A 72,089-nucleotide genomic window follows, 5' to 3' on the forward strand; every position below is an offset into this window, starting at 1 on the left:
ACTGGACACAATACTCCAGCTGAGGCCTAATCAGTGTGGAGTAGAGCGGAAGAATTACTTCTCATGTCTTGCTTACAACAATTGCTAATACATCCCAGAATGATGTTCACTTTTTTTTTGCAACAGTGTTACACTGTTGGCTCATATTTAACTTGTGGTCCACTATGACCCCCAGATCCCTTCTGCAGTACTCCTTCTTAGGCAGTCATTTCCCATTTTGTATGTGTGCAACTGATTGTTCCTTCCTAAGTAGAGTACTTTGCATTTGTCCTTATTGAATTTCATCCTATTTACTTCAGACCATTTCTCCAGTTTGTCCAGATCATTTTGAATTTTAATCCTATCCTCCAAAGCACTTGCAACCCCTCCCAGCTTGGTATCATCCACAAACTTTGTAAGTGTACTCTCTGTGCCATTATCTAAATCCTTGATGAAGATATTGAACAGAACTGGACCCAGAACCGATCCTTGCTGGACCCGACTCGTTATGCCCTTCCACCATTACTGTGAACCACTGATAACTACTCTCTGGGAACAGTTTTACAACCAATTTTGCACCCACCTTATAGTAGCTCCATCTAGGTGGTATTTCCCTGTATTGTACACAGACATTTTGTTTTGAGAATGTGTAGATTGATCTGTGTGTTTTGCTAGAACCCTTTAAGGGAGCTAACTCTCTAGATCACTGAGGTACTTATTTGTCCCCCTTTACCACAATATCTGAGCACATCAAAATCTCTAATGTATTTATCCTCGCAACATCCCTATGAGGTAAGGAACTGCTATATTAATTAAAGAAGAAAGTCTACTTGAAAATTGTGTACACACATAACACTGCCTGCAAAACAAACAAACAAACAAACAAACAAACAAATGCAATAGCCTTGTCCAGCTTCTAGATTTTTCAGGAAGTCTATTGATATTTTAGTGCAGTTTGGTAACAAGCCAGTCTCTTTTCTAAAGCTAATTAACATTTAGTTATGAGTGGGGGATTCTGAAAGACCGTATCAGTTTTCAGTAGACAGGGAATCTATGAAGGATGTGAATAGGAGAACCAAAACAATGAAAGCGAAGGTGAGGAGGGATGAATGTGGATTTAACAAATAAAATTGGGGAGGAATAGAGAGATTTCCTTCTCTTCCTCATGCTCTATTAATCCATAATACTATACTTAATCTGTATCAGTAATTTTCCTTTCTAGTTTTTCCTTCTGTGAAATTTGGCCTTTTCTAGCCTGACATTTTTACTTTAACCATTTACTTCCTTACTTCAGTCTCTCACCTTTCTCTGTCCCTTACTACCTAATTGTCACTAACTGACACTTAGGATCCACTGTCACCATATTCTGGATCTGTCTCATTGCAGGCTTCAGCTAGGAGCCTTCATCATCTATTCTGGTTTACAACCTCACTGCTGCTCCCAGTTTTCTCTCTTCAACATGTCTGTCATTATCACACTGCTATCTCTTGCACACAGGGCAGCAGCCATTTGTTGGCTGGTCAGCTGACAGGAAAATAAGGCAGTCCTGAGTCCTTCCTCAAGAAAGAAAGAAATTAAGACAAGATTTAAAAAAAAAATAGTCACCTAAATTTAGACATGAAGATTCATATTTAGGCACCTGGTAAGATGGATGATCTTCAGAAGTTCCAAGTATTCAGCAGCTTCCAGTGACTTCAGATGAAACATGACAATTATTGTCTGTGTATCTCATGATTCCAATCCCCAAGTATAAGTAGATACTACTGCAGAAATCTCATAGTAAAGAAGCTTGAAACAAAAGGGAAATGAAGTTAGCGTGAAGGTTGCTGATTGTATACCTGGTTCTTTAGGATCCTGAAGAGATAAAAAGCTTTCATGCTGCTGGGAGCTCAGCACCATTGTTTATTTATAGCACTTTACTCTATTTTACTAGCACAACTTACAAAGGCCTAAATAGGAACCTAGAAGTCCAACTTGGCCTTAACATATATTTTTCCTTTCTTACAAATATAAAAGTTTTAAGTAACAAAAGAATCAAAGCTCCACCTCCCCCCCCACACACACTTCGGTGAGGAACTCTGTGTACTTATATCATTAAGTAAACTTTTCCAAAGAGAGAACCTGGCATATTGTAGATGATATTCCATCTTCCTAAAGACTATTACAATATTTAATAAAGCTCTATAATATGTCTTCCTTGTTAGTATAATTCCTACAATGTACTTTGCGGTTTCCATTTAGTTGTTTTGATCTGTGCCAGACCGGTTTCAGTGAGATCAAAAGATTATAAATTGCTAACTACAGACTTGATTGAAACATAGCAGGCTACAAATCCATGTGATGGCTTTTCTTACATTGAATATAGGTCAGTTTCATTATTTACTTTGTTGTTGTGTCTCTTTGTGTGAAGTGGTATTGAGAGAAAACAAGCTAGTTTACCTAGTCCAATACAATCTTTACTCATGCTATTAAACCATGTTCTAGAAGTGTTCATGTATGTATAGTAGAATTTACTAGTTATGCATGACATGTCTTTTTCCAAAAAGCTAGCATGTAGGCAAAATTATTCATACTAGTTCAAATTATACCACAGAGATAATATGTGTCAAAATTAGAGCTGTACAAATAATTGATTTTCAGTTCATTGGCTGCTCGAAAAAAGTTGAAAAAATATTTTTGGTCAAACTGTAACTGATATTCTTCTGAATTTTCTTACCTTTCCTCATCACTGCTTCAGTTTCCACTCTGGATTTATACCCCAGTTCCCTTTCTAAGCTCTATCTCCCTATTTTTGGTAGGTAATTGATGCCTCAGTTTCCCTTATGGTAGAATAGCTTGGCTGTCCAGCAAAACTAAAAGTTTTCCCCATCCAGGTCAACCAATGAATCCAGAATAAAGCCATACAAAACTGGGCTTCTCAATAGTCTCTATGCTTAGTAGTATATCAGCCTTCCACCTTCTCTTCCCTGAGGCTCAATATCTTATCCTGTTGATATAGGCCCACACAATTTCATTGCCCCTATTGGGTTCACAGTCCCTTACCCTGTTGACACAGCGCTTTTCAGTCATTTTCCATCTTTGAACTAAACAGGTTCTATAGAGGCCAAATCAATAGTCCATTCCCCACCAAGGTCTTCCCTGGTGTTTCCCCAGTGATGCAGAAGTCCCCGCACATTCTCACTGGAAGCTGCAACCTGGGGTCTCCATACAAGCCTCACACCCTAGACATTTGCTTACTTTATCTTTTTCAGACTTCCTTTCTTTTCGTGTGCCTTTGTCTTTCATGCTCCCTTTAACTTTCTACCCCTCTTTGTTCAGCAATTTATCCTTCTTTTTCCTTTCATGAAGTTTCGAATGGGTTCTGTATATTGTTGTTTCTGTCAGGCTGCCTGTCACCTTCTGTGATGAAAATCATGTGAGAAATTAAGCCTTGATGCAAAGGAAAACAAGTTGCTTAACAGTAAGGATAGGAGGCCTCTAAAATAACAAATATTTGAGTGGTATAATAAATGTGCTTTAGGTAACTCATCATTTACTGGAGTAGTGGGCTTCAGTTTGGGAATAAGACCCCTTGTTAATATGGTTTCATTTATTTTTAAGAATATTTCCTTTAGTTTAACTTCACTGAGAGCTCTGTTCTCCAAAGGAGATATCCAGACAACTCTTTTTATGTAAGGGGACATTAATTGCATTTATATTCTACAATGTCTCTGCATTTCTGAACATGCTTCAGGATTTATGTGAGGTGCTTATTTCTGTGATGCACTTGCCACTTAAAACAACAAGCAAGAGAGGTGATGTTGAACCCGGAATGTGTGAAAGGCTTGCAAATTCTGTACATGCATAGGTTGAGTTAATAAGCACACTGTGATTATCTGTTTTCTGTGTGATCTTCATTAAGAGTTGATTTTCTTTCACTATAATGACAGAGCCTCAAGATCAGATCTGCCCTCAGTTGTACCTATGCAACCCCATAGATATCTGTGGGGTTTTACAGGTGCAACTGAGGTCAGTATTTGGCCTTTAGTTATGACTTATGATAGAAGATACAGCATTAAGCATTTGCCTTATCAGAAGGGAGGAAATAGGGTTTCAGGATATGTTGTCTCTCTTGTGTGCAGCTTAGTCTCTGTGTGTGTTTCCCCCCCCCCCCCAAAGCATAATTGACCTTTTATAAATCACTAGTGCTTGTAAATCTTGTTTTTTGAGATGGTATGTTCATATTCCTACTTGTAGGAAGAATCTTCACCATAGTTGAGCTTCAAGACCTTCCTAGAAGTGGGCACTATAAAAAAACAACAACAGGATTATTCCTAGCAGTGCCACCTGCCAGAGGCAACTTCACAGATCAATTCAGACTGTAGCAAGTGCTATTTATCAGTTAATCTGGTGGGTATTACTAGACACTGCTTTTCAATAAGGTTCCTGAAGCTTAAGGGTGGTGGGAATTGGGGGCAAAGGAAAGGGAAGCATACAGCAACACATCTAAGAAGGGTGACTATGGAGAGGCAACACTCTTTAAGAACTACAGTTAAGGCAAGAAACCTCTCCTTTTTCTAATACTAGGAGAAAATGGATTACTGCAAACTATATAGCTATTTCAGAGTTTAGCTCCATTGCATTTCTCTATTTTGTAGAGCTCGCTGATTCTACATACTCTACTACAGATATATATTTAAAAGGACAGAAATGCATGTAGCATTAGACAACTGTTTAATTTATTATTATTATTATTATTATTATTATTATTTCTGTTAAGGCAGCTCCTGCGATCTCTTGAAAAGGGGAGGAAATCACCATGTTTCTGGAAGAATGCTTCTTTTATATCCTTCACTCTTTCATACTTTCCCAGAATTTTGCATGCAATAAATAGGGGCACACTTTCTGCAAATTATGCAGTTTTAGTTCATTTTTTAAAAAAAGTAGTCTGCCAAAACTAATCTGCCCATGGCGAAAAGAAAAAGGTGCAGCCATTCTTTGTTCCTACAGCAAGATGGAAATTAGTCCTAATTCATACAGATCAGGATCACAACAACTCCTGGAAGGGGCAGTTTTCCCTCAACTCTTGCTGCTGTGGTCAACATTCTCTCAGCCCACTCCCAAAATTTCTGGTAATGCAGGATATAAAGCAGTGCATAAATTATTAGTTCAAAGACATAGAAAGTAAGCCAGTGTTAGTGTATGGAAAATCAGGTCCATAATAGCTATCAGTACAGATATATTACGAAAGCTCAGCGGACTTCACAATTCTTGGAAAAGCAGTTTAGCATGATTATAAATACCTGTGTTTAGCCTCTGTCACCTGGATATTTTAGTGTTGCCGTATGCCAAGAATCTAAGCTTCAAGCAGACATCCTCATGAGTGTGCACACTGTGACAATCTGCTAGGTAAGCTACTATATGCACAGCAATTTCATAATTTTTATATGTGTGCCCTGCCTATGAATAGTAGAGGTCTTCTTTTACTCCTATCTCATCAAATTCAGGAAAAGACCCATGTAAAGCATCTAAGAAAAACTGAATGATATAAACTTCTTCTTAGCTTTTCTTGTATAAGTCATTTTTGTTAGTGTAAATGAATTTGATGATAAGCACCTGGAACATCCTTTTTTTTATTCTGAGATTAAAACTTCTCTTAACTTAATGCATAACAGATTTTTTTTGTCCATTCTCCATTCCTTAGATAGCAATATCATTTACTAGATAACTTATTTTTCTGCATAATCTTTATTACAATAGTAGCACCTTAGCATGAACAGGGACATAGGAAATATTCAGCCTCATCTACTTGTTATAAATTAGTAACAGTAAAACACCACAGCCTTACGTTAACAGCAGAAGCTGATACAGGAAGGTGGCCCAGTGATTAAGGAGCCTAGTTTACAGTTTGGAAGACACAGATTCAATTAATTGCTCTCCCATAGACTTCCTGTTTTACCTTACGTAAATCACTTAACATATTTGTGTCTGAGTTCCCTATCCGTAAAATGGGGATAATCACAATTCCCCACCTCACCCAGTTGCTGGGGGGATAAATACAGTAAAGACTATGAAGTGTGTTAGAAGAAAAAGGAGCAGGTTGACCCAGAGGCGGATATGAGTACAGGCTTCTTTATTGTGATACTTGGTCCCCTGGACCCAATTGTCCAGTAAGCACTGGATTAGTTACATCACACTCTTTTTATTTAAGTTAGTATGTAAATGCCTACATCTGCTACAACATCCCCCAAACCCTTATTAAGTAACAGAAACTCTCATACTATGATTATACCCACACCTATTGACTGATTACAGCATTACGCATATTATACACACATCTTTACCTTAAAAATACATTTCTTTGCAGTACTTTGTTGCTACAAATTCCCTTAATCTGCAGTTCTCAGGGGAGGGAGGAAGGGGCCATGACCCCGGGCTCGCTTATGTAGCTGGGAAAGGAAGGGAGGAGGAGATAACACTTCTTTACCCAAAAGATATCCTTTAGACCCCCACATTTCTTATACAGCAGCAACACTTATTAATTCTTAACAAGGGGAAGGGAGGGGAAAGGGGTAACACTTTATTTATTAAGTGAAGAAATAGTGCGTGCCTGTGCCTATTCCCTGATACTATGCCAGCACAGCAGTGGTTTTCCATGTCTTTACTTAACCCTTACATATCCCAACAAAGTGCTCAGATACTACGATAGTGGGACTATACAAGTACTTAAAATATAAACTGGACCACAAAGCATTAAAAAACTTTTTACTTGCACAAAACAACCTGTGAGGTAGAGGTAGACAAATATAGCCTGGTGTATTCATCTATTTAAACTTCATGAAAACTAATGGAAAGCTACTTGTATTGTTTTCACTTCTCTGTTCCTGTCATAATGCAATAGCAAATATTAACATGGTAAATATCATTGTAACTAAATAATGCATCAAAGAAATCCTGTGAAATGCTAAGGAAGGACTTAAGGATTTTAACAGAAAATGGTAATTTGAAAGCAACTGGCCATTATGTATATGGTTGGAGTTAACAGTCTAAGTGCATTCCTCACTCACCATCATCAAAGGAAAAGCCCATATTGGTAGAGGCACTGTCAGCTTGCTTTCTGTGTTAAGATACCACAAATATGGATTCAAAGAAAGGTCCCGTACCTCTGGACAATTTCGATTCTAACAGGGCAGAATAACTGAATGAGAAAACAGATCCCCAGAGTTATTCTGGGTAGCCCTGAACAACTTTTGGGAAACAGGCAGTTTATTACATCACTGCCACCATTTGAAGTTACACACTGTGATTTACCTATTATATTTTGCCTGCTTTAACCTCTCAGTAACTCTCATTCTTTTTCTTAGCTAATAAATCTTTAGTAGGTTTACTTTAGAATTGGCCACCAGAGTTGTCTTTGGTGTAAAATCTGGAGTAACATTTGATCTGGGATAAGTGGCCTGTCCCTTAGGACTGGGAGCAGCCTGATGAGGTGTGATTTTTGGTTTATGTGCCCATTTTGTCATAAAGTTAAGTTTGTCTGGATGGCAAGATAGACTGGAGAGGCTAAGGGGGGCTGTCTGTGACTCCAAGGTAAGACTGGTATACTGATATACTGATCCAGGAATTCACATTTGTTGCTGGTTTGGTGAAAGCTAATTATAGAACATACCACCAGTTTGGGCTGTCTGCCCTTGTTTCCTGACAGTCTACCCTGAGATAGGCACTCATGGTTTTGAGCCACGGCAGACAGTGTGACAATGACTAGCTAAGAAAAGGAGAATGTATTGCATGCAGATAGTGCTTTGGATAAAATACCAAAATCATGCCCCCTTCCTCCGATTGCAAATACTGTATCTCTTTTTATGGAATTCCCAAGATTCAGACCTAGGATACAAATAATGCACCGCTGCTCTCGTTGGGCATGTTTAACTTCTTTTTCTCCCTCTCTCAGATTTTGTGGGAATTTATAGCATCAGCAAAATTCTACACACAGCTCTGCCAGTATGCCACAGTTCTTATCATCCAGCAACATTCCTATTATTCCAGATATGGCCATCTTGTGAGCAGTTATTGCTGATCAGGTAGAATTGTGTGGTGGTTCTGTGATATGGATAAATACCCACTGTGAACCAGGATAAATAATAAATGCACTACTCTGTTATGGTACTGGTGGAGGAGGGCAAGAGTTGACATTTTGACTGCATTATACCTATGGAAAAGAATAACATCTAGTGGTTAGAACAGAGAACTGGGGGCAGGGATGACTGGATTTCATTGCCAATTCTTGTACTCTTACCACTGGATAACTCACATAGGTCATTATTTTGAAAAATAGCTACTGATTTTAGTTGTCACACTTGAGACTCCTGAGATGTCTCAAGTTGGGCACCCAAAAGCTGAAATTAAGTTCCCCATATGTCCTTCCTCCTTTCTAATTCCCTCCCTCACATACCCTGGTACACACACTCACACAAATCTTCTGTATAATCTGTCATAATATGGCCCTTTATTTTTGTAGTTTACCAGCAAATGAAATCCATTGTATTTCAGAGGGATGTAGGGATTTCATTACATATTTTCTGGAACTACAGCAGTCCCATCTCAAATCACCATTATTCTTCATTTACACGGATAAATTCAGATCTGGTGTGACTGAATGCAATTCCAGTAACTTTACTGTAAGTCATATGAATCTCACCAACAATCATTTTGCCAGAAGGATTTCCCATAACAAATGACATTTTTAGGCTTGTTAGATAGCTAGCAAATACACAGTCAGCACTATTCTCAGATACAGCCCAGTTTGGTGTCAGTATTTCTCATTTCCCAGAATGACAGTAAAGGATATGGCATTGTTCTTTGGCTGAGAAGGTCCATAGGTAACAAATAACTTGTGAGTCAGTGGGTATCAAACATTTTACAGAGGTCAGTTACTTCTCCAGTGATGCAAATTTTAACACACTGTGGTCATAAATAACGGCCTAGGATGGGAAGAACATATTTGCCACTCCTGTTTTCCCCTGAACTGAATCTTGCTTGTACAGTTGCACCCTTGGGGTTGAATAAAAGCTACTAATATCATAGACGTGTCCATGATCCAGTCATTGGTCCCTGGATTCAATTTTAGCTCAAGGCTGCAGCTACCATGACAGGAAGTGTATCTTTGTGTGAAATCAAAGATTTGAGTGAGGATGTATGGTAAAATAAATAAAGCTTACTTAAAATGCTGCCAAGCCAGTCTCTTGTCTCATATTTCATTACAATTCCCTTTGCATTCAGAACACACAATATTTTTAAGCTAGTTTACTGTTGAATGTGCTAAGATGGTTTCACCTCAGACATAAATCTGCTGGTAGTTTCTTGAGGCTCCTGAGCACTGAGCACAGACAGTGAGTGTTCCAGTGACAAAATGTAAACTTAGTGTCTTCTGGAAAATCTGTTACACTAAAGCAGATTTACACAACTTTGGGATGGCTCAAGTGAAAGTGTAGTTGCAGAAAAGGTGCAATAAAATCCATCTTAGTTCTTCTATTTCTTCTCCGCTTTCTCAGAGCACTATCAGACTCCAGAAAGCAGCTGTTTCTTAAGAGCTTTCAGTTGCTTGTGCTTTCCTTCAATCATTTTACAAAGGTGTTCCCAATCTTTACTGAAATATATTCTTGAAATGCATATGTAGTTAGTTACACAGTGTACCTGACTTTCTCTGAGTCATAGTGTCTCAAATCAAATCAGGCATATCTGGAACTAGTATCCACAAAATGCACATATTGAAATGGATGGAGTCATCATGACATAGTAAGCCTCAACAGATATTTTAATATTATTATTTGTATGATGGTAGTCTTATTATGGTATGTGTTATACAGACACATAGTGAGAGACAGTCCCTGTTCAGAAGACCTCCCAGTTGAAATAGAAAAGACGAACAAAGGATGGGAGGGATAATAGAAGCATAAAAAGTCACACAGCAGAGCTAGGAAGGGAACTCAGTTTTTCTGAGTTTCACTCTAGTGCTCTGGACATTAGATCATGCTGCCTGTCTGAATACAAGGATGTATTGAGCTCTTTAGAAATTGGGCAAGATGCCCTTTGCTCACATGGAATTATGTTCATATTACATTTGTCAAGTTAAACTATCAAACTCTAAACAAAAAGTGTCAACCACCACATCTTCTCTTGTAAGCCATTCCCTAAGCGCAAGTGCGCTCAGACATTTATGAAACTCTACTTAGTTCATTTTGAGCTTGGAGGCTATACTTTCAAAGGCCCTTTTTTATGTGTGCATGACCTGCTCACCCTGCAATTCCCAAAGTGCATGCATGTGCAAAATGCATATATATACAACATGGCACATTCACTAATTTCCTTCTGAATCTTGATGCATTTCTTGTTCTAAGCAAAATGAGAATATAGTGCAGTAAACATGATTTACCTGATTTAAAGAGACAAGGAAACAGGTTTTTTTTTTATTATAAAGCACTCTATTTGTGCTGGCACAAACCTATAAGCCCCAATGTCAATAAGACTTTTTCTGTGCTAAGGGTGAAAATAGATGTTGTTACTTAACTAGCTCATTTTCCAATTAGCATAACTAAATGAAGCCCAATATCTTCAGGAATGCCTACCTCTCCCACAGTACTCATATGGCCTCCATTACTATAGTATTTGATCATCTCACCTCACCCTGTGAGGTAGAGAATAATTATTATTATACCTATTTCACAACTACTGAGCTAAAGCACAAAGACACTAAGAGTGGGATTCACAAAGGTGATTTTGGCACCTAACTGCAACTTTAGATGTCTAAAACCAACATTTAGACATCACTGGCATTCACAAAGCTACCTCTCAGCTGCTGACTAACCTCTTGGCAGCTAAAGTCCCCGTCTGCCTAAGTTTCCACCATTAAAAGTTCCATTGTGCCTACATTTAGGAGGCCAAGAGCAGCCCCAGCCACTGAAGTCATGACACTGTGCAGCTGCTTGGCACCTAACCCCGATGGTGTTCATAAACAAGGTGTCCCCCTTGCCTATTTTTTCTTCAGGGCCAGATGTAGCGCTGCCACTTCCCCTTCCTTATTTTTTTCTTGAAAAAAGGCTGATCTGGCTTAGGAGAGGGTTCACATCTGAGAATCCACAGTGGAGACGGATGCCTTCCTTCAGCCTGGACTTAGGCAATTAAATGAGCGGCTAGTTTTGGCAGCTCCCCATTCGACAGCTGGATTTTGTAAATCCCATTCTTAGATGCCTAACTCTCTCCGTTCATTGCATATGTAGCCGAGGCCCCTAACTCTGTGCAGTGAATTCCAGTAGGCAGCAGGGTGCCTTAACATTCAGTATTACAACACTGAGGCTATGTCTGCACTACAAATTACTTTGGTATCACTTGCGTCGCTCAGGGATGTGAATAATCCACTCCACTAAGCGACATAAATTACAGCGACCTAAGCGCCGGTGTGGATAGTGCTGTGTCAACAGGAGAGCTTCTCCCGCCAACATAGCTACCGCCTCTCATGGAGGCAGGTGTTATTAAAAGAGGCTTAAGAGTGACTTAGAGCATCTTCACCAGAAGCACTAGAGTGGTGCAACAGCATTGGTGCAACTCCACTGCTGTAGCGGCTGTGGTGTAGACATAGCCTGAGTGGTGCAGCAGCTAAATCACTCCCAAAGTCAAACAGGAAGCTTGCAGTAGAGCAGGGACATGAAGCCACATCTGCGAGGCATTAGGCTAGAGCAGGAGTCGGCAACCTCTGGCACGCGGCTCGCCAGGGTAAGCAACCTGGCAGGCCAGGCCAGTTTGTTTACCTGCTGCGTCGGCAGGTTCGGCCAATCGCAGCTCCCACTGGCCATGGTTCACCATCCCAGGCCAATGCGGGCGGTGGGAAGCCGTGGCCAGCACATCCCTCGGCCCACGCCGCTTCCCGTAGCCCCCATTGGCCTGGGATGGCGAACCGCGGCCAGTGGGAGCCGCGATTGGCCGAACCTGCCGACGCGGCAGGTAACAAACTGGCCCAGCCCGCCAGGGTGCTTACCCTGGCGAGTCGCATGCCAGAGGTTGCCTACCTCTGGACTAGAGCGATAACTACCGGACCATCCTTCTCAAAATAGTTCTTTTGTCCCATGTCTCTCCCAACAATGATCAAATACCCCTTTCCTCACATGCATTGTTGCCCAGCCTACAATTTCCAGGTTCCCTTTGGGATATACATGTTCCATAATTTTCTTGGGCCTGAATCTTTGAACAGGCTGTGGTGGACATGTAACTTCCCTTAAGGGGCTAGCATACCTTGTTACTACCATGAATCTAACTACTTTTAATTTTTGAAAGAAGACAGTTCTGATGCTTTGAGAGCAGAAGTGAATGAGTTAACCCGATAAAACAGACACATTTCTTTGAAATTGTAAGTAAAATTTTCCCTTGATGTGTGTCTTTTTGAAATCTTCAATAAAATAAGTAAAAGATAAAAATACAATATTTCTCTGTTTTCAAAGCATTCAGCTTCACATTACTAAACATTTAAAGGTGTCATTAATCAGTGTAAACAGATAGTTTGTCAGGTTTTATTTCTTAAACTATACTAAACTTCATTTCATTCAGCAGGAACATGAAAGTTTTAGCAGGGACATTTGACAGTATACTGAACTTTGAAATGTCAGTTCATTGCCGCTGTGCTTTGTATTAACTTTGGTGACTTAACACTCACCAAATGAATGATAGTGACTGCTTTATGTCTAAATCTTTGCTAATAAGTGTGAACATTTAGATGGATCAGAAGACTGCAGTAATTATTTGGTTTGCCTGTACCAGGATTTATATTAATTCCAAGCATGATCCTGTCACATAATACTAGAATTTAATTTCAAGAAGGATTATATATAGATTAGCTGTCCTATTAAGAAAACACAATCCCAAATTTATGTGTGATATATCACAGTGTGAAACCATCTTTCTTTATTAGGATTGCTCATGATGTCCTATAAGATGTAGGAATTAGATACATTGTATTTAAATATAATTCAAATATGTCTAAAATTTGTTAAAGGAATTTCTGCTTTCATGGATTACAACAAACTAATAATGTTGGAGCTGGATGTAAATGGTGAGAATAATGTAAGAAGAAGTATAATTTATAATATGTTGATCAAGCAACTGTGATGCATGCCTTAGGTTCATAAATGCTGGATTACTGAGATATCATTTATTATGAACTGGTAAAATGTTGATCTATTGCAATCAGCTAGCACAGAATATGACAAGATGAATTCTGGAATGGATGGAAGTACTGTCTATCTGCCACATTGCTGTTCTTACCAACTATCACTTCACACAAGGATTGAGTCAAAAGGGTTGGTTTTGACCTCTCACACCCTTAACATTTCATCTCATCTTAAGGGATAGGCTTTCTGCCATGGTTTTGGACAGGAAATCTTGAAGATCAATTGTACAAGAAACTGACTGCTCCTCAGGTGCACTGAGACCTCTCAACTCGTGTTGATTTCCTGGAAAGTGAAAGGGCTCATCAACACTGATGAGGGACTCAGCATTTGCAAGATTCAGCCCTCAGGGTAGGATTTTCAGAAGTGACCAGAGTGGCCCTAACTCTCATTCTATTGACGTCAGTGGGTGTTTTTTATCATTTTCTTCTATGAGGGTGGCATTAGACCAGTGCTGAGCACTTTTGGGAATGGCAAGAAGTGGCCTGGACTAGCCTTGCTGAATATATACCCAGGGTATTGAGGTGGGTTTGTATTTGGCATGGCTAGCTCATGCTGCCATTCACTGCTGCCCTTGCTACTGTGGCTGCACTACTACTTTTAGTGTGCTAACTCAAGAAGACTTGATGTGTGTATGTGTAAGAACTGGGACTCACACCCCTACCTGTTAGTGTGTGTGTGTGTGTCTTTACTCCAGCAGTCTCCAGACTTCTATTATATCTTCACCCTGAATTTAGAATGACTGCAGTGCTAGTCCCTTTTAACACCTGTTTGTCATTTCTGAAAGCCTTCAGCCTAGAAAATCAATCTCATTTTATGTCTTTTATGTGATTTTTCTTTTTTTATCTGTTTCATTTTGTTTTATGGCAAGTGCCTAGAAAACCATTGATGGATAGGAACCTAAATAATAAGATTAGTAGTAGGATAGTAGGAGTATTTATTAAAGTGTATGAAGAAAACAGCTGTGATGAACACAAAGATGATGTACAGAAATTTAATGATTTAATACAAACCTATCTCTGCAGTTTTTACTTAAGCAAAACCCCCAATAATTTTGTAATCTATTGTTTATAATGCCTCTTTGCAGTAAAAAAAGTAGATATGTGTCCTGCCACAAAGTTTATAATCTTGGTAGATAATACATAGATGAAGGGTGGTATGCAGGGAATGGGTTGCAACACCAAGAATATGATTTAGGGGTGAAGTTAGTACATCTTAATAATTCTGCAATATTTGTCTGGAGGTTTTGAAATTAATTTGCTGTTGTTTTGGTCAAAATGTTGGATTGGGGCAGAGATGAAGCTTCAGTCCTAATCCTGTACATTGAAAGTCAATTGGAGTCTTGCCACTGACTTCCATTGGTACAGGATGTGCATGGAGCAGGAATCAGAAAGTGGTATAGAAGAGGACAGTTAGTTGTGAAGCTGGGATGCAGTGAAAGGAGATTGCTACAAGAATTTTACTTAAATAAGGACTGCAGAACTGGACTCTATATTCATTATGTTGGCATAGGCACAATATAAGGAATGAAATGGCAGTACTTGCATAATTTATGGCATAAATTACAAAGTATTATTTTTAATTATACATTCTTTTAATTTTCAGAATTATTTTCATTTCACTTTTATGGTGTTCAGACGTTAGAGATGTTTGCGATTTTTGGTATTTGTTTCCAGTCAGCTCTGTGATGCTTCTGTGCAGTATGAAAACATTGTGTGGTTGTGGTCAAAAGAAAATGAATGTATAATTTCAACACTAGCTTAATCCTCAGATCAAATCTCGAACAGACCACAAACATTATTTTAAGCCCAAGTTTGGATACATGCCTCTCCTACTTCTCTTCCTTGGGAACTAATAGTTTTCCTACTTTTAATGAAAGGAAAGAAAGATGAGCTAGTGGCTAAGGCACTTCTCTAGGACTGAAGAGTAACTGTTCTATTCCCAGCTAAGCTATAGACTTTCTGTGTGACCTTGGACAAGTCATTCAGCTGACTGAATTACCTCACCTATAAAAGTGTGTAACCTCTACTTCCCTCTGTCACAGGCAGGGCTGGCTCCAGGGGAGGGCAAGCAAGGCCATCAGCCTGAGCACCATCTTCCAGGAAGCATTGAACTGCTGTGACACTCAGGTTTCACCCTCTCCCCCAACTGACTGTTTTTGTTTTTTTTTCTCTTGGGTTCTGGGGTGGAGTGTCAAAAACATTTTATGCCCGGGCTGGCAAAAGGGTGCTGGCTGCTCATGCTCACAGAAACATTGTCAGTATTAAATCCAGTAATGAATGAGGTGCTCAGATACTCCAGAGATTAGGGTGATAAAGATAGAGAAACCAAGAATGAACTCTAAGAAGGACTGGCAAATCTTATGGCAATAGTTGCTGTCTTCAAATCTCAGAAATTACAGGTTTTCTTGGGCATTAGATTGAGTAAGTACAATGAATTCTATGATATTTCTCTCAACTAGATGTAAAGTGAGCTCCCATTCAGAGCACAGCAGAGGAAGTGTTAGACTTCTGCTGGGGTGAACTGTTTCTAGAGGTAGCTGGAATTTTTTTTCTCCATAGAAAATTTCAGTGAAAATAATTGTTCATGTTTTGTCAAAATTTTCAACAGATTTTTGTTGAAAAACTTAACCCTTCCCTCCCGCATCTGAACTCATTTTGGTTCTCAGCAAAGTTTAAAATATTCAACCCAAACATTTTCATTCAAAAACCACTGAAAACCAAAACCTGAAAATATTTCAGTTTTCTAAAGAAAATAAACACACACATTTTCAAGGACACTTTTGGAAGGGAAAAAACACAGTACATGTTCTGACACAGTGTCAATGGAAAAAATTGAAAATCAATCTCTGCAGCACCTGGGATGGAGGAAGCAGAGGATATAGAAGAAGAGCCAGACTATAGAGGCAGAGCATGACACCGTTACATGCGTACCCTATTACTTGCAATTACAGACTAAAGAGACAGGGAAGACTGGATGAACTTCAGCCCCCAAAGGATTCCATAACTTGTCCACTCACCTCCTTCTTCAGGCCCTGAAAAGCAATAACGTGAATTCTGAGTGTGCATGCCCAGTCTCTGCAGGTGGCTCCTAGCTAGGAGGGCTTTGGAATAGGGGTCCTAACAAAAGGGGTGGCTCTGTAAAAAAGGCAATTTGCGCAGGGGCGTTTAAGGGTTTTCCGAGGAGTATTTGATCAGTTGGCTAGTTGGGGTTGTGTAGTAGTATTGGGTTGCGTGCAGTGGAAGGGAAAGCTGGGCTAGGGAGTTTCCCCATTAGAGTATGGGGAGTTATAATTGGTGTTTGGTGGCCTATGTGAAATGAGTTCTTGATCCCAGTGATTCTTAGAAAGAGGTTCACATTACCTGCATCCCACTCCAATTGACATTAATTGTATCTTTGCTTGCAGTATCAGCAGAGACAGCCAGAATTGACTGAAAATAAAAAGTAAACTATTCTTCTTTCCCTTAATGATGATCCCTGAAGAATAAAGCACACTGGCAGAGTCTTGTGGGGAATCTTGTATTGCCACTGCTCAGGCTGTACCTGTTCTGTGGCGTGAATGCCAGAGCCCTCCAGTATTGTGAAAAATGGCACCTTTTACAAGCATTACAGTCACATTTAACACCATTAAAACACTCATATTTGCTGACTGTCCCTGAAACTTAGGATTGTGACCTTAGGAAAAGTTGTCAAGTGGCTTCAAAGTATGTTTCACTTTGTAAGTGCAAATCACATTGGAATGACATCCATTTAATGTTTAGAACTGAATGTAAATAAAGCACATACATGACAGAATATTCAGGATCACTGATACATGCATGGTGCTATTTTACCAGAGATTCTTTACTCAGTTTGTGACTCTACATAATATACATCTGAATCATTCTGTCATTTTTCATTTCTGCCAGGACAGAAGTGTAGATTTTTTTTTTTTTTTACAAAAAGACAAAATAAATGAAAACTGTTTAACCTTAATTTCTAGTATTAAGGATTTTATTTTTAAATCCCCACTCAAAACAGCTCACATTGTGACTGCATACCAATCATGCTTGTGTTGCCTACTGTTCCAGAGAGATGTCTGAATGTGACAAACACACAGACTTTATTTATGTTTCCCCTCAGCATAATTGGTCTCAACAATGCATCTTCATCTTCAAACCTAGATTGTTGTGTATTGGTTCCTCAGGGGAAAAAAAAACTTCCTTAGAGATAGTGTTGTTTGTTATGCAGACTTCTATCGACAATAAATGAAAAGTCATGTTTCTAATGTTTCTAATGTCTGTTGCTGAAAGTCCATTGTATAGAAAATCTCTTTCCCCTTCCTTAGTTAGCATTATTTGATATTTGCATTTAAGAGTTTGGGAAAAAATTAAAATATTTATCTCTTCCTCTAAAAGTCACTTAAAATGAATTGCATTTACAGCTTTGTTTGCTTTTCTGAGGTTTACCACAAAACTCCAAAGGCTCTTAAGCAAAGTAAGCTCTCATGGGTTAAGAGGGAAGGTCTGCCCATGGATCAGTAACTGGTTAAAAGATAGGAAACAAAGGGTTGGAATAAGCGGCAAGTTCTGAAATAGTGGTGCGCCCAGGGAGCTCTACTGTGACCAGTATTATTTAACATATTCATAAACAGTGAGGTGGGAAAATGTGCAGATGATACAAAACTTCTCAAGATAGTTAAGTCCAAAGCAGACTCCAAAGAGCTACAAAGGGATCTCACAAAACTGGGTGACTGGACAACAAAATCACAGATGAAATTCAATGTTGATAAATGCACATTGGAAAATATACTCCCAACTATATATATAGGATGATGGGGTCTAAATTAGCTGTTACCACTCAAGAAAGAGATCTTGGAGTCATTGCGGATAGTTCTCTAAAAACATCCATTCAATGTGCAGCGGCAATCAAAAAAAGCAAACATAATGTTGGGAATCATTAAGAAAGGGACAGATAATAAGAAAGAAAATATCATGTTGCCTCTATAAAAATCCATGATACATCCAAATCTTGAATACTGCATGCAGATGTGGTCACCAATGTAAACAATTATATATTGAAATTGGAAAAGGTTCAGAAAAGAGCAACAAAAATTATTAGAGGTATGGAACAGCTTCCATCTGAGGAGAGATTAATAAGATTGGGACTTTTCAGCTTGGAAAAGAGACGACTAAGGGGGGATATGATAGAGGTCTATAAAATCATGACTGGTGAGGGGAAAGTAAATAAGGAAGTGTTATTTACTCCTTCTCATAACAGAACAACTAGGGGTCACCAAATGAAATTAATAGGCAGTAGGTTTAAAACAAATAAAAGGAAGTATTTCTTCATGCAATGCACAGTCACCCCATGGAACTCTTTGACAAAGGATGTTGTGAAGGCCAAGTCTATAATGGGGATCTAAAAAGAACTAGATAAATTAATGGAGGATAGGTTTCAGAGTAGCAGCCGTGTTAGTCTGTATCCACAAAAAGAACAGGAGTACTTGTGGCACCTTAGAGACTAACAAATTTATTAGAGCATACGCTTTCGTGGGCTACAGCCCACTTCTTCGGATGCATATGCATCCGAAGAAGTGGGCTGTAGCCCACGAAAGCGTATGCTCTAATAAATTTGTTAGTCTCTAAGGTGCCACAAGTACTCCTGTTCTTTTAGTGGAGGATAGTCATCAATGACTGTTAGCCAGGATGGGCAGGGATGGTGTTCCTAACCTCTGTTTGACAGAAGCTGGGAATAGGCGACAGGGGTGGATCACTTTATGATTATCTTTTCTGTTCATTCCTTCTTAGGTACCTGGCATTGGCCACGGTAAGAAGAGAGGATACTGGGCAAGATGGACCTTTGGTCTGACCCAGTATGGCCATTCTTATGTAACTGTTTCTGGTTACATTATTCCCAGCAATCTCTGGAACAGAATAGCATTCTCAGAGGTTTAGGGTGTTCCACTTTTTTTTTCTTTTATATGAAATTTACATTTCTGCCAAACTAGCAAATGTCTGGGATGTTTTTTTGTTTTGTTTTGTTTTTTTGTTTTGTTTTAGGCTTCTTCCTTTTACATTTGTGGAAAACGGAATGTAAGATATACTGATATTTTAATTAATAGTAACCTATGCTGGTAATTTCCTACATATGGAGGCAAGAATACAACTTGTGGAAAAAAAGGAATAGATGCAACACAAATTGTCTCTAAACTCAAGTGGGAAGAATCATACAATCTTTATTGTCAAGAGGAAATTGCTGACTTTGCAAAAATATTGTTGACATTCTTTTTAAAAAGTCAGTTACCTCTAAGAGGTCCCATTAAATCTTGCCTGTAAAATGTATGGTATTAAACATACTAATGACTATAAGTGGCAATGTTTTTACACGGCCACATAAAAGAGAATTATTATTAGGAATGATCTCTGCATGTAACAGGAGTAAAGGAACTGATGTTCTATATCAGTGTCTTCTGCTGGCTATTTTAGGAGTACCATCTGATCTTACTGAAAATTAGTAATTTTCTGTCTAGTCTAGATAGGGAATATATCTGGTGAAAAGTGCAAAGGAATTTAGGTTCTTTTGAAATGGAGGAATAAAAGTAGGACAAAATGAGGGGGCTTGATCAGAACACAGGAAGACCTATTAAAAATAGTCCAACTTAATAACACAGCATGGTTTTGGTAAGAGTCTAAACAGTAGAGGGAAGTGTTGAAAGCTTTCAGCAATTGGTTGTTCATTATTTTTCAAGGAATAGCTGCACAAAATATTTTTAAAAGAATATTTTTGGGGTTCTTTTATTTGCTTTCTGGTTTTTGAAGCTTTAGAATACACTCAAGTCATGTTTTCAATCTTTTCTCTGCAACCAGGAGGGCTAACATCTTACTTTTTCTTAAATGACAGCTCAGATTATCACAGAATAACACAAATTCCAGGATCTGGGCTTTAGGAAAAACTCTAAGAGCTAGATTCACAAAAATATTTAAGCACCAAACTTACAGTTTAGGTACATTCAAGAATCAGGCCCAAGTGGTATTCACATAACCCTAGCTCAGCTATATCCACTGGAGCAACCTTGTCCACATGTTTGTTCACCCTATCAACAAATTCTAATAGATTGGTGAGGCATGATTTCCATTTATAAAAGCAATGTTGTCTCTTCCCCCAACAAATTGTGTTCATCTATGTGTCTGATAATTCTGTTCTTTATTATAGTTTCAACCAATGTGCCTGATATTTAGGTTAGGCTTACCAGCATGTAATTGCCAAGATCACCTCTGGAGCATTTCTAAAAAAAATGGTGTCACTTTAGCTATCCTCAAGTCACCTGGTACAGAGGCTGATTTAAATGATAGGTTATATAACACAGTTCTGCAATTTTATATGAGAGTTCCTTCAGAACTCTCAGGTGAATACCATTGGATCCTAGTGACTTATTACTGTTTATTTTATCAATTTGTTCCAAAACCTCCTCTACTTACATCTCAGTCTGGGACAGTTCCTCAGATTTGTCACCTAAAAAGAATGGCTTAGGTGTGGGAATCTCCCTTACATCCTCTTTACCTCATTTACCTTCTCCAAAATGGCCCTGTCTTTTTGAGTGCTCTTTTAGCACCTCAATTGCCCAGTGGATCTACTGATTGCTTGGTAGTCTTCCTGCTTCTGATGCCTTTTTTTTTGTGCTGTTAGTTTTTGAGTCTTTTGCTAGTTGCTCTTCAAATTCATTTTGGCGTGCCTAATTATACTTTAGCACTTGACTTGCCAGAGTTTATGCTCTTTTATAGTAGAATTTAACTTTGAATTTTTAAAGGATGTCTTTTTGCTTCTAACTGCATCTTTTATTCTGTTGTTTTGCCATGGTGGCATTTTTTTTGGTTCTCTTACTATTCTTTTAAATTTGGGGTACACTTTTAATTTGAGCCCTTATTATGGTGTTTTAAAAAAGTTTCCATGCAACTTGCAAGTATTTGACTTTTGTAATTGTTCCTTTTAATTTTAATTTAACAAGCAACCTCATTTTTGTGTTGCTCCCCTTTCTGAAGCTAAATGCTACTGTGGTGGGCTTGTTTGGTATTTCCTTCCCTCCACAAGGATGTTAAATTTAATTATATCATGGTCGCTATTACAGAGCAGTTCAGCTATATTCAGCTCATGGACAAGATCCTGTGCTCCACTTAGGACTAAAGCAAGAATTTCCTCTCCCCTTGTGGGTCCCAAGACTTGCTGCTCTAAGAAGCCGTCACTAATGATGTCTAGAAACTTTATTTCTGCATCCCATCCAGTCAATATGGGGATAATTGAAATCCCCCATTATTATTGAGTTTTCTAATTTTATAGCCTCTCTAATCTCCCTGAGCATTTCACAATCACCATCATCATCCTGGTCAGGTGGTTGGTAGTATATTCCTACTGCTACACTCTTATTTTTAAAGCAAGGATTTTCTATCCATAGGGATTCTATTGTACTGTTTGATTCATTTAAGATTTTTACTATATTTGACTCTATGCTCTATTAGACTCAATAACTCTGTACCCTGGTGGTTAAAGCACTCACTCAGGCAATGGGAGACCTAGGATCCAGTCCCCTTACTCCAATGACTTTAATTATTAATTCAGATAATGATGCAACAGCTTCAGCAGGAGAGATTGAGGGAGATCTCCTCCATACATCAGAATATCCCACTGACTATTAGTTAGGGACCTCAACTGAGAGGCAGCTGAGCTACCCTTCTACACCTAAAGTGGAGGGAGGACTTGAACCAGGGATCTCCTACATCCCAGGTAAGTATCCTAACCAATGGACTATAAGTTGCAAGGGAGCTCCTTCTCCCCTCCCTCTGGCTTCTTGCCAAAATGGCATAAGTGCCTAATACTAAGAGGGGCTTGTAACTGAGAATCCCAAACAGAGGGAGAAGACTCCCTGAAGCCTAGACTTACGTACCTATCTCTGTGAGAGTGCTGGGCTTAGGACACACTCCTCAGCTTGGCATCTCCCATTGGCTAGTTTAGGTAAAGAGCTGCCTAGCATACTGGCTTTTGTGATTCTCATTCTGAGGCACCTCTCTCTCCCCATTCATTGTATAGAAAGCCTAGGCACCTAACTCAGGCTTTGTGAACTGCAGTGAATTTCTGGGTATATTAAAATAAGGTGTGGGGCAATTCTTGGTGTCACTATGCTTAAGTTTTTGTTTGTTTGTTTGTTGTTTTTTTTGGTGAATCTAGCTCTAAATATCATGAGACCCATGATAAATTTGCAAGACAGTGAAATTTTTTTTTTTACTGTTACTTTGTGTGACATTTACATCAGTAAAAATACACTATGGCAACGTATATAACATATAATAATCACCATATAGGAGATATTGAAATAATGTGATTCTGCCTCTTGAATCTATAGAAAATCTAACTTTCTGATAGTGTCACAATTCAAGATGGGCAAAAATTTTCAGACACATAGTTTATTTGATGAAAAATGCAGTTTTGGTAGACCCAAAACTATTTGCAGATTTGACACACAGTTCTGGCCAGTCACAAAATGACTGGGAGGAGAAGGAGGTGCTGCTGCTGCTGCTACCAACACCTTCCTCACCTCCCCGAACTGTATCCTTTAGTCCCAGGGTTAGGGCACTCAGCTGTGCTTCAGCAGACCCAATGCTCAAATTCCTGCAGGCTTTTTAAATTAATCCAAAATCTGAAAAAAAAAAAATTGGTTTGGCCCAACTCATTTTTTTAACTGCCAACAAACCAAATATATATATATATCATATATATATTAGTCACAGTTAAAAACAAATGATTCATCAGTTATTTACCCAGCTCTTGCATCACTTGAGCAAGCATAGCATAGAGAACCAGCTCTTCTCTTCTGGAACAAATGCCTATCACTCCACCTAATCTCATCATGCCGTCTGCACTCTAACTATCCTCATTCTGTGCTAGACATCCACAGAAGAGTAAGAGGTACCTAATAAAAAAGAAGAAAAACACTTAGCCATGTTAAACAATCTAACACTTGAAAGCAGGGAGCAACACTGTAATATAACCAGTATTTTGTCAAAAACAAAGCAATAAAATACAAATATTTCCTAGATAACTGTCTAGGTAGATATTATAAACTTTCTAATGTTTCCTTCATTAATTCACAATGCCATGATTAGTTTGCTTGGTTTCCATGTCAGCAGCTGACATACTGCATTCCACAGACTGCATAGCATCTTTGGGGGTTGTAAAAATGTAAGTGTCTCCTCCAACAACAATCCTTAGTGTGCTGGGAACAATAAGACAGAATTAAAGTACAAAGACTTTTTTTTTTAACTCTGATAAAAGCTCTGCACCTTTTCACTAAGAGTGCAGAATAATCAGGGAAAAACCTCCCAGATGCATCTTCAGACTTTATTTTTTCAGCTCATTTTACTGCTCTTAAAATCAGATTTCTGTCATATTTTCAAGTGCAGGTTCATATGGCTATAAATAGAAATTTCCAACTCCAAGTTAGAAGAGGGATAATAGCATTAAATTGAAGAAGGCATGGTAGAACCAGTGGATCTATAACTTACAATAAGTATTTCCATACAAATTCATCCTACATGGTTCCCTCAAGGCATAGCAGAAGTCTTGCAATACAAATTTTACCTTTCATTTTATTGCCCAATGGATCAATCTAGGCTTTGAAGACTTTTATTTTCCTTTTATAACTTTGCTACAGTATGTGAGAGAAATGGTGTACTATTTTTATTGTAAAGAGGTTCTATCCTGATAAGCTTTAAAGTAACTTTTTTGTGCCAATATGAAACATTTCAAAGAGAAGTTATTTGCCCTATCACACAATTCCTAAACATAAAGCATACTGTAAAACTTCCTTCTTTGTGAAAAAAAATGACTTGGTCATAGGTTCTCCAACTTATTTTTAATTTTGCTAGTGGATGAATGTTGAGTAGCTATTGGTTTTGAGGGTTTTCTAAATCATTTAGTTTTATAGGACTTTGTGCTAAACTTTCTGTAAACTGCTGACATAATGTAATCTCAAGACCTTTTCACTCAGACGAGGCCATGTTAGCTTCCTCAAAGCTAGTCCCTGTTCTGTATTTTTGGTATTTTGGGGGATCATGGATATACAGCCTCTGAGACAAGCAAACATGGATTTTTTTTTCTATAAATTGCTGGCTTATGCATGATTTTTCATAGCATTGAAGTTTGCTATGAAGGGTTGCAACTCAACCCTTATTTGGGCCAAGTTGCATAGCTCCAAGGAAAAGCCTGCCACCTGATTTCATCTCAGGCTTTGGAGGTAGGTGTTTCAAGGCAGAGTAAGTACAGATAGTAAGACGTAAGAATCAAGGTTAAGGCCAAGAAGCCTCGTCTTTCGGGTTTACAAGCACCTTGAGGGAAGTCTGATATTCTAGAACTCTGATGCTGATCATCTTTGGGAGAGGATGTCACACAACATCAATGAACAGGCTATGCCAGCCTTTGACTCATCTCCCTGCATGTGAAAACAGCCTGCTAGCAAGCTCCAGCTTCTGTGCCAGAAGAGTCCAGAAGAATGAGAGCTGAAGAGGTCATGAACCCCGTTATTATAAGTATCTGGTTTTTTTCCCTTTTGTTTTTATTAGGAAACATCTCAGCCTTTTTCTTTAATTTTAGGGTATGAAAATGATGTTGTTCACATGCAAGTGTGTCCATGTGGGGAAGGCACCAGAAAGACAGTTTCCCATGTTTAAATAATTTTAAAATATAGTCTCATACAGGTACTAATTAAAGTGTGTTCTATTTTCTGTGAGTCCTAAGAAAATTAAATGTATCAGCTGTAAACCGCCTAACAAGAGTTAAACAACCAGTCACCAAATTGTTTTGTTAAAAACTGTACTGTAAATCTGTTAGGTAGTCAGAAAGGGGAGAAAAGGGTTAGCCACTACACAAGAATTGCAGACTAAGTAGGAAGCTTTGTAATTGAATGAGAGGTTTCAGTTCATACATAAGATAATAATTTGGTTTCAGTATCAAAAGATTTAACCAGTTCCAAGTTCTGATTTGATTGACTTGGGTGAAATTCTTTAGTGGACTTTGTAACCAAAAGGACAGTCATCTCTTCAGGTCCTTTTTTAGGATTTATAAGGAGTGATAATTTGGAGTATTAATCTGGTGATTTAATTAATTTGATTAATTAAATCCAATACAGTACTGAACTAATTTTGTTGATTTGACCTTGATTTGGTATTTATATTGTTTTATTCTTAGTTTAATAGTGTTAATAGTAGTTTAGCTTTAGTTATATGTTATAATTATATGTTTTCTTGATTTTACTTTTAATGTAATTAATAAAATGTATAAAATGGATACTCAGTCACATATCTTTCAATAAGTAAAGCAGCTCCAGAATCACTGAGGGCATGGGTGAATATTAGCTAGTCATCCTAAAATCCTGGCTTCCTCCCAACCGATTAGTTCTCACACATATAGAACAATAGTCTCTTACTGTGAATACCAAATCATATATATTTTCCTGTGTAGATGTAAATTATGAACCCAGGAGTTGAAATTGTATTATCTATTGTAATTACTGTTTCGTACAAGTCAAACCTCATTAGCTTGTTGTTTTTCACTGTCATCCTGAAAAGTTTTAAACTCAAATGCACTAGATTTAAGAGCTGAGATGGTTGTAGTAGCTGCTGTAGCATCTTGTCACAAGTGTAAAATGAAAAGTTTGCTCTTTTTAGAAAAAATGGATTGTTCTACCCTTTAGGCATTATTTCCTAATCAAAAAGTGAGGGGGAAATATTTCTCTCTGCATCTAAAAATCACCTATGTAGGATCTTCAAGAATTCCCTCATAGTCTAAGCCAGTCTTCGAACTGCAGGGAAAATATTAAATGCCCAGTTGAGCTATGACCAAAACTTTCAATGACATTTTTCACTCATATAACATTACTTCAAAGGAAGAAAAAGGAGAAATATCTCTAAATAGTATTTCATGGTCATTTTCCCATATAACAAAATAAAGACAACTGAAGGCCTCAGGGAACTAGCTAAATGGGGGAAAAAAACATGTTTTCTGATACTTTATGTTTGGATTTGTGGTGGAAACACAAGCATTTTCTAAGGGATTTCTGGCTCCACTACCAATTCAGAACCTCCTACTGGGGAGATCTCAGAGTATTTGAATTAGCCTGTATTTGTTAACTGCAAGAAGTTTTATTCATCTCCAAATCTTAAGGACTGAGAATTTGAAGGCTCCTTTTGCTCTATGCCACTGAAAAAGATTTCCCCAGATTCCTATATTCTTTATCAAGTGCTTTTCCTGCTTCAGGAGAATCTATTTCACAATTATTACTTTTTTGACTAGTGTATCCTGTGATCTTACCATCCAAGTACGTAGATGAAAGAGCTCTTTTATGTGAACAGAAAAAGTTAGTGTCTGTGGAGAATCTACTAGCTGATTAATGTTCTGATGCCTGAATGTACCTCAAAAATAATACCTATCTTTTCCACATGTTATTGCCTAAACTATTTACCATTTTCAAAGAAAGTTACTCAACAGAAACATCAGGTAGATTTTCCCCCCCAAATCTTCCCACCATTAATGTTTCAATCTGTCATTTGATCTAAAATATTTGGAAGTTCACACACTTTTTTTTCTATTTGAGAAAGTGCATCCTCACAGCAGAAGTAGCAGGAGTGTGAAAGGATCGAGAGAAATTAGTCTACACACTTTCAGCATGCATGAAAGCTGTGAAGCTGCTGATGTGACAACGACAGGAGATTAATCTTACTTTATCATAGCCAACAGCAAGGAAGGTAAATAACAAAGCATGTGTCAAAGAAGCATAAAACAGCAGTGAGCAAAAATTTGGGTACTTTTCACTACAATGAATCTGCCAATCACATAAAAAGGTTACAGTAACAAGAATTATTTTGTGAAGATTTTCTGTGGAATGATGATATACAAGATAATTTGTTCCTCTAATCAAAACTTTACTTATTTAGATTCAGTCGGGCACTTATGCTTGATGAATATCAAATATCTTCCATTAGGAAGATAGGAATTGACGTAATAAATCGAACATTGAGCCATCCAGTCAGGTATCCTATCTTTGTCAGTGACCAATACTGATACTTCAGAGGAAGCTAAATGAAAAACAACTGTAAATGTTCCCAGACAAATTGTGCAGTAACTCACACTGTAGTGGAAGAGATTGACCTCTAGTGAGTGATGAAAACTAGGTTCTCAAACATGAAATGTAAGAAACAATACAACTTAGTTTAATTATAAATGCAATTATCTGACATGCTTTGAGGTGCTGTGCATTGAACCTGCCAATCCCCTTACCTGGATTTTTAGTGGATAACAGGTGCTGGAATTGGTAGGATGGGGCGGGTTATGTTTTATTTGAAACTATGCAGCATGATTCATGTTCTTGTGAATTCCCCAAGTGATTTTATTGGGAGACCACAACTAACTGGGTTTTGTAGCACATCCATCATTGTAGTATCTGAGCACAGAGATCCTTTAGACAGGCTGCAAATTCTGTGGCTTCAGGGTGCAGGGTCTACATGTGTGTGTGTGTGGGGGGGTCCGAAGTAGGGAGAGCCCTAGAGAGGGCCAAGTGTAAGGAATCATGCATGTTCTTTATTCATGAGTCTGAACCTTGGAGAGCACAAGCAAAATGGAAGAGGAGCTACATGTGCTTTGCAAGCAGTAGAAAGACATGATTGATGAGACAAAGCTGCTGAGGCAATTTAGGTTGGCCTCTTGACCACAGATGACAGGACATCTGGATTTAGTTCAAATCCAAGTCTTGAGATACAGCTTCATAGGGCAAGAAAATAAAATTCCTGCATTCAATTTTAACTCTCAGTCTAAGAAGGTCCCCTTTCCAAATACTTCTCCACTGCTGCAATGGAAGATACTCTTCCTGTACTGAAACCCTGGAACCTACCTCATTGACGTTTGCTGGAAGAGATTTAGCCCGCCCTTGGCAGCCCATGAAGAAAATTGCCTGTAAAGTGAAGGAAGAGTTGTAATGATTTCCCTGTCTCTGTTGGAATTGCACCTTCTCTATGTTCCTGACAAATGATTTGTTCCAGGGACCCCAAATTAATTTGGTAAATGTAGGAGGTTGTATTTTTAAATGAATCTGTTTGCATCAAATGGTGCACACATTCAGGATATCCCATGGCCCTGCTTAGATGTCTCACACTGAACAATTTTATACTACCAATATTGTAGTTTCTGAATGTGCTTGTTAAGTGGTGTTGATTCCTGCATTGGTAATGAGAAAGGGTTTTGTTTAAATAGGAAAACAAATTAATATATTCCCCCATCCATCATCCTTTCTGTCTGAAAACACATGCACCTATAGTGCCCAGACTGAATCATGAGCAAAGCAGAACATTTTGTGGGACCTGTAGAAGGTCTCAACCCTTGCTCAGATTATTTCTGATGGCCCTTTAAATGACTTTCTCCCAACTCCACTCAGACTGGCTGCAAATCCTCTCAAATAAATAAAGTTTGAAACAAAAATCTTCATGACAAATTGTTCATTTCTCCCTGGGCATCTCTGTTGGGTGCATGTATTTCCCAGTGCTTCTCCACAGTTTGGAAGCTGAGTGAAACAATTCAGTCTCCTTGGCCTAGGTGTGGTTAACAGGCAGTCCTCTTTTTATTGGTGTCTGTCCTGTTATGAGGTAAGAGGTAAATTATAAACTGTCCTCCTTCCCAGAACTTGTCCTAATTGGTGTGACAAGCATGGAGCTGATAGCAATATTAACAACATTATTACCTATGTAATAATTGACTGAACACTGTATGTGACCTGGTCAGTCGGGAAGTTATGTTGGGGTTATTAAAAGATCCTGTACCATAATTCATAATGGAGGTAGCGCAATGTTTATTATGCACCTATAATGGTCAGATCACTGGGGTCTGTACAGGAAGGCAACACAATGGCTTCCCAGATAAGAACACCTTAGCACACACTTGAATGATAATGACATCTTTACATACTTCAAGGGCAAAGTGACACAGCTGTTTTGCCAGGCAGGGAGGCTAGAGATCAAAAGGGCTACAAATAAATTAAAAAGTGTTGTGATCCCTGTAAAAGGGGATGACTTGTCAGGGTGCTGGCAGTGAGCTCTGCCAGGGAGACAAGCTGACAGAGAAAGAGAGAGAGAAAGAGAGAGAGAGACATTCTACGGAGGGAGTCGAAAGAAACTGGGCCTTCCCAGATCCAGGGAATGATAAGTCTTAGGGAAAAGTGAGATATGTGTACAGTGTGGTTTACTGATTTCAAGATGTATTTTCTCTTAAATACTTTTTTTTTTCTAAATAAATGATACTTTGTTTTAAGGAGTCTGTCTGGTCACCTCTTATCACTGTCATTGCCTTGGAGGGAACAAAACTGCAGGATCTCTGAGCCTAAGTCAGGTCTGGTGAGGTAAATCACAGTTAATACCAGGGAACTGTAGCCCAGGGCCTGGTTGAAGTGTGGGAGAATCATGTGATTCCACCCCACACAGGTGACAGCTAAAGGCCTGAGTTCTGGTAGAGAGGGTGCTCTTGATAAGGTCAAAAGGAGTCAGAGGTGCAGTTCACCTAGTAACTGTGATAATTGGGTCAAAGAGAGGGGAGCCCTCCCTTCCCCTACGTTAAAAGGAACATTAGACTAGAAGGTGTCCAGACAGTGAAAATTATCCCAAACTGAGGTTATTTGCTTTCTCTCTGTGTCTGCCTCTGTCATTCCCAAGGTTTCTGTCTGCCCTGGAACTCCTGGATTTGGATAGCCTGGTCCCACAACAGCCTCCAGCTTTAAAGGACCAGTATATCCCATTACAGACTGCTTGTTAAAATGCAGGTAGCACATCACTGACCTAGCTGGCTTTTCTACAAGTAGATTCCTTTTGAACTTTAGCCACCGTCTCAATTTCTGCTGCAGCTCCTTTCTGCCGTCAAGTTTGCTTACAGTGATCTTCTACTCTGCAGCGCTTTATCTGACATGAAGTGGTCTAAAGTACTTCCAACACTGGTGAAACTCAGCAGAGCAGAGGATTGCTCCATTTGGGCTCAACGAGGAGTGACAGGAACAGCACTGTAAACTGAAACTGCCTGGGAAGGATCTAAGTATACACAGCAGAATGGGAAACTGGTTATTTAGAGACGTTATGACATAGACTAGGACTGGCAGAAGTCTGGGAAGGGAAGGGCAGAAAGAGATCATGGTGGGGAGAAAGAGATCATGAGGAGTAAATGGACTGATGTATCACATGCAAATGATGCCACCCAGCCAAGTGTTGTGTGTTTTTATTTACTTCCGATTTAATAACTGCTTTAGTAAATTATTATTAATGATTATTATTTGTAATTGAATTCAATGGGACTCCAAGCAGGCACAAAGTCCTGCCTTTGTGTAGCAACTGCATAGGCAGCCTTTGCTTGTTCTAACTGTCAATAACAGCCTAATGCAAGTCTAGAGTATTGAATTTCCTGTTGCTGTTGGGTTTTGGATTTCACTGATGAGCCAAAAAAAATCATCAACATTTGACTGCTTTGCCAATGAAACAGCTGATTTAATGGGAAAAAAGGGACTTGAATTGTGGAATGTTCTGTCTGCATACAGAAAAAGTGGGGCCAATATAAGTAAAAAGGTGCAAGCAGAACTTTGCATCTAATCTCCAAAACTTTCAGCACTTTAGAGATTTTTCCCTCACTAATTTTTAGTGACTAGACACAAGTAACTTGACAATGATTAGGTTGCTGGTGTGTTGAGAGCACTGCCTATCATGCTGATGGATAATGTCTCATTGTTTCCTTGTGATCCCCTGTCCATCTGTGTCCACCTGTTGTGTCTTATATTACATTCTTTGGAGGAGGAGGCCATCTTTTTTGTTCTGTGTTTGTACAGAGCCTAGCACAATGGAATGCTAGTCCATGACTGGAGCTTCTAGTGCTACTGCAGAATAAAGAAATAAGTAGCCTATAATATTGTGTTATACTAATCCTCTGAAGCCTACACTTTATTCAGAAACACCATTCATTTGATAATGACATCCCCTTCTCTAAAGCTTCTAATTATTTCTCAAGTTCTTTTATGAAAAATGTTCTCTTTCAGTGTCCAAATAAATAACTCAGAGTTAATCGCTACAAAGTGGTTTATGAAAGAATGAAAACATTAATATTGATATGATGGGTAAAAGGTCTGAACCTAACTATTTTTAAAAGAAATTGTGATTATATTAATGGAAACCTTTGAGAAAATTAATTTGAAGCCATACTTACAGAGTTCAAAGTAGTAATCAATTATTTAGACTTAATCACATCAAAGTGAATACTAAAGTTTGAAACTGAGATGTCATGTTTTCTTGCAAGCTTTCCCTCAGTGGCATACCAAAAACCTACAGCTACCAAGAGAAAGATAATTATCTTCATATGTGATATAGCAATGGGTGTTTAAAAGCCTTTGTGCAACAAACAATGCAAATTTGGAGCCTTGTACATAAATTAAACACCAAAATATTATATATAATCATAGGTCTGGAAGAAAACCTGAGAGGTCATCAAGTCCAGCCCCCTGTGCAAGGCAGGACCAAGTAAACCGAGACCTTCCCTAAAAGGTGATTGTCCAACCTGTTCTTAAAAACCTCCAATGATGGGGATTCCACAACCTCCCTTGAAAGCCTTATTCCAGTACTTAACTGCCCTTATAGTTAGAAAGTTTTTCCTAATATCTAACCTAAGTCTCCCTGGGTGCAGATTACTACTTGTTTTAAGCTCTTACTTCTTGTTTTACCTTCAATGGACACAGAGAACAACTGATCACCATCTTCCTTATAATAGCCCTTAACATATCATCAGCCCCAGTCTTCTTTTCTCAGGACTAAATATGTCCAGTTTTTTAAATCTTTCCTCATAGGTCAGGCTTTCTAAACCTTTTATCATTTTTTGTGACTCTCCTCTGGATTTTCTCCAATTTATTCACATCTTTCCTAAAGTGTAGCACCCAGAACTGGACACAGTACTCCAGCTTAGGCCTCACCAGATCTGAATACAGCAGGATAATTATCACCTATGTCTTGCATACGACACTCCTCTTGATACTGCCAGAATGATATTAGGCTTTTTTTTGCAACTGCATCACATTGTTGACTCAAAGAATTGAAAAGTTTAGATTAAGTGACTTGCCTAGCTTCATATAGGCACTCTGTGGCAGAGGGAGGGATAGAATTGATTTTTCCAGTGCAGCATTCAACTGCCTTACCCGCGACACCATCCTTTCTCTTCATGCATGACCTGCCTCATTCAGTCGCGACACATGTTCCAACCTCTGGAAAAATGAGGCAGGAGTCCTACAGACAACACCTTCGTTTACTACACAACTCTGATTCATCTCCAGAGCAGGTTCCTCCCATACACTAAAAGAGGCTGCGGTCCTGTGTTAAAAATAGCATATGGTCATATAATTAAAGACTGTGTCATAATGCATATGCAGAAGCAGAATAATGTTGCACAGACCACTTTAATTCTGCCATTTCCTAACTTTTGAGTGCTTGATTTTGCACACTTATTAGTTCTTTTTACCTAGGAGATTGTGCAAAAAAATTGTTTTTTTAATAAAGCAAACTGAATCCCCCGTCCCCCAAAATACCATCATGTGGCATTATTTACATCCACATAGGTCATCCGCAGGGTGGCAATCTTTAGATCCACCACACAGACGTGTGCCACTTGAATGAATGGAATAATGGAAGTTGAAATCCTCAATAGAGATGAGTGGTATGAGGAAATATGCCAGTAAGTTTAATAGATATTTGCTTACATCAGAGAAATAAGAACATAAGAACAGCCATACTGGGTCAGACCAAAGGTCCATCTAGCCCAGTATCCTGTCTACCGACAGTGGCCAATGCCAGGTGCCCCAGAGGGAGTGAACCTAACAGGTAATGATCAAGTGATCTCTCTCCAGCCATCCATCTCCACCCTCTGACAAACAGAGGCTAGGGACACCATTCCTTACCCATCCTGGCTAAAAGCCATTAATGGACTTAACCTCCATGAATTTATCCAGTTCTCTTTTAAACGCTGTTATAGTCCTAGCCTTCACAACCTCCTCAGGTAAGGAGTTCCACAAGTTGACTGTGCGCTGTGTGAAGAAGAACTTCCTTTTATTTATTTTAAACCTGCTGCCTATTAATTTCATTTGATGACCCCTAGTTCTTGTATTATGAGAATAAGGAAATAACTTTCCTTATCTACTTTCTCCACATCACTCATGATTTTATATTCCTCTATCATATCCCCCCTTAGTCTCCTCTTTTCTAAGCCGAAAAGTCCTAGCCTCTTTAATCTCGCCTCATATAGGACCCGTTCCAAACCCCTAATCATTTTAGATGCCCTTCTCTGAACCTTTTCTAGTGCCAGTATATCTTTTTTGAGATGAGGAGACCACACCTGTACGCAGTATTCAAGATGTGGGCGTACCATAGATTTATATAAGGGCAATAATATATTCTCCTTCTTATTCACTATCCCCTTTTTAATGATTCCTAACATCCTGTTTACTTTTTTGACTGCCTCTGCACACTGCGTGGACGTCTTCAGAGAACTATCCACGATGACACCAAGATCTTTTTCCTGATTCGTTGTAGCTAAATTAGCCTCCATCATATTGTATGTATAGTTGGGGTTATTTTTTCCAATGTGCATTACTTTACATTTATCCACATTAAATTTCATTTGCCATTTTGTTGCCCAATCACTTAGTTTTGTGAGATCTTTTTGAAGTTCTTCACAGTCTGTGTTGGTCTTAACTATCTTGAGCAGTTTAGTATCATCTGCAAACTTTGCCACCTCACTTTTTACCCTTTTTTTATGATGAGACTCAGGGATTTGGGGTTGCATTCCAGGCTCTGGAGGACAGTGTGTTGTAAAGGGAATAGACTCTTCTGCCCATTCTCCCCAAGGTTGGCTTGTACTGCCCTATCCCCACAACCTGTTCCAGTCCCAGTCTTGTCTCTTCCCACCCTTGGCTCCTTGTCCGAATCTCTTTGCCATGCCAGTCCCAGTTCTCGACCTGCATCCAACTCATTGCCAGATCTATGGACTCTCTTCATGCCCCTGTTTCACCTGTTTCTGGTCCCAGTCTCCTTGTCCAACCAGATTCCCCTCTGTCTGTTTCTGAGTCTCAATCTTCTTTTCACTCTGGCATGTTGTCCTTGCCCAGCTACTCATAGAGTGTCCCCTCCCTCCAGCCCCAGCTTCACCAGACCCCTTGCCCAATCAACTCCTTTCCCTCCTCCAGATCCAAATGGCTTGAATCAGAAGGCTTCCTCCTCCATGCTGCCTGGGTGCCTACATGGGGATCACTGGGAGTACAGGAGAGACAATGTCCCTGCTCTAAATTCTGGTGCCTGGCCCAGAACATCTGGGAGAAGTCATTACAGGGCAAGTCTGGCTTTGGCTCTGTAACCCTCACCTGACCATGCTCAGTCACTCTGTAGGGATGCTGTATATACAGTGTAGTACTAGGAGCTGTGAGAGGCCTGAGCCTGCTCTGTGAGGATGGACTCTCTGGAGATTTTAGCTGCTACAACTGATGAAGTCTCTACTGAGCATGTGTGAACAACAATTTTCAGAGGCTTATAAATTGGCCAAATTTGGGCAGCAGATTTTTTAGCCTTACTCTTCTGAAAAGTGACTTGAGGTTTCACTGCATCTCATCTGAAAGATCTCCAACAGCACAATGCTCACTGGAAATATGCTGTGACTTTGGTCCAGACAGATTCACAGGGAAGAGAGGTACCATTCTAAGCAACTTTAGGAGACTGTAAAGTAATATAATAATTATAACAATTAGTCAGCTCTTAACACCACTTCCAGCAGCATCTAAATATTCCTTTTTTGAATATCTCTTAACCCTTCAGGCCCAACTTTGCTTAGTTTAAGATCTGATGATGCCATAGCCTGAGGTAGCATAGAAAGAATGATAAATGCATTAGTGAAGTGAATGCTTAATATATAAGGAAAGAGACGATAATAGAAATATATTAAGAAACAATATCCAGCTCTAAAGAGAAGGAGACCTGGCTGCTCTTGTGATTAAATTTTATGCTTTGACACTTTTTAGTTTTTCAAAAGCTAGTGACTGTAAGGAAAATCACTTCTTATTACATCTTAAATGAAAGCCAGTAAAGGCTAAATATTCCAACTTTTGTATGTTAGTGAGATTCTTTGAGCCAAAGTGGATAATGAAACATGTTACTTAAGGGACTTATCATCAAAAGTGGGAAGTTTGATGGTTTTGTGTTGCATGTCTAGGTTTCCAGAATTACATATGATTAAAGTTTTGGAGCCATGACTGGTGATGAATCCTGTGGATTGTGGCTTATGGGGCAGAGGGATAACACAGTGGTTTGAGCATTGGCCTGCTAAATCCAAAGTTGTGAGTTCAATCCTTGAGGGGGCTATTTAGGGATCTGTGGCAAAAATCTATCTGGGGATTAGTCCTGCTTTGAGCAGGGGATTGGACTAGATGACCTCCTGAGGTCCTTTCCAACCCTGATATTCTATGATAATTCCTTGTTAGAGAACAAAAATAGAGTTAATAGATACTCTTTTTCCCTTTCTTTTCTATTAGAGATAAAACTGATTTTCTTTTTCTGTTTCTACATGTCTCAAAATGCATATTAAGTAAACTTACTAAGAAGAGATATAGATAATCTGTTCATGTTGTAGTGCAAGTCCATTTAGACAAGAAGAAATGATTACTATTAGGTCATGGTGGAAGAGCATGATAAAGTCCTTATGGTTAGATATTGATATTTATGATGCTTATTCTTCAAGAGGTGTTAGTTTCAAGTGACATCTTTAAGCAAATTAATAGGAATACTCCACCGAAGGACTAGCATGACTTTTGGAGTCAACTTGATGAGGAGGTATGGAAAGATTAGCCAACTGGTTTGAATAAAAGTTGGGAGCAAACTTTATATAGAAAGGCCAGGCTCCTGAAAAGGACAGCAGGAGTAGCAAGCCTATTGTAAGGAGAAAAAAATTAGACCATATTGAACTTGCAGTGAAATATAGATTTTTTAAAAGCTCAATTGTGTGTTGTACATAAGAGCAGGGCAGCATTTGTGGGACCCAGAAATGGGGTTAATTGGACTGAGGGGAGCTTAGAAAATTTAAAAGAAAAGATTATGCTTTAGGGAAGACACATGCATATTCACCTTTTGCCTTTTCCCCCCTTTGCTCTGCATGCTTTATACCTTTGGGTACAAAGGGATAAATAATGCTTTGTTTTGAAGAAGCTGTCTGTGAGTCATTTTAATCACCCACTGTCACAGGGTCCCAGAGAGAAAGATCTTCTGGGTGTCACATGTTAACGTGATTGGAGGGCTGCAGCCTCAGAATCCAGGCCCACGGTGGTAGGGCCATGGGTTCCACCCCCAGTAAGGAGCAGAAATCTAGGCCTGTTACCTGAGGGGTGCACTCAAGAGAGACTGAAAAGGATGCAAAGCATGGCTTGCCCTTGCCAACATTACTAGTACATAATGATAATTGTGGAAAAAGAGACATAGTGTCTCCAATGAAAAGTGGAGGATGCAGAGAACAGAAGGGTTAGGGAAGAAAAATCGTCAACTAATCTGCCAGTTTGATGGTGCTAACTGTTGCAATCCCAGAGAAAATTTTATTGTAATGTATTTGTCCGGACTTTTCACCTCAGTTACAGAAAAAAAGAAAGAAGGGGAGCAAGAGAGTAAAAATAGATGTTACTAGTACTTAGAAAATGTTTATCTCTGAGCTTTTCTCTAATATTTACTTCAACAGAAAGCAGCCTATAGCCTATTACTAGCTTTGAGTAATACAGGGATGGGGATATGGAGGGTGTCTAAGATCTCAGACTGAAATTATCTCTTGTTTATGATGCACTGTTCTAAGCAATAAGGAGTAACAGGGTTCTGAGTGCTCTGCAACAAACTCTATCAAAATTCTTCTTCATCAAAACTCTCTGATTTCAGTGGTGCTGTACACTGTCTTGCATTGAAATTTGTGGCAACTTGTACCACTTTAAAAATGTTCATGAATAGTGCAATCAGTGCATTTCTTGAACATTTTAATAAGTACAATATAAACCTCAGTTCTGAAATGTATTTTTGATTTTTAAAGTGACCCAATAGTCTGAGACACAAAACTTTACATTGACAAATATCACAGTGCTGCAGAAGCTTTAGGGGAGGAAGGAAAGTGGAGAAGCTGGAAGTTATGGAAGTCACACAGCATTTATTGTTCTTCTTGTTTTATCCAGGCCACAGGTAACTGAAGATTTGAATCTTTTCTTTCCCATCCCATTGCAAGGGAGTGAGGGGAAAAGGTGATCTGAGAGTTTATGGGGTTTGAACTCCTCTTTCCCTGTTCCAGGAACACTTGAGAGCAGCCAGAGGCCTATAATCATAAAACCTATTAAAACTTTTACAAAAGCCTAGATCATTCTGCAATAAGGCCAGATTTTGCAGCCTTCCAGAACTGTAAATATCACAGGGACCCTAGTGAGCAGTAGTGCCCTGTGAGAACATGTAAACTGTCTGGGGTGCGCAATCCACCATTAATGGGAAGAGATGGAGGCTTGGAGTAGCATTATTCGAAGTATCTAAATCCCATTTTCAAATGTAAACTAAGCATTTATGCATTTAAGTCATAGGGACTTGGCATGAAACTTAGGCTCCTGAATGCTCAATTCATTTTCAAAATGGATTTAGGTAACTAAGTCACTTAGGCATTTTTGAAAATGTCATCATTGGGCTTTTTAAATAAAGCATGTTTTCCAGAACCTGGAAAATGAAGCTTCACAGAGAGTTAAAAAAAGAAAATGTCTTGGACCAGAATCAAATTCATGTCTATCTTGTGCACTCTCAGCATGGGGGGAACAACACCTTGCTGCTTCATTTTGGAAAAGCAGAGACATTTCTCCTAAGCATTATTAATTCATATTGGCTATAATAAATAACCATAGGCAGGAAAAGTGGAAGGTGCAAAGTTACCTCTCATTGGATTATCAATCACAGTTCAATTGACTGTGACAGTCATGAAGTGATGGCCAGCCAAGAGCTAACAAACCAGTACTTTGAGCCTATCGATAGACTGGGAAATTGTGGCAAACTGCTTTAGGTAAGATTTGTTTAAACAAATTGAAACCTAATTAACAGTCTAAAAATATATTGATACAATGTTGCTAAAGGGACATTTTGGACCTTTACAAATAAAAAAGCAATTGTCAGATTCTCAGAATTTCAACACAAACCTGGAACAGTCTCTGATTACTCCTGGCAGTGTTGAATGTGTCCCACTTCATATTTTTTCATATGTGTACCAGGCTTGAAGCCAACACATACACCCACATATGGGTAATGCTTGGCATAACCAGATGTTAAGAGATGCATTCTTCTAGCATTGACATCTGGACCTGGGTCTGCTCCCTTGGCACATTCCCTTTATGACTTTTTGGTTGGCTCCACTGCTGGCTGTTATGACAGCTGTTCAGTGGTCTGTAGGCTTGGTAAAATGTTGCTGGGCTTCTTTATCTTTCTGGATGTCAGATTCTTTGACTCACACAAGAGCATGTATAATGTAATTATTATTCCATTGTGTTGGCTAATAAGGCAAAGTATGCATTTACTAAATGATCTATACCAAGATGCAAGACCCTCATATGAAGAACGAAAGGATTTGCTCCCCATGTCTCTGTTTATTCCTTATGACACTGGAAACTTGTTTATGCATCTATATTTTCTTACAAAAACTATATGCAAAATTTTAGTAAATAATGAGCAACAGCCACTGCATCTACTTTAAAGGAAAATATTCATTACTTAAAAAGCAGCTGTAAAATCCAACCCTTTTAAACAGGAACCCCTGTGATCATCAGTCTAGTACTTAAATCAGCTCTTTATAAACAAATCTGATTTGAGTTTAATGCTGTATTATTTGGTAGCATACCGCATTCATTAAACTTGAAAAACAGAAACGAAAGGAGTCCTTACAGCAAAAAATGTTACAATTTCTAGTATTCCACTGTTAAATTGTACTTAAATTGCAGCTGAGATTTACAACATGCAATCACTTTCTGGGACCATCGAACAATTTGCAACAGAAATTTCACTTATTTGTAGGCTTGAGAAAATATAAAATACTGTATTCCATACAAAAACGTAATATTAAGGGTTGCGTCACAGTTCCAGGGCAAGCTGTACCCCCCTCCTTCCTTCAGTCTCTTTAAGGGCAGCTCTTCCAAGTGAGAGACCCAGAGCCCAAACTTCTCTCTGAGTGGAATCCCGTGATTCACTGCACTTTTATATAGTCTCCTGGTTACAGCAGCCTTGTTTACCAACATTTCCTCAGGAGATACAGGTGGGTTTGGCCCTTGCTATGGTCTTCCCTTCAGTGCCTGTGATCAGTATGAACATGCAGTGACTCAGAACAGCCTCTTCAAAGCAAAGTATTATTTATTTATGTATAGAAACAAAGAAATCAGAGCTAAAATGGTTAAAAAAATAAATGGACTCCATGCATATTGTCTTACCTGAAGTTTAGCATTTCCCTCAAGACTTTAATAGGCCCAGTTTATTCCAGGTAGCCATGTTCTTCTAGGAACTGGGTACAGTGTGTCGCTCTGCAGACCCTCCCTCTTCTCAGATTCAGGACTGAGGCTCTTGTATTCTTGTTCAGGTATCTCCCTTGCTAGAGGATGCGTTTAAAAGCAGTTTCTAACACTTTATCCATTTGTGGGCTTTCTGTGGATTCTTCCATTCCCCAATAGTTTGTGAGACACAGCCTCCCACCTTCTGTATGATGGTCATTCTATCATTAAAAGCAATGCCTTTGCCAGTGGCCCATATTGCACCACCAGGGAAAGGGCCAATCAATTGTTGATGGTCTTCCCATTCAGGGATAGAGAACTAGGTGACCGTCCCCACAAGCAGGATGATGTAGTGTAACATGACAGTGTATAGTGAAAGGCATCTGTGACGAGGGTCCTGGGGCGGGGCGGAGGGGGGGGGAAGGGAGAGCATTCTGAGATTGCTGAATTAGGGCAAACTGCAAGGAATGGGGCAGACAATCCCCAAAACTGGTGATTATTCCAATACTTAGATTCACCAAGCCAGCAACAAAACTGCTTCTACAATACCTTACTGGTAACCCAAAAGCCAGAAGGAATCTTAAAGGAACCAAGCTTTGGGCTTTCACCCAGACAGCCAAGTCAAATATGATGAGGATTACTGAAAATTTCATATTGCCTGCTAGTTGCTTAGCCCTTTCTGGCCCTGTGTCACAACATTATTAGGGTATAGTCATATGGATTGCCCATAAAATCAAATTGGAATTTTAGACAGAGTCCCAAATCTGTCACAGTTTGCAAAATGAATCACTCCAATGTCAGGAAATATCCAAGTCAAGGCTGCATGCGCAACCTTAACTATGAGACCTCGTATGTATGCATATTGATAACAGATTTCACCTCCTGCATAATCATGTAATATGATTTCCCCAGGAATCTTTCCGAGTGAAAATATCCCTATGCAGAAGGCCAACATAAGGTCTAATGAACCACTTAAGTTCCACCTAAGCCATAATTTGAGGAATAAATTGAGACTGAAATACTATATAGAATTTGTGTGGGTCTCTGGACAGGGTTGAATTTCACATGCACCGTGCAGGGAATGAGGCAGCAAAGCTATTTACTTTTGTTATACTTATTCTATTATTACTTTACATTACATTAACTGCATACTATCCACCCTGCACTCTTAAACAGGTATGAGTCCTCTGAACCCCTGCATCCTTAACTATCTACTGAAAAATCATTACTATCTGATTACTGCTCAGCAGCTTTGGGAATTAAGTCAAAGGTCTCAGGCAGACATCCATAACATAAAAAGTTAGCACCATACCTGGCAGTACATGACACAATTATAAGAAAATGTCAGAAATCAGGCATAGATTGGTACATCAGATGCTGAATTATTTTCTGACTCTTAAGGAGGTCCCTACAGCTCAGGATTGAGATGCACTGCTGACGTAGTGTGGTTAAGCTTGTAGTACTATACCTTTTCTGTACATAAAGAGAGAAATTCAGTCTCCAGTTAGTCTCTTGCCATGAGCTATACAGTCACACACAGACATGGATTAAAGAACAGCTAAATAGGGTGAAGAAGATGGAGTGAGAGTGTTATATTTGAAAAGCTCTTACAGGGTGTAGAGTGAAGACTGAATTCTGGAATGTGTAGAGTAAAACTTTTTTGACAAGGCTTCTGTGGAAAAAAAAAGAAAGAAAAGGCCTGAAAGGTCACAAATGGGATGAGATGACACCTGCAGGTCCTGTGATAGGTAATAAAAACTAAAACAATAATTCCCATGGTGAATGTGCTTCTACTGCATTTTCAGGAGCACAGGAGCAGTATCTAGGAGAGAGCTTCTTCTTAGCGTATGTGCAACGTGCCTCATGTGGCAGGTGACCAGGATTCATCACCAAATTTGATTAGCTTCCCTTGCCTGGGCCGGGTACTGATGGGGAGTGTGACATGAACGCTGATTGGATGAGTTACTCACAGATAGTTTCTGTTGACCCCAATTACAGATTATTTTGAAAAGAACTTAATTGCCTATAAACCAATAAAATTTATAAAACGTTTCCAGATTGAATTTCACAATTTATTGTCTGGAAGAAAAATCAGGGGTGAAAAAATATCCTGGCCTGAGAATAGTATACATAGGGTATATCTACACCCCAGACTAGGGTATGTCAAACACAATAGCTGGGAGGGCATTTCCCAGTGTGGGTAGACGTGCTAGTCATGCTTGCGCTAGCATACAAAAGCTGCAGTATGGGCAGCAGCTTGGGCTAACCACTCAGGTACAATGCTGCCTGATCCCCTGGGCATGTACTCACCCTTCCACATTGCTATTTTTACCATTGTAGTTTGAGCAGAGTAATCATGTGTGTCTACCTGTGTTGGGAAGCACACTCTCATCTGCTCTGTAGACATACCCATAATGACCAGCTTTTAATAACATGGGCTCAGCATTTACAAAGTGTACTTTACAAATTGCAATCATGAAAATATTTCAGTGAATTTAGGACTTGATGCTTCAAGAAATGAAATTTGCAGCTCTGTGTAAAATAAGTTTTTAAAATAAAGTCTGTCAGTGCTAAAATTGGGCTAGCTTGGGTAAGCCTTGTTCATGTCAATGAACAGTTATTCTTATGTATCCCCAGAAAGTCAATGGAACTAATCGTGTAAATAAGTGCTCAACAATATGAATGAAGATTATACAACTGAGCCCCTGTGGAGAGAAAATTAAGTTTTAAAAAAACAGGGTTGAATTGAGGTCAATTTAATCTCTAGTAGGATTTATTTTTCTTGTACTTTTAACATATTCTACTTTTTAATGGACTTTAATTATTATAAATAATGCATATACCTATTAGAGATGGCTACCAATTAGGGGTCCAAATTTGGACCCATTTCAATTAATATGAGTTTTTCCCTTGGCACGAACAGTGGAAGAAGGAAGCCCTAAGAATACAAAACTTTCCATGATACCCACTTTTAACATGCTTTTAAGGTAATTTTTTCATACCTTTAGGTTATGAATGGTCTCTTTTGTTGCAGGAATTCCAAACTTCCATATTCGGTAGAAAGGCTAGTCCTTGGGGATTCATACAGTTAAGAGCTACATTAAAATAAAACATTGTAAATGGCTCATGGTTTTTGAAGTGTGATATGCAGAAATCCAACACAAAACAGAATAAAAAAAATGTACAAAAGAATCAGAGGATAGGCTAGATTCAAAAGAGACTTTTTTTCTTAAAGAAATTCCTGCTAGTAAAAATGTGCATAATAATCTGATAAGGGGCTAACAAAACTCTGGGAGGCTAGAACATAAAGGGTCAAAGCTCCCATGAACAGTTGGTACTTATCTAATGGTGATGCTAGTTAAGCATCACGTAGGCATTCACATTACAGTATAATCAGAGGTAATGTTGTAACATTATATATTGATGTCCTGTCGGTACATAATGGTATTTTCATTTGAGATTAAACTAGCAGCAAAGAAATAAACATCAATTTAAAAAAAAAACATTCCTAGTTCACTTCTGTTAAGTTATATTATATTAAGGATTGCATTTCTTGTTAGTACATGATTCACATTCTGTCATCTTAAACCAAAATATTTTAAGAGATCATTTTTTTGACCCAAAGTCAATTCCACATTCAGGTAAAATGGAGTGGCAGTATGCGAGATGAACCAATGCATTCAGGCTGTGCAACATGAGTGACATATTGTTTGGCTCTGTATTTTAGTGCATGCTTTGGAGTTATGTAATCTGTAATGTAATGTGTGAGATATTTCAAATTTGATACATATGTGCAAGTGTGAGAATGTGCCTGTGAAGAAGCTATTCCAGGAGTATTTAGTGGTAACATTTAAGTATTTGAGAAGGTGCATAGTCCTGACATTTAAACCCAGTATGGATATCCTTTAAGGTAAGGGATTGTGAATGAGTCTGTTTGAGGCAGTCTGTTTGTTGTTTGAGTAATGTAAATATTGAGAGCAAATGTTGATTGTGTTGTGGTCACACTTTTCTGAATACATATTTTTTACCACACGACTTCCACAATTCAATCAACGATAACATTTGAAATTAATATGACTTAGAGGCCTTGCAAAAATATAGCGCTAATGCTCTGTGATGTATAAGAGACAAAGGCTTTGAGATCAGTGAGATGCTGGGTAGGCACAGAGGCCTGAAATGTCCTGCCTATGTAGGATCAGAGTCTAAAATATTAAATTCCAAGCTAAAAGACAAGCACATTATGCTGTCTATACAGTTATATACAATTTTCAATGTACATTTTACCTTGTGACCGAAGCTCCAACTTCCAGCTCATACTATTCTTATGCAGCTTCAAGACATCAGCTTTTACAGAACTGGTAGGTGCGATACCGTAGATTCGCTAGTTCCCTGAGGCTGCATGGGGCGTTGGGGGAGAGGAGAGGAGGGAACCAGCTTTGAATCTTGGGGTATGAGGGATGTGGTAAAAATATTTCTGGCTCGTCCCCTGCCCTGCTTCTTCCACCCGAGGCCGTGCCCCACCTTTTCTACCCAAAGCCCTGCCCTCACTCCACCCTTCCGCCCCCCCCTCTTGCCAGCCAGCCCACCAGTGTTGCCCCAAACCCCAGCCAGTGCCCAGAATAGCTCCGAACTCCGTCCGGCCCACAGGCGCCCCGAGCAGCCCTGAGCCCAGGCTAGACTGCCAGCACCTGGAGGAGCCCTGAGTCTCAGCTGGCCAGCAGGGGCCAAGCCCTGAGCCTGGGCTGCCCAGAGGAGCTCTGAGTCACACCGCGACCTGGTCCCGGGGCTGCAGCTGGGAGCATTAGCAATGGTTTGGGGAGGCTTAGCCTCCACCAGCCTACATTACCTGCCGCCCATGTCTATTTGCCAACTACAAACACCTCCCCTCCAAAAAGACTAAAATACAAAGTACTACAAAGAAGACATTAACTGCAACATCAGAGAATAATATTGTTTCTACTTGAAAAGAAGTTTATATGATAAATGTGGCAATTACTGTGAACAGACAGGGCAACAAATGAAATGCTAAGAGAATGGGGTAGATAGACATTCATGACAGATGTTATGAGGATGCCGATGGACAGATTGCCAGACAACTAAGTCAGAGAAGACACTGACAAATGTACTGCAAGGTAGAAACATTCAAAGAAGGTCAGAAAAGAAGAAGAATGATCTTATTTAATGCAAATCTATAGCAATTCTATGCTCAGCATCTTAAAAAAATATGATGCAGTACTTGACTACAGAGGGTTAGGGGAATGTTGCATTATCAAATACAAATCTTTTTACTGTAAGGGCAGCTACTTTCCCTGGATCGTTCCCATCTCTATTAAACTATATTGTAATTAGTTAGTAGGTGTAATTTTGACCAGTAAAATTAAGGGAATCAGAGACGGTATTTACTTACCAGAAAATGCCAAAGAGACAGTAGACTCAATTGGGAAATGACACATGCACTTAAATATGGAAGATATCCAATGTGCAGTTTAGGATTATGCATACATTATCATATACATGTAAATGAACTATAATTTAATGAAATGTAAACCTGTAAACGAACTGGGCTGTTTATGTTAGAAAGGAGACAAATAAGAAGGGACATGACAGGAGTACACAAAATAAACACTGTAGAAAAATAAATTGGGCAGTTCTATATATCTTTTTTCACAATACAACAGCAAGGGGACATAAACTTGTTGCCTTTTCACTTCATTGTAAAACTGGTAAACAGATTAAAAAAAAAACACACAATGTATCTCTGGAACCCACTGTGTAAGGGATAATCCCTCGTGCTTCAGGGGATCAGCCTATTGCTAACTGACTGGTTTAGGATGAAACTTCCTTTATGAGCAGGCAAGTTATTCCATATTTTTTCTTCTTTGGGGTTTCTTGCACTTCTCTCTGAACCATCTGGTAGTGAATAAAGTCACAGACAAGATTCCACACTAGAAAGACCAGTGGTCTGATGTGAATAGCATTTTCCATGGTCTACCAAAGGAGATAGAGTTCAATAGGCCAGATTCATGAAAGAGATCATGTATATTTAATTATTTGATTTCATTTTAACAAATAAAGGGTTTGCTATTAAAATTTGAAAGAGATAGAAGTGCTCTTGGTAACAATATGTTTTCTATATTAAGAACTTTAGAATTGCCATACTGAGTCAGACCAATGATTCATTTAGCCCGGTGTCCTGTTCTCCCGACAGTGTCCAGTGCCAGATACTTCTGATGGAGTGAACAGAACAGGGCAATGTATCAAGTGATCCATCCCCTATCATCCAGTTCCAGCTTCCAGTAGTCAGAGGTTTAGGGATGCCCAGAGCATGGGGTTATAACAGAAAGTTGGCATACATATTATAGCATAATTCAGTCTCTAAGGCTACGTCTTCACTACCCGCCTGGATCGGCGGGTAGAAATTGATCTCTCGGGGATCGAATTATCGCGTCTCGTCGGGACGTGACAATCGATCCCCGAATCGACGCTTGTACTCCACCAGCGCAGGTAGGAGTAAGCGCTATCGATGGGGGAGCCGCGGAGGTCGATTTGCTGCCGTCCTCACAGCGGGGTAAGTCGGCTCGGATACGTCGAATTCAGCTACGCTATTCGCGTAGCTGAATTTGCGTATCCTAAATCGACCCCCTCCCCATAGTGAAGACGTAGCCTAAGTAATGTCAGGGTAGATCATTTTTACTTATTGCTTCTAGGGACTAAAGCATACAAAAGAATAAATTTTTACTAATAAATATTATGTCTGTTAACACTTTGACTGTGTAATATAGAATCCCTGAGTTTCAAAATAAGGGGCAGTTTTAGTCTTTGTTTTTAAATCTTGCCTTTTCTACACTCCTTTGTATTGAGGACAGAGAAACACAAACTGGAGGGGGAAGGAAACATACTTTATAAAGTAGGCCCCAGTTAGAGATAAACAAATAAGTCATAGTTAATAATTTATTCAGTGAATGTAGCCTCCTTATCTGATTGAAGAATGTGAGAAAAAAAATCACTTTCCATTAATATTTATTATTTGAATTTAAGTCTCGGTTCTCCTACAATTATTTATATTGAGAGCAGTATCTTACTCTGCAGTGGTTTCAAAAGGTCTCATTGCAGAGTACACCACTCACCACTTTAGTAAGAGTGTCAAAATCAGTGAATGTCTTTTTAAATAACTATTGATTGATCATAACTATCTAAGCAGTTTTGCTGCATTGTGATTTGATCAGATAACTCATGTGACTGGATCTGCGTACCAGCAGGATGAATACCTGCCCAAGCAAATCTTAAATGTAGTTTTTGTGGCTATTCCCAAATGTCTTTTTAATTGTCACTGAAATGTTTATGGCATGAAAATTCAAAAGGGGCATGAACATTCCCACAGTGAATTTCTTGAAAAATCCAGGGAATATGCACAGAACTTTTCCCCCCATTCATTGACCAGCTCTTCTTTCAGGCCACACAACATGTTGCTGCTGGTAAGAAAGATGAAAAAAGAGAGAAGTGTACAAGCTGTCTTGTTGCCATTGCAACCATTCCCAGTACAGTTAGAGGATGTGATAATGTAATTGAATATGCTGCAAACAGTGTTTCTATGCACGATACAAAGCATCATTCCACCTTCACCATTATGCAAGCTACTCAGCCTAACATTCTGCAAAATATCTACAAATGTCAATTATATTGCACAATATGGCCAAGCATGAGTGCAGGCAAGGTCTTCATCTATGAGGTTGAAGGGTTACCAGTCTAAAGTTTTAATGAGCTTTCACCCTCAGCAAAGAGGATTCAGGAACTGAAAAAGTGTTTTCAAGAACACAATTTTTCTATTGCATAAAATTCTGCTAAAATGTTTGTCGCTTATTCCAGTATTTGACTCTTCAGGCTCTTGAGTCCTGTTGTCTGTCACAAAATAAAGTACAAATGCACCCTTTCATCTCTAAAGTAATCTCTGACCAAAATTTGGACTTGTTCATGACAACTGCCTCTTCCTTTGTGACTGCCCCATTACATGAGCCTAGGAACTGTAACAAATGCCTGAAAGTGAAATATTGAATGAGAATAGAATATTCTTGAGGGGGTGGAAGAAGGTGTAAAACACACCAGTTTAGACCTCCTTAGACTCATATTTTATTCTATACCAATGCATATTGTATTCTATTCTATTCTGTTCATTTTCTTATACTACGACTTTCACCCATCCATCCTGTGCACTGAATGAGACAAAGTCCATGTGGATAACATAGTATGGGATCATGTCACTAAAGTCTATATCATAATGCATATATATGGACAACCTTAATTCTGGCAACTTTGGAGCGCATGACTTTGCAACTTAACTAATATGATTTTAACAAAATATGTTAAGGTTATAAAGTCAACCATTCATACATTAGGAAATGCCAGAATTGTTGCCTCTGCAACCTTCTGAGATCCCATGGTGTGTATGAATTATGATCCAATCTTTAATTACATGATCTCACAGTGTCATTTCCACAGGACCCCTCCCTCATTCAGTGTACACGATAGACCCTGCTGTGGAGCTGAATTAGAATTGAGCAGTAAATGAGGTTGTTGTCTGTAAGACCCCTTCTTCATTTATTAACAGAAGTTAGGTGGTGTGAATGATGCAGGGGAAAATAACACATTTCATTTCTCTATGCCTGTTTCAGGGATGCTGTGGAAGTAAGTTGATTAATGTCAGTGAAATATGCAGATATTATAGTGATGATTAAAGATTTAAAAGATCATAATGAATATGCACAATTAGAGTTGCACAGGGTTTTAATCACATCTTTTTTCTAAATGATAGCATGAGGATCTCAGCCAGTACTACCAACCAGGGAGAGGCAGAAGAGTGTTCCTTTTTGGGGTATTAAAAACAAATATTTAGTTTGTAGATAAAATATCATTCTGAACAGAGAGGAAGACAGGGAATTTATATGTCTCCACTAACATAAGCATGAAGGAAACAATTAGAAAATGTCACTGTTGTCCTGTGCCTATGTGAGTCAAACATGGGAAGATTTTTAATAATAATCTTGATGAGGCAGTGGAGAGAGTTTAATTAAAAGGAAACCAAGCTTTTTAGCATGATGTTAAAATTGGTCTCTGATTCCTTTCAACTGAGAATCTCAAAGCAAATATCAAAGTGTGTCGAATAATCAAGGAGCGCCTTCACTCTTAAAAAATAAATGTTTATGCCCCAGTCTTTCTTTGCCCACCATTAATCCTGTTGTGTGGAATACTGGTTGCATTTTTCCAAGCTAGGATCTGCAGTTTGACAATCTGCTCTTGAGGTCCAGCATTTGCAAGGATTCCCTGACAGTAGCCATACAAAAATCAGATAATGTTTAAAAATGCCTGTCTCCCCTTACATCCAGGACACATCTCTCCAAAGTGTATGGAAAATCTAGCCATAATGGTAGTATATATTGTTTAACCGTTGTCTATGTGGATATTATGATCAATACTCAATTCATTTGGTCATAGAACAGAAATAATATCACATGACCCATATAATGAACAAACAGTGTGCAAACCTTTGATTGTTCACAATAAAATCTTAGTGAAGTAGTTGTAGATCAAGAATTATTTGTTGATGAAATTCATGAACAATTTGAAATAGTAAATACCTGTGAGAATGTATTCTTATGGACATTGGAAAAGGGGGAAAAGGTGAAAATATGACTATACATTATTCATTGTAAGTGATTCACCCATACACACACAAATACACACGCAGTCCCATTTTAATAAATATTAAGGTAGCTATGTAAGTACTGTATCATGATCAGTGGAACTGAAGTCAGGGAGTCAATGTTCCCTGGAGGCTATTGACAAGACAACAGAGGAGTGTTTTTGGTCTGTAGGCCACAGCAAAATCAAGACAGCTTCTCATCAAAGTAGTAGAGGTTGTGATGTTCATTGACTGAATTTGTAATGCCTTGCTTACAATGTTTACTTGATACAGGATATCGTGCTAAACCACAACTGAGACCAGAAATTCGAAATCAATGATCTGATGTCAGATTCTGGCTTTGGCTTTACTCAATTGCACTAGTTCCATCAGTGTGTCATAAGCCTCAGTCACTTAGTACCTCACTGGCCTTACACTGTCAACACGGTTCTTCCAATGAGTGTCACATAGCAGCTTCAGGGTCAGATTTATAACATTGTCCAAGAGGCTCTTCCATCTGATAGTTAATGCTGAAAACAGGATATATATCCTTTGCAGTACTCCGAAGAGAAATAACTGAACCTAAAGAAGATGATGATGCATCTGACAAAATCAGGCTGAGGGAACGGCAGCCACATGACATAAAGAAAGCTCTTGGATTCAGCATAAGGATCGTTGCTGAATGTCATTGTATTTCCCTTCATGTTCATGCATTATCATAGCCTTGGCTGTTGCAGTCCTGAAGCTTTATTTTATTTTCATTCAAAACTTTCATAAACAGCCCTCTTAGGCCTTTTCCAGTAGAGTCATCCACAGACCGAAAACAGATAAAGTGTTCCTTTACTTGGAAACAGCCATCCTTGTCATCAACAAATCTTACTGTAAATGACATCTTTTCACTGTGACTAATGTTGGGGGTGCCGTCTATTATTGCAGTGTAGTACTTCGCTTTGCTCAGCTGCATCAATATGTTATCAAGCACCTTCCTTGCCATAAGGTCAATCAATTCATTTTGAATTTTTTTGCCACAGTAATGGCCCATCACTTCTTTATGAACTAATTGACATAGGTGCTTCACATGCCATCATTGTATTTCCCAAGGAGCTCTACCAAATTAAGGAAATTACTGTTATGTTCAGTGAACAACTTATCCGAAGAGCCCTGAAAAGCCAAATTATTCTTTGCAAGGAAGAGGACAATTGAGATCAGATGCTCAAGCACATTCCTCCAGTGCTGGATTTCTACATTAAAAATGCACCGGTTTTGTGTGTCTATGAATTTATTCAACTTGAACCTGGACTCGACCTCCATCCATTTGGAGTAGGCTGTAAAATGGCCAGGTGGCTGTTCATGCTGTTTCAGCGCATCACCTAAATTATGCGAGTAATTGTACCCAGAAAGTGCAAGCAACAATTTGGCATTCTTGTCAAATAAGAACATAAGAACGGCTATACTGGGTCAGACCAAAGGTCCATCTGACAAAACCTTGTCTTCTGTCTTCTGGCAGTGGCCAATGCCAGGTGCTTCAAAGGGAATGAATGAACAGAACCGGTAATCATCAAGTGATCCATCCCCTGTTGCCCATTCCCAGCCCCTAGCAACAGAGGCTAGGGACACCATCCCTGCCCATCCTGGCTAATAGCCATTGATGGAATTATCCACCATGAACGTATCTAGTTCCTTTTTGAACCCTGCTATAGTCTTGGCCTTCACAACATCCTCTGGCAAGGAGTTCAATGGGTTGACTGTGTGTTGTGTGAAGAAAAATATTTTGCAACAAAACCAGAACACTTTGTCAATTTATTTAGAGTAAAGTAGCCTGTGCCAATTCAGTTTCTCACCATTCTCAAGCACTCTTTTACAGTGTGACTTTGAGAAGTGTTGCTTTTGCTCATTTACTGGAAACATCATAGCCTCGATTTTGCCCGGCCCATTCAAAATTGTACAATAAATATTGGCAGAGATTAAGATAGCCGGCTATAAAGCAGATATGATTTGAAGTGTGCAATTTTTCTTACTGCTGCTTCTATCATCATGTAAGGCTGAATCTCTGTTATCATTTCTCTCCTTTTCATGTAAACCAGGTTTTTCTTTGTTATTACTCCCCTTTTAATATGAGCCACATTCTTCTTTATCATCATTCTCCTTTACGCTGCCAGGAAAACTGTACGATTCTTCATCACTTTCCTCACATTTCCATTCGTTATCTTTAGGTAAATCTGCTAATTCCTTAGTAATAGGACTTCCATCATTTATACTTTGCGCCTCAATTTCTTCTGCACTGGGATGACCACTGCTGCCTAAATCCTGGTCTATGTTGTTCTGTTTCAATGGAGACTATTTTAAAAGCTTATGGGAATTTTTTAAAGGTGATCAGTGTCTCAAAGGAAAGCTACGACTGGAAGTAGACCTCACAGTGGAACCTGTGTATTTACCACAAAGGAAAACTCCAGTGGCATGACATAATCCAGTATGCAAGGTGCTCAAAAGTGTTCAGAGCAGGAGTATCATAGCACCTGAAGAGACAATACAGCCTGGGTAAGCCTGGGTAAACAGAAAGTGGTGATATATAACAGTACAGACTGGGTAAGCAGAAAGTGGTGATAAAGACCCCAACATGCACATTATGTATCTGCATAGACCCAGAACCATTCAACTGAGCATTGAAAACATGCCACTGTCTACTGCCCACAACTGATAACATCTTGCCAGAAATTTCCAAAGCCTGAATCCTTAATGTCTGTGATGTGAGAAATGGGTTTTGGCACACAAAGCTAGATAAAATTTCTAGCTTACTGACAACCTTTGGAACACCATTTGGTGACTACAAATAGCTTCACATGCTGATGGGATCAAGTCCAGGCCCAGAGATGTTCCAAAAAAAGACTCACCCAAGTGCTGGAAGGACTGCCTGGGGTGAAAATAATTGCAGATGATAACCTCACTGTAGGTGAAGGAAGCAACAATACAGAAGATGAACAATAACATAACAGAAAACTACAAGCTTTTCTATAGCAATGCAGGGACAATACTTAAAACCGAACACAGAAAAAATGTGATTCAAAGAGCATAAAGTGACATATACTGGACATCTGCTAACAGCAGAGAGACTGAATACAGATCACAAGAAGATCAAGGCAGTCAGAGACAAGCCAGCTCCAGAGTATGTGAAAGGGGTACAGAGCTTCATAGAAATTATAAATGTTCTGTACAAATTCATCCACACCTGGCTGCAGTAGCAGAACCTGTATGTCAAATCACAAACAGGATGTTGAGTGGGATTGGACAGGTCCCCAACAGCAAGTATTTGATACACTGAAACAAATGTCCATGTCCGGAAGTACTACTAGACAGGAGAGCAACTGGCACACCAGTGTGATAATCAGAGGTCAGACTAGGTGACCATGTTGGTGCCTTCTGACCTTAAAGTCTATGAGTCTAGGAGACTGGGTTTTTGCAGGAGCAACCAGTTGCTTATGGCAGCCAAACCCTGTCACAGATTGAACAGGGGTACATCCAAACAGGAAAAAAAAAAGCTTTTGGCTGTGGTTTTTTGAGTGGAGCAATTCCATCAATTCACCTATGGCCACACAGTAATAGCACAATCAGATCACAAGCCTCTAGAGACAATAATGGCAAAGTCCCTTCTTAGTTCTCAAAAGAGATTACATGCACCTCCAGTGCTACCAGGTAGAGGATCAGATATTGTCCAGGATGGTTATTGGTGTTAGCTGACACACTGAGCAGATCATATATACCCAGCATCAATGAGTTGAGGGAAGAAAATCAGGACATTGAATCCATTAGCATGCCTCACTATCTCCTGGTTTCTATGGCAAAGCTGATGGAAATCAAAGAGTCTATGAAAAAGGACATCCAATTACAGACAGCAAAGAGACCAATACTAGCAGGGAAACCAGAAGATAAAAGCCAAATACTGGTAGAAGCAGAAACATATTTTCAAATTAAGGAGGAGCTGAATGTCTGGGATGAAATTATATTTTAAGGTCAGAGAGCTGTTGACCCTGCCTTATTACTTAAGGATGTCATGCAAAAAGTATTCTTCACACCTGAGTATTAACAGTTGTCTCAGATTGTATGGGAGATTTTGGCAAACCAGTAAAGTGCCTGAAACCACTATTGCTTATTGGTAAAATCAGCCAAGTCAGCAGGCCGTAAAATGGTCATGCAGCAGCCTTAGCTTAACCAAGGCAGGAGGGGAGGGGTTTTTGGGTGCCACAGAAAGGGCAGCTTGACCCGCATCCTTCCTGATAAGAATTATGTTGAAATTGCTGATACATACATTTTAGGGGCCTGAAGGCGTGCAAACTCTAAAATAACCACACCTGGTTAATCGATGACCAGAAGGAGACCTCTTGCTTGATATTTGAGACTGCTTGCTTAACAAGTTTTCTTTAAGTGACATGCCATTGTATTACTAATGTATAAATTAGGGGGGGAAGTTTTAATTAGTTGGACTCTTCGGGAGGGTTTCATCAGGAACTCTTCCTCTGGATGAATCTTGTGGTCTCCACCTGCAGACAGAAGATTTGGCCACTGGAAGGCTGCCACTGTGCCACTCGAGAGTTGGGGATATTAATTATCGAGGCTTGGGGTTGTTTTACTAACCTGTTGCAGATGTGTGTAAGTGCTTGAGACTAAGTAAAGTTTAGCTTTAAGTGAAAGCACTCTTGTGTTGCCCTGTTTGTGCCATCCATCTATGGGTCGGACATCCGTATCTCCCTTGATTTATTTCCTGGAACCACCTCACACAGAGTAAAAGTTACCAAGAGCTTTGGGTTGAAAGAACCCTGGGTAACAAGATGGGTTCAAGAATGTGTTTATTGGCTGTGAGTGAACATACAACTGGACTCTTTGACAGAAGGGTGTGACACTTTCCAGTTGTGTGATAACTTTCAGGTTAAAGAGATTCTGTTACCATATTAGCTCCCTACCCAATTATGGGCAAGGTGGGAATTGACTTATTAAACTTCAAGATATACAGTACTTTAATTCAGTGGATGGCTATCAATTTTTTGGGAGGTTGATGCTCCGCTTGATACAATAAGCAAGTCAGCAAACTGAAGGCCTGCTTCCTACCCACAGAGTAATGGTAAGGTGGAATCAGCTGAGAAAAAAAGCTAAAACTGTTACACAAGGCTTTTTCTTCGGGTTCTGATGCCTTGTTAGCATTTTTGGATGTACCCAACACGGGGTAGTTTCAAAACAGTCCAGCACAGGCACTGTTCGGGGCAAAGGACCAAAACTCTGTTACTAATGAGGAGAGACATGTTGCAGCCAGAAGGATGAAGTTATTGCCGAGAGGAGATGGACAACAGAGAAAGCAGTCACTAGAAGACAACAGGTCAACCAAGGACCTTCCAGCCCTGGAGGCAGGCAGTCCTGCGAGTATCCGGCCATTAGAGCGACACCAGAAGGAGTGATGAAAGGTGCAGGTCATACAAGGTGACTACACAAGAGGTACAAATGACTGAAGGGACAGGAGACACTTATGAGACAGCAGACACAACACCCAGAAAGAGCCTTCAAAGATACAGAGATCATCACAGAACAGAGAACTATCCAGAGGCCAATTCCATAGGGATGGAGGAGACTCCACAGTGAAGTAGTTTAGTAGAGTTACAGACAAGTGACAGGGAAACAGAGATGGGTCACCTCCTGATACCATTCCTGTTGAGGAGACCAACTATCGCAAATAATATGTAACCAGTTGATTCAGTGGTAAAGATATTGGCTTCTGTGCTAGCAACCTCTTGCTGAAGGGACATAGGATGGAGGTGTGAGTGTCAATTATTTGTTTCTGATGTTTATATTTAAAAGTTTTTAAATTAGAGAAGATGTATCATGATTAGTGAAATTGGTGTCAGACGACCCGTGTTCTCTGGAGGGACCATTATAGATGGAACACCAGAAAAACAGGGAATGCAGGGAGATAGGCCAGAAGTAACTCATCCACATGGAGAGAGCAGTTCACAGGGCTTTAAAAAGTTTTACTCATTCAACTTAAACTGAATTTTGCTTCACACTTGTGAATGAAATAAGCACCTGATCTTGCAGTCTTTTTTCAGGGATAACTCCCATTGATGCCACTATGTCAATGGGAGTTTTTAAGACTGAAAGGGCTTTAGGCATCATCACAGTGTAAATAATAATAATAATAATAATAATTAATAATAATAAAAAAGATCAGACCTTTAAGTATAAAAAATCACTGTAAATTTCCTTTAGGAGTCTGGTAACTCAAAGAGATGAAGTTAAAACATTCAAACATGAAAGTTTGACTTTGAAATTATGGGTTGTATATTCTGACATACTAATCCTGTTAAAAACAGTCTCCTTAACTGGCCTTGAAAATTCTATCAAGCTTTTCTCTTCTGTTAACTTCAAAATTGCCAAAAATGTGGGTTTTTGTAATCCATCTGTTTCTTTACTTCCTGCGTACACCAAGCATGCTAGAAGCCAAGAATTTTCAATGATCTACAATCTTAGTCTATATGCCATTTGTATATATTGAACTCTATATGCTTTTGGAGCATAACAATCTGTTTACATTTAATAAGCTGGTGACCTAAGAATTCAGTTAAAAATTAAGAGGTAATTATGTCATTAAATGCTTTATGTTGTATTATGAAGCTACCAGAGCACTGAATTAGGATGGTCTAAAACATTGGCAACCTTTGGCACGCGGCATGCCAGGTAAGCACCTTGGCGGGCCGGGCTGGTTTGTTTACCTGCCGCATCCGCAGGTTCGGCCGATCGCGGCTCCCACTGGCGTGGGCCGAGGCATGTACTAACCGACGCTTCCCGACGCCCTCATTGGCCTGGAGCGGCGAACCACGGCCAGTGGGAGCCACGATCGGCCGAACCTGTGGACGCGGCAGGTAAACAAACCGGCCCGGCCCACCAGGGTGCTTACCTGGCGGCCCGGTGCCAAAGGTTTCCGATCCCTGGTCTAAACCTTACTTTTTTTCAAAAACTAAATGCATGTATTTTTCAAAAACTAAATGCAAAAGCTTGGCAGAAATCTTAATTAAATAATGCACAACATCTTTACTTAGAGTCAATAATTTTTGTTGGAGCCTTGAGCCATGGATATTCATTTGGGATTGGGTCCTGATTTGGCGCTCTGGACTGTCATTGGGGTCTGCCCATGTCGATCCAATTGCAGGACAGGGGCCTTATGTTGTAAGGTACCAATGAAGGAAAGCTTTCTTATTCAGGGCAGCATTTAAAAATGCATAATTTTAAGCCTATGCCTAAATCCAATTGTCATCAATGGGGGAGATTTCAAAGGAACCTAATTCCAATTGAAAGTCAATGGCAATTAGGCACATAACTGCCATCTGTGCCTTTGAAAATCTCCCCCAATATGATTTAAGCATATATTTCAAGTTAATCACATATTTCAATGCTGCCTGATTAGGCATGGTTTCCTGGATCTGGATCTAAAAAAATTCGCAAACAAAAATGGTTTGAAGCATGTGCTTAAATGCTTCTCTGAATTGGGGCTTTTCCATTATTTAGACAACAATAATGAACTCAAATACAAAGGTCATAGTTTGATAAAAGAACAGGCAGAAGAGGCTGAAATGTTCCTGGTGAACTGCTAATTCCTTCGCTTCCAGCATTTAAAAGTGAATATCCAGATTTCTACCCCTAACATATGTTTGCAAAGGAGAATGTGTCACAGTTTGTGGTAGGGTTGTCAACTTTCTAATCGCATAATACCGAACACCCTTGCCCCTCCCCTGCCCCTCCCCTTCACCGAGGCCTCGCCCCTGCTCTGCCCCTTCTCCAAGGCCCTGCCCCCCACTCACTCCATCCCACATCATTCCATTGCTTGCTCTCCCCCATCCTCACTCACTTTCACTGGGCTGGGGCAGGGTGAGGAGGGGTGAGGGCTCCGGCTGGGGATGCAGACTCTGTGATGGGTCCGGGGATGAGGAGTTTCTGGTGCAGGAGAGGTCTCTGGGCTGGAACCAAGGAGTTTAGAGTGCGGGAGCAGGCTCAGGGTTGGGGTAGGGTGCTGGGGTGTGGGCTTTGGGGTGGGGAAGGGAATGAGGGTTTGGAGTGCAGGAGGGGGCTCAGGGCTGGGGCAGGGGGTTGGGGTGTGGAGGGAGTGGAGGGCCTGGGCTCTAGAAGGGAGTTTGGATGCAGGAGGAGGCTCAGGGCTGGGGTTGGAGTGGGGGTGGGGGTGTAGGCTCCAGAAGGGATTTTGGATGCAGGAAGGGGCTGGGGCATTGGGTTGGGGTGCAGGACAGGATGTGGGGTGCAGGCTCTGGGAGGGAGTTAGGGTGAGGGAGGAGATTCTGATCTGGGGCCAGTGGGTTGGGGTGTAGGAGGGGATTTGGGGTACAGGTTCCAACCAGGCAGCACTTACCTCAGGCGGCTCTCAGTCAGCGGCACAGCAGGGCTAAGGCAGGAGGCTCCATGCATGCATGCCTGGCAAACCTAGTTTGTGGTGGAAATGGTAGAAAGTTGTAGATTTAAAATCAGATGGAACAGCATTTTTTTTTTTTTTTTTACACATTAAGTAAAAGTGTCATGGTATCTAAAGGCAAATACGAGATAGCAGTAGCCTAAGCTATTAGTCAAGTTCAGTCTGTTTTGTGTTCTTGTGTTTTACTTGCATATCTACATGTTTTCATTTTGGACAATATGTGTCTTTTTGTCTCAGAAATAAAAGTTTATAAAGTGAATCACATCAGAATGTGTTTGATTCATTTCATGAAACCTTTATAGGTTTTGTATTTGTTTGCTTTGGTGCCTGGCTTTCTTTACCCAGTCCCACATATTTCAGAAAAATTAAAATTAGCCAAGAGACAACTCCAGGGCAGCCAATTATGGAGTGCCCTCAAGTTCCATTGAGGACAATGGAATATGAGCACCTTCCAGGAGGCTCTCAACAGCTCTGGATGACCTCTTACAAGCAGAGAAAACTGTGTAATACTTGAGGGAAAAGTGCAGTATTGTAGGAACCATTGGATGTGTTTAGATTCAGATACTTTCCTCACAGACTACCTTGTACTGTATGACCTACAGTATGATTTCAGAAACCCTTTCAATTTATCACAGACTCCAAGACTGTAACATCATATCTGTGGTATTAGGTAAAAAAAATAACAAAACAGGCCACTACAAATTAATGTTGACTACCAATCTAAGACAAGCAGCCACAGCAACAAACATAGTGTTTTCTGCTCCTCCAGAGCTTCATTGTTAGAATTGCTTGATTTGTGGTCTAAGAAAGAGAGAGAGAGATTCAGGAGGTAGAAAAGGAAGACACAGAACAACAGGTTTTTTTAGTCATTTTGTCACAACAGTCTTTGAAATGTTTTCTCCTCCATGTCATAGCCCTGGGAGAATGTAATGCGATAGCTGGAAATCATTCTCTGGTAAATTGTTTCAATTACAAATCATTTTATTTTATTGTTGTTGTTTTTATTGGGGTGAGAGGAGGGAAATGAGGGGAAAATTCAGGAGGTCATCTAGTCCAGCCCCCTGCTCAAAGCAGGACCAATCCTCAGACAGATTTTTGCCCCAAATTGCCCTCTCAAGGATTGAACTCACAATGCTGGTTTGAGCAGGCCAATGCTCAAACCACTGAGCTATCCCTCCCCCCTGGGTTAAAGACATTATGTGGCATGGAACTTTCAAACCAATACCCACACACTTTTGTTTGTATATCAATAAGACTAAAACTGGGATTCAATTAATACAAAGCATATTTCCTTCTCTTTAGTCTACTCCCCAGATTTATGAAACAATATTTTAAATTAAATATTTTAATGAGAGAAATTGTGATCCCCTCTGTTTGTTTCAATTCAAGAGTCAGCAACAGTAATAAGTAGGCATGCTCTCTTTTACTCTTCAAACAAGACAAATCTGGTAACTCAGTGGGGATCAGACTTTCATAAGGTATGTCTGAAAATTGAACAGACTGAAAGGAACAGCACAGCAAATAAGTCTGTAAAATATAAATTGACAAAATTAATTTACTACATTTTCAGGTGCCTGCACGTTTACATGTACAGTCATTTAAGATAAGTCCTGGTGTGTATTTATTTTAGGATGGGGGTGCTTTGAGCAATCGGGAGAATTAACACCAAAATGTCCTAAGGAACTAGGTTTTGCTAAATAATTCAGAAAAATAAAACAGATTATTTTGCAGCTTAGAAAGGGAGACCATGCTGGGGGTATTCAGTTCAGCTGGTCTCGGCATAACGAGGCCTCTGAGGATGTAGCTTTTTGCGATCCCTATTTTATTAAATGTCAGAAAGTGTGATGTTGAAGGCTCATGTTGAAGGCTCATGTAGTGTAGCTTACCTTACACACATAACCTTCACAAAAAACATCTTCCAAAGCTGCTTGCTAAAAGATTTATGGCATCATGCAAGTTTTACGCCAGTGAGTGCACTAATGGCTTTCCCTGATGAATCCCTCAGGAGTCATTCTGCCTGGAAAATGCCAAAGTATAGAGTAGCACTTAAGCCCCACAACAGTATGTTATAGTTTGTGTAAAAAGTTTTAGGACACAGAAGATAAAATATTAATATATATGAAAATCTCAAATCTAAAAGTTTAAAAACCTTATATACTTTGGGGTACCTAAAAAGCTTTACATTTCACATATTAGGTCTTGGGGATGACACATATCTTATTTTCAGGGAAGTTCTGTGCATTTCCACAGTTGAAATAAAGAAGATTCTCTAGGTTTGATGGTAACAACATAAATCAGACAGCTAAAAGAATACAACTTAAACAATTACCGCAAACCAACATAAGAGAGATTTTTAAAGACACCTAGGGAATTAGATGCCCAACTGCAATAACTCTCAGTGGCAGCTGGGTGCCCTCCATTAAGCACTTTTGAAAATCCCATCCATAATAATCAGATTCATGGCTATAATAATCTTGAACTATTTGTGTTTTTTTAAATGGAAAGGGGTTTCATGGACTTACCATAATAAATGAGACACTGAAGAAGACACCATAGTGACAAAATTATTTGTAGAGTAATAAGAGAACCCCTCAGTGAATCAAAGGAAGATTTTCCTTTCAGTGGTTCCAAGATATATTCTGGTCAAATTTTACCCTCAGGAGGACAAGGTAGCCTTCTCAAGAGAATGAAAAACAACAACAACAAAAACATTTGACTTGCTCCACACAATATACTAGTTTAGATAGAAACTATTGTCTAGAACACTTCCTGAGAAGAAAAATGTAACTCTAAGTTGTCAAAAGGAGCATTGGTGTCATAAGTTGAATACATTCTTGGGTTGGTCTGAGAACCACCTTAACTGAAGAGTTGAAAATAAAGGATTTTTTACAATAGAAAGAATCCCTGTTCATTTAACCTGCCCCCTGAAATGAATGTCATCTATAGTAGTCTATGGAGCTCATTGTCTTGACTCAAGTCAAGAGCTTAGTACAATTTGATGGATGATTAAGTGTGAAATCCTGGCTCCATTGACGTCAATGGCAAAAATCTCATTAACTTTATCCGGGCCAGGATTTCATCATAACATTTCATATAGATAATGAAAGTATCTAATGTTACCATTTTATTTATTTATACATACAATATTTATAAGGGAGATAAAACCTCATGCATCAGGGCATAAGCCAATTACTAACTGGGGTTAGAAAGAAACTTCTGTTTTGAGCAGGTTATCCCATTACTGAGTTTCTTGTACCTTCTGAATGTTCTGGTATTGGCCACTGTCATAGATAGGATACTAGACTAGACTGACCACAGGTCTGATCTTTGAGGGTACTCATCATTCCATGAGTCTAGTTGCACTCTAACAGAGCTATATAAGTAAACACCTGTATCGCATACCAAAGTAACCAGAAATACTGATACTGGGGTGAAACATGCAGTCCTTACTCAAGTAAAACTCCCACTCTGGTTAATTCAAGTCAATGGGACTGAAATCTACATTAAGTAAAAATTGAACAATTAGGCCCTTTAATATGAATGTGGCAGAACCCCTGATTTCTTAAGATAACACTTTCTGATTTGTCTGACCATTAGCTAGTGTTCAACAGTAGCAACTTCAACAATGTCTGGAACTTTAACTTAAACCACAAAGAATTATCTGAAATAAAGCATAAGCCTGCCTTTGGGGTAAGGTGAGCTCATGTTTATATTATTTTTTGTTTTCTGTGACACTATCTCTAATTTCACAGGTTTAGGTGAACAACTGGTTTAAACAGAAAATTAGAGATGTAGACCTAGGAAAGAAGCAGAGCAGATTTCCTAAAATTAGTGGCCTTTTCAAGTTAAATTAAACTCTGGAACCTGGAAGGGAAGGGAGCAACCATAAAGGGAAGGGGAAAAAATGACAGACACATGTCCAGAGTTGCTCTCTGATAATTAATTTAACAACAATGAAAAAAGAATTCTCTACAACCTGGTTTTCTTGCCAGTTTAAAGACGTTACTTTGAATTTTATTTCTTTACTTCATTTACTGATGAACAGCTTTTTCAGCAAAGAAAGAACTTGAAAGACATTATTAAAATGACAAAGGCCCTAATGAGCAACAGTCCTGAAATAATATTTTATGATAGTGAAAAATCATTTTAACTTGCCTTTTCCCTCATAGAAGGCACAATAGAAAGAGAGAGAAAGAAATGTGCTTCTAATGGCAGTCTTGGAGAGTACAAGATGTGAATAATCCTTTTTGAATTTTTTTTTCACTTTGGTTTCCCTTGTGGAAGCATGAAAGAGATAAAGTAAAATGCCCTAAATGAGAGCACAGGGTCTTAAAAAAACAATTTTGATGTATTTTTATTTTCCATCTCTTTTTCTCCAGAGAAAGTAACAGTAAAGACTAAAGATGGGACAGAAGAGCACTGTTTGCAGTAAATTCCTTATCTGACCTTGAATTTAGAGGGCTTAAAACTTAAGAGATGCCAAGTCAAGGAATTGAATTTTCTAGAGGAAATATTTGCATCTCAAAGTAGCCACAATATTTTTCAGTCTGGAAACATTTTTTTAAAAGGCACTGTCTAAGCTGATAGTCCAGAACTGTGACTTATTTATTTTAAGTCTATTAACTATATCATATAATGTTGTGAAGGCCAAGACTATAACAGGGTTCAAAAAAGAACTATATAAATTCATGGAGGGTAGGTCCATCACTGGCTATTAGCCAGGATGGGCAGGGATGCTATCCTAGCCTCTGTTTGCCAGAAGCTAGGAATGGGCGACAGGGGATGGATCACTTGATAATTGTCTGTTCTGTTCATTCCCTCTGGGGTACCTGGCATTGGCCACTGTCGGAAGACAAGATACTGGACTAGATGGACCTTTGGTCTGACCCAGTATGGTCGCTCTTATGTGCTTATGGATCATTTAAATTAGCCTTGCAAAATCCCACTTTCCCACTGTCCAAGCATTAGTAGAAAATCTCTCCAGGTGAGTAAGACCAATGACCTTAACTTCTGCAGAATCTAAGCTTTTATTTTTAATAAAGGAAGTTTCTAACAGCATGGTTGTGAAGAAAACTTTAAAATCATGAACCAAGTATATAATTGATGCTGAAGAAGCTAAGTGGTGTGAGAGCAACTTCTGCTGTTATACAGATGAGCCTGCAGGGAGCGTGCCATTCACTCTGCCTCTGCTCAGCAGCTGACCAAGTGGAGGAACAGCTGTAATGCCTTCTCTCCACCAGTGACCCAACTGAAATCCTGGCTCTCCTACCTGGGATTCATGGGGTGAAAGAGAGAAGATAAGACAGCTCTTCTCTCTCACCTTCCAGCTGGCTGAGGCAATGCCCAGAATGCTCCTCCTCTGATGACCTTACTTTTCATTTTCTTGTGCCTCTGTATTTCCAGGTTAAAGGAGACAGCAGAGGCAGAAGTGCCAAGACACCCCAAGAAAGATTATGTTTGTGATATTTCTAATCTCAGTGGAAGCAAGAAGTAACAGACATTTTTGTAGAAAGCCTGTTGTCATGAGAATTCTAGTGCACTTTTCTATATGCAAGATCTTTGGATAATGTTCAGATAAGGATGCAAACTTTGGGGCACTTGTCTGAGCCCAATGGGAGGTTTAATATTTAATCATGATTAACCTCTGGGTGAGAGTGCTCTGGAAATTAGACATATGATGCTGTTTTGAGTATTATCAGGTTGGAGTATTTTGGGTTTGTGTCATTGTAGAACATGAGCCGAGGTTGTCACTGTGCCAGAGCCCATCAATTATGTCCAAAAAATATAAATACAAAAACTGTGACTGTTCTCTGCCTCCGAATCAAACTTTATCTTGTCAAAGACAGACCAATTCTTGACAAAGTAAAACATTCCTTTTCCCACTATGAGACAGTTACTTCTAAGAAAAATGTAACAAATGGACAAAAGAGAATTCTTTTTTAGGTCAGCTTAGAAATGTTTATCTGCAATTTTGTTTTAATAAGAAAAGATAAGTCCTAGAGCTTTGCTCATGCATGGAAGCAGGACAATGAACTGACAACACATACAAGAGAACATAATTCCAAAACCATGACTGCCCTTAAACTTTAATTGTTCAATATTTTAAGGGTTGGGGTTTTTTTTTTTTTTTTTTGGTCTTGCTTTAACAATGTGGCTTTGATCTTGCAATTGTTAGTAGACTGCTGTGCCCATTTCAGCTCCTCACCTGAGTTAGCCAGCACTTCACAACATCAAGCCTCTCAAATAGAATGAATGGCAAATAATAAGTTGTGTTAACATTATATAACCCACACACCTCCTGGGTGTGGTGTTCTGTCCCATCTAGTGTTACTGAGACCACTTAGAGAGAAATTAATGAGTCTGCTCTACAGCCTTAGCTAACAGGCTTTTAGCTCATGCAGCAGAGCAGTGGTAGGCAACCTGAAGTGCATGGGCCACATGCGACCCATCAGGGTAATCTGATTGCGGGCCGTAAGACATTTTGCTGACATTGACCGTCCGTAGGCATAGCACCCTGCAGCTCCCAGTGGCTGCAGTTCACCATTCCCAGCTAATGGGAGCTGCGGGAAGTGACGGGCCGCAGGGACTGTCAATGTCAGCAAAATGTCTCGCGGCCCGCAGTCAGATTACCCTGATGGGCCGCATGCGGCCCTTGTGCTGCAGGTTGCCCACCACTACAGTAAAGCGTCATACACTAAGCTCCAGAGGTCCCAGGTTTGATCCCACCCGCTGACAACCGGGGTCTGTCAGTGTTACAAGTAGGGGCTCATCCAGAATTTCAACAGGGAAGTCTCTGAAGATCAGGATGTGCTCCCTCGGCTAGGGGAAGTATGTGGCCCACACTTCCTGGGTGCTCTGTCCCATCTAGTGGCAGAGAGAGAGATGAATGAGTCTACTTTTCTGGCTTTTAACTCATGCAGTAGAGGTTCATGCACAAACCTCCAGAGGCCCGAGATTCAATCCTGCCCGCTGATGACTGGGGTCTGCCGGTGTTAAAATTACAAAAGTTGTTTTTTTGGAGATTCTAAATCAGTGGTGGGCAACCTACAGCCCACGGGCTGCATGCAGCCCATCAGGGTAATCTGCTGGCAGGCCCCGAGACAGTGTTTATATTGACCGTCCGCAGTCAAGGCCGTCCGCAGCTCCCAGTGGCCGCGGTTCACTGTTCCTGGCCAATGGGAGCTGCAGGAAGTGGCGGCCAGCATGTCACCGCGGTGAACCGCGGACAATGGGAGCTGCGGGCAGCCGTGCCTGTGGACGGTCAATGTAAACATTGTCTCGCGGCCCGCCAGCGGATTACCCTGATGGGCCGCGTCTGGCCCACGGGCCACAGGTTGCCCACCACTGTTCTAAATGCATTACGTTGATAAGCTTTCTACCTGATTTGGGGGCAGATTTTTAAAGGTATTTAAATATTTCTTTTTAATTTTGGCCCTTTGTCTACAGCATTGCCTGAGTAAAATATTCTCATTTCTACCTTTTTTTTTTTGTAATTTTGTCCCAAGTTATTAGACTCTGGTTTGACATCAACCATCAGCTTTTACATTTTGAAGATATTTTGGGAGATTAAAAGTTTACTTTGAACTCAGTGAAACATACATATAGTTATGAAGAATTCATGTTATAGCAGCTGCAAGGTATTCTACTGGAAACTTTCATCACAAATATAAGGTCCTTTTGCATGACCTCCCCCTGAAAGATGCTGTTTTTATATAGCACTATACTCAAGCCCGGTTCTACCTGAATGAAACTGTTGATTGCCACCTGAACAGATAAGCATGGCTTGGTGCTGCAAACTAATTGGTATATCACATACTGGCAGCTCATTATTTATAGACCTGTGCCGAACACAGTATGTGGAAGTGGATTATTAGCCAGTAATGGTCTAAACTAGTCTGTAGGCAATAGACACATAATTAACAAGCATTTAATATTAGATATCACTCTAATATATTTTTAATTTAATTACTGTTCTGAGCAGTTTGGTTTCAAGTACTGCATGTCACTCTGCATCTTGTGCTGTCATTTACACCAGAGAGAAGAGGGTGTGGATTATGATTTAGTAGCATTTCACATCTACTTTGCACACAGGGTATGTCTACACTGCACCTGTGGCTGGCCTATGTCAGCTGACTCAAGCTCATGGGGCTCGGGCTAAAGGGCTGTTTAATTGTAGATGTTTCTCTAATTGCGGGGCAGCCTGAGCTCTGGTACCTTATCACCTCTCAGGGTCCTAGAGCCTGGGCTCCAGGCCATGCGTGAGCATCTATATCTCAATGAAACAGCCCCTTAGCCCAGTCAGTTGGCATGGGCCAGCTGTGGGTTTTTAATTGCAGCATAGACATATCCAAATTGGGTTTAGCCTTCAGTTCCACAATTGGCACAGATGGGGAGGCAGCGCTAAGCACATTTCTGCTCTCCCTATACTAGGCCAGTGTAGTTTACATCAGCATTGGGGTCTCAGAACTACTTTAGGTTACTTGGCCTACAGCCAATCAGGCCGGCACTGTGCCACCTGAGGATTTTTTAGTGGTAGAGGGAATCCTCAGCTGCCCCTTTAGGGCAGCATTCTGTTTCTTTGCTATTCCTCAGGGCAGCGAGAACTGACATGAAGAATTGAGCCATCTGAATGAGTTGCCTGCAGCTATCTGTGGACATGAAATCGTGAGTCAACACAGAAGGCTTATAATCTGTGTTAGAGTCATTGAGCATTGACAGACTACTCTCAGGTTTTTCCAATGATACTGCAAGAAGGAACTTCATCAGCTCAAATGGGGAAATGTATGGTGCCATGAGACTTCATGTAGACTAGAACAAGTCTCAATATAACTTTATCCTGGGTTTATATACTAATAACAGCATCAATGTTTTATTTACTAGTGACCTTTTGTTCTTTCCTTTCCACCACGTGCTCACCTTAGTAGGAATATAATAACTGGCATACCAGATCAGACTAGTGGTATATCTAGTCCAATCTATTCTACACCAATGTTGCTCTTTGTCATATTCGATAGCTACCAATTATCTGAATGAAAATGTAAAGATGAAAATGTAAAGATTTCCAGATCACATTAGGTAATGGAACCGTTCTTTTTTTGCAATGGGAATGGAGGGCAAATCCTTGACTGAAGGGCAAGAGAGGGAAAGCTATAAGACCAGCCACTGCCTTATCCACCATCTCCTTACTAAAGTTATTTTCTTCTTCAAACTTTTGCTCTTGCACAAAAGACAGTGTTTCCCTTCTATTTCATGTAGATCTGGGCTGAGTATGAAGTCATTTGGGGTAATTGTATCTCTCATGCATTGTCCACTTTCTCTACATTACTGTGAGATGCCTACAGGCAATACAGAACCTGCCTCTGCAGTTTCCATTGGGTGCGTCACAAATTATTTCTCACTATTATGCCTAAGTAAAGCAATCTGAATGTGTTGTACTAGTGATGCTTGAGTGCACAGGCAGTATTCCTATTAGTAGTTCTATGCATACAATCTGCTGAATATGAACATAATTTTCCTAAATCTTGACCCATGTCTAAGAATACCTGTCCTTAATGGTTTAAAGTGGATTTCAGAATTAATATGTATAAACAAGGTACTGCCAAGGTTGCAAATTAAGGAATTTACATATGTAAACTAAATACCGTACACTCATTATTTACTTCTGTGTGTGCATTTTAGTGATTCTTAACAACCTTCCCACAGATACACTGTGGGTATTAAACAATCCTGGATGCAAGATATCTGTATGCAGCGTGAAGCACTACTAGCCTGAAGAAAAAGCACAAAAATTACAGTGGCAGCACTTTATTTATGAGTCACTTTATATATACTGGTTTGATTATAATGAACTTTTATGGAAGTTTTGATTATATCTATTTACATACGGTAGCTAATTATAAACTGTTAAATTGAGGGATATTGGAAATGTTACCATTTCAAACAGTGTTCCTGTTTTAAGTACATAATTTTAATATAATAAAACTTCATAGTTAGTACTATAGCAACAACATAAGAGATTCCTCCTATTGACAGTATATTGGGAGATAATCCAACATAGTCATTGCCATTTCATTGCCTGTCAGCTGTAGGCTGTGAGACAACATCCTTTTCCAAATTTCACCTAAAAGCTCTGTTGTCAGAACAGCACATGGGCTTTTCCTGGCTCTGGAAATAGAATGTAGTCCTAGCCCTATTGAAGTCAATGGGAGTTTTACCATAGACTTCAATGTGTCCAGGCTCTTACCCATAGAATTTGATCCAAGCTGATCCAAAGCCCACTGATGTCAATACAAAAATGTCCATTGATCTCAGTGGGCTTTGGATTAGGCTCAAGCAGCAAGGAGGGCTGGCAGCAATCTGCATACCCTGTGTAGCATGTATTTATACCTCTTCAAAGCAATGCACACAATGAAAAGAAAATATTAAGGAGCTTCAAATTGGGATCCAGGTTGTGGTTTATTCACTAGTAGTTCTGATGTCCATAGTTTTTAATGGTTTAGGTACCACATGGTTGGAGCTGAAGAAAAAAAAAATAGTTCTGGAGTTTGTTGAACTGTTTTGGGGTTGAGAACACTGCCGTTAAAAGTTTATTCTCCCTGTTTTCTTTTTTGTTAATGCAATAGTGGAAGTGTTAGCATTTATTGGACTCAGCCAGAGACCTTAAAGGAGGATGCCAGATGTCTATCCTCCAATAGCATCACTCAATTTGCATGAGAAAGTAAAAAGAGAAACTTTTCACAAAAAGGCAGTGCTCTTAGACTGAGGGTAAGTCATAGTACCCTAGGGAGACAAATTGGGTGTTCACTCCACAGTGAGACCATTAAAAATACATGAGGATAAAATGAAATTCATTTTGTGGCATCATTTTTAAAGTAAGTTTGTAAGTTTTAGAAATAGATGCAAAGAAGTACAAACAAATATAAAAATGCACACACAGAGAAACTGCTACTGCACATAGTGTAATGGAACAAATATACACAAGATAATACATATAGAAGAAACTGATTGAATTATACAGTGTAGCCACAATGGTTTATAATTCATTTCAAGACACATATGTCCAGCCTTCTGCCATTGGCTCCAGTACCATCAATGTAAGAAACACACATTCCACAATCACTGTAGTTCAATAAATCCATCTAATTCAGGGGTTGGCAACCTTTCAGAAGTGGTGTGTGAGTCTTCATTTATTCACTCTGATTTAAGGTTTCATGTGCCAGTCATACATTTTAACGTTTTTAGAAGGTCTCTTTCTATAAGTCTATAATATATAACTAAACTATTGTTGTATGTAAAGTAAATAAGGTTTTTAAAATGTTTAAGAAGCTTCATTTAAAATTAAATTAAAATGCAGAGCCCCCTGGACCGGTGGCCAGGACCCGGGCAGTGTGAGTGCCACTGAAAATCAGCTCCCGTGCCGCGTTTGGCACATGTGCCATAGGTTGCCTACCCCTGGTCTAATTCAATCCATGGACAGACCTATGAATGACTGTTTGCTGAAACACGGTCATTGTAGCCATCTGCTGCTATCATGAAATCCCATGCTATTATAATAGAAAATCAGTAGTGAACTGAAGTGATACCTGGATTAATTTGACTTGAGACCCAATATTTGGTCACTGAGTAAAACAGTTGCCTAAGATGCTTGTTGAGCTTTTCTCCTTACTAAAGTTATTTTGTTGATAATATGGTCATGTTTTTTTCTATAACTCTATGTTCAAAAGCTTTCTTAATGGCTATCATTATCTTTATCATTTATCTTCACTTATTAGTCTATCTTTGACCTGTTTGACCTTGAATTGCCTTGAAGCTGACTTCTTATATACAGCTGAACAGGATTTAACTGTACTAATGTCTGTGACCTCAATAAATAAATAAGAAAACTTATTACTATTACTGAAAACAAAGTAACACCCGAAGTCTTAACAAAACCCAGTTGGGAACAAGTGTTCCAGTAAGACTTGCTGCATACTCATAGCATTAGTTTTATAAGTAAGAATGGGTCTGGTGCACTATCAGCATATCTTTTGAGAAGCTAGCTTAATGCCATGTTTGCATCTATTTCTTTGTAGCTGGTTACCATTTGTGTTTTGTTTATATGGGATTATGACTGTAGATCTATTTAGCTTAGATGGGATAATACAGATAATTAACTATTCAAGGAGAGTTCCCTACATGTACCTCTTTCTCGTTTATACTGTAGTTTAGTGATCAGCTCTAAGAATGATGTACCCTATTGCACTGTTAATGTAATTCATATGGCATTACAGGGGGAATCTTTTGTGTGTGTTTTCTGAACTTGGAGCTGTATTAACTATATGTTAATTTGTGCAATGTATTTATGGGGCACTTTCCATGTGTGAAACTCCCATTGATTTTGCCTGAAGTTCTGTGCAGAGGTGGGTCTTATGAGCTATATCTTATGAATTGGTGATACCTTCCCAAAGACTTTGGGTGCATTCCACATGCATGTATAAGTCAGTGAGAGTTATGTGAATTCATCACATCAAAGGAGGTGATCAGCAGCCTGTCATGACCCCTAGGCCTCAAATCCAGTTCCGCAGGAGCAGCCATGCTTCAGCCTTCCGCTTGGCAGCCTGCTAACAACTGCTTACCCAGAACCATGAAGCCCAGTCCCAGTTCAAGGCTCAGCCCTAATGTCCTATTGGCAGAGTCCCAGCACATCTGATTGTGCTGCTGGACTATTTAAGCTAGCAGCAGGAACAGGAAGCTGTCTGAACAATTCGGATCCACGGTGCTTTGTGCTCTTGCTCCCCTGGCTTGATGTCCTGGCATCCAGATCCAGCTTGACTCTTGGCATATGACTCGTAGTTCTGATCTCAAATTTGTCTCCTGCCTCTGACCCCCTGGTATGCCGATACGGCCTGACTCTGGTTACTGACTCATGGTTCTGATCTCAAGTTTCTCTCCTGCTTCTGGTCTCCCAATATCCTGCCCAGCTGACTCTTGCCTCCATCTCATGGCTGTGGACCCAGGCTCTGACCACTAAGTCTGGCTGACTATGACCCGGCTATGACACAGCCTTACTTGTAATTTTTTTTCTAGCATTTCAGAGCTCCCACAGAAGTCCATGTAATCCTTGTGAGAAGCTGTTCATTTCACGAGACATCATTGCTGTTAGTCTCATCCTTTTCCACACACAAGTTGTTCTAGTTCAACCCTACTCAACAGTTCACATTCATGCCCACAATTTATTTAGGAAACCTTTTAGACCCTCTAAGAAATGTATAGTTCTCGCAACAATTTTTTCTTTTTCTTTTATAAAAGAATATGATAGATATAGGAAGCTTTTTGTTTGAAGAAAATTTGTGAACCTGAATTGCAGCGTTTTGTGGGGAACATGAGAGAAAAATTACTTGCCCTTTAAATCCAGTTCATGAATATAGAATATAAAAGTTCTGAGTCAATCCTGCTCCCCTTGATTTCAATGAGAGTAGGATCAATCTCCCTATCTGTAATAGGGAATATGGAATCACTCTAATATTTAAATCAAGCTATATAACTGATATATACAGTGCTTGCCACCAAAATCCATCACTTGGAAAAGTATATAATAGTTATTTCCCATTATAAGTATAGGAGGAAACTGCTGTATTTCTTCAAATATATTGTGTAGTAAGTACTAGGGAAATGTTGACTCTTAAGTGGTGACCAGATTAGTGTATCCAAATTTTTTAAAACCTGAATACTGATAGTGAAGAAACGTAATCAAAGACTAACACTAAGAAGTCTAAGTATGTGTCTTTATTTTCAAAGGTTTTGACCCTATTGACTTGAAAACCAGGCCACTTAGATACATAAGTATGGAGAAGTTCATTTTCTGGCAATGTGTCAGAATATTTGGTACAATACTTCATAAAACAAGCTTCCTTTTTTTTCCTTTGCTGGTGCAGAATAGTTGAAATAGGTTGTCAAAACAAATATGTTTCAATAAGGTATTAGTATGCAAAGCTTTTAAGACTGGCAAATTGTCTTTTTCTCCCATCCCAGCGACACAAGGGTGATGTCGTGGTCGGAGTCTGCTATAGACCACCAGACCAGGGGGATGAGGTGGACGAGGCTTTCTTCTGGCAACTAGCAGAAGTTGCTAGATCGCAGGCCTTGGTTCTCATGGGAGACTTTAATCACCCTGATATCTGCTGGGAGAGCAATACAGCGGTG

This window comes from Emys orbicularis, chromosome 1 (assembly GCF_028017835.1).
Source record: "Emys orbicularis isolate rEmyOrb1 chromosome 1, rEmyOrb1.hap1, whole genome shotgun sequence".
NCBI classification, from domain to species: domain Eukaryota; kingdom Metazoa; phylum Chordata; order Testudines; family Emydidae; genus Emys; species Emys orbicularis.